Here is a 60948-nt window from a genome sequence, read left to right as displayed (position 1 = left end):
AATCAATCTTCCCTCCTAAAAGAGTAAAAAAGAGCTCTTTCATAGTCTACCTTCAACCCATCTCAGAAGTCAAGTTTCAGAGTGTCACTTGTAAAAATATTCATGCATATGTAGATGAGCTAATGCTATCTTATTCCTTCAGGACACTTCTCAAATAACAATACAAGTAATATCTAGTATTCATGAGTCTCTATTACATGCCTATCCACATTAATTCTAAATTGTCATGGTACAAGGTATGTGTCATCATTCCTATCAGCAGGTGAATGGATGTAGCCCAGGTAGGTTGTGACTGCCAATGTTGCATAGTTAGTGGTAATAATGATAATAATAACAAAACAATAAAACCATAAAAACAAATATTGAAAAAATACCTACTACTGCATGCTGTGATAAATACTTTCCATGAATTAACTCATTTAATCTTTACAACAACTTAAAAAGGTATATCATATTACCATCTACCTTTATCAGATGAGGGATCTGAATCTCTTACTGTAATAGATGCCTATTAATTGTTTGTTTGATCTACAGTCATTTTCATTTTCTATGAACATTATCTGCTCAGGAGTGGACACTTGTCCTAGAAATGAACAATTGGAATATCTATCTCCAATAGTCTGAGCTGTTGGTTCAGGGATTAACAAATATCCAAAACTAGCTCATTGAGGTTTATCTCAGGGACTTTGGCTGGAATTAATGAGAAAGAAATGTTCTCTTGCATCACTAATTATCTTCCTAAATATGAGTTTAGAGTTTCCAGAAGAATATTTACCATGACTTAGGAAGGACCTTCTTGAGAAAAATCTAATATATAGGGGAGTAAAATAATGGGAGTGATGAAATAGAGGAGAGAAGGATAGAGAACATTTCAGAAGTCAGAATAAGTCCTACTTTTGTTGAATTTGTTTTGGATTGAATGTCTTTCACTTTCAAACAATGAAACATTGCATACAAAAGAAGAAAAAGAAAAGATATCATGAATGGTTTACATACTATAGAACTTAAATGATGAGATTGGATCAATAGAGGAGCAATGAGAAGCAGAGATAATTTTGCCCATCCTTGACTGTAAAGCTAACCACGATTCCACAATTGCTATAAATTTTTTTCCTGAAATTTTCTTTTTCAGTACTTGGGATTGAATCCAGATTCTTATGTATGCTAGGAAAACTCTCTACCACTGAGCTACATCCCCAGCCCTCTTCTTATATCTTGATTCATACCATTTCCTGATGAAGACTGAATTTTAGATTTGTTAGAAAACATCAGGGTTCTAGAGAGTTTGTGATTTTCTTACAGCTTTTAGTAACCTTCTACAAATTTCAGACAAGAACTACTGGAAAGCTGAGGGAGAAGAAAATATAGTCTTGTTAAGAGAGACCCATTTGGTCAAAAGGAAGCAATTCAAGATGGCTGGAATTAAAAAGTATGTATCCTGTAAATGGTTGGAAACCTGAATTTTCTGCCCCTAGCCAGTCATTGAAAATGAAGACAGAGATGTAGGAGACTCAGTCTATTAACATCCTATTACTGCTGTAACCAATTACCACAAATTTAATGGCTTAAAAACAGGAAATATTTATTCTCATTCAGTTTTAGACTTCAGTTAGAAGTCTAAAATCAAGGTGTTGGCAGGGCTATATTTTATTGAGAAGATTCAAGGGAGAAAACACTGGAAAGACATTCCCCTGTGTTTCCAGCTTCAGGAGGCTGCCCTGATCTATAGGCTCATCATCTCTTCCTCATGTCACTCTAAAGTTCTTCTTCCAGGTCACATCTACTACTTCCTTGACCTTTCTGCCTCCTTTTTCACACCCACTTGTGACTCTATCCAATCCCCAAATCCAGGTTAATCTCCTCATCTCAAGATTCTTGATTTAATCACATCTAAAAAAGTCTCTTTTGCCACAGAAGGGAATGCTTCACAGGTTCTGGGAATTGGGATGTGGATATGTTTGAGAGTGGTCATCATTTAGCCTACTACATCTGCTAGAGGTACCCAGAAAAAGACTAGACCTCAGGTCGGCCCAAGTAACTCCAAATATGTACTTTCCTTGTGACCAAGAGTAATGGCTTACCTGTAGTATTGTTTAAATCTTTGAATCAAAACAAGTACGAAGCCAACTCTGGACTTAGGTATTATATGATCTGATAAATTCATAGAGTTTAAGATTCTTTGGGTTTGGACATGCAGCTTTCCAGATGAAGGTTAGGTTTTAGTTGGTGAAAGACATTACACAGATAATTGAACAATTGCTCTTTCATTATATCTGCAAAGAGTAGTCAGAAGGGAAAAAATAATGTGTGGCTGGAGTCCTGTTCAAGTCCTGGGGGTCAGAGAAGGGCTTGGCTGTGAGGAAGGGATGGCATTCTACACAGCCAGCAGTGTAGGCATAGGCTCTGGAATCATTTGCTACCATGTGGAGTCAAACAGGAAAAACAATTAATACCTCTAAAAATCGGGGGTGGGGGGGTGGTGGGGGGAGGTGCTGGTAGCAATGCTTTAACTAATCACCATTTTCGCCATGGGCAGACCATATTGGTGCTCTATCATTTTACCAGGATCACATAATACCAGCTGGAATGTAGAAATAATTCTGATTAGGAAAAGAGAAAACTTCAGGAAGAAAACTTGTAAAGGTCTTAAAAGAATGATTTGGGCTCCAGCAAACATAAATAAACTAGAGGATGAAAAGATAGAGACAAAGTGAATGCCTCTAAAATTGTGCAATTTTTGGTATTAGCAAGTTGGTAACATTTTTGTTTTTCTCTGAGGTCCCTTCTTGACCTCCTGAAAGCACACCATGAAATCTGCTGCCAAAATCATTTACAATAAAGTTATCCTGTTTACAGGTTTTCAATAAGCTGTTTTTATTCTTTGATAAATAAGAAACGATGCCATTGTGCCCTATAAAATAGCAGAGGTTTTACTTGAACAAAATCCATTTGGAAATGTTAAGCTGGTGACACAGAACTAATATGCCTCAAGGTGGTCATTCTCTCTGGATTAAAGCTGGGGAACAATTGTGGCTCCTGTTACCAGGAAAATTACAAAGGGCCATTATGGAAAGGGACAAAAATCTCTGTTCCCAGAGGGGGACTGACAAGCTGAAAGTCCCCCTCTACATGCCAACACAAAAGCCTGATTGCCTCAGATTGTTTGTTTATGTAAATCAAAGGGTGACATTAATTCTGCAAGTGGGACTGCTGAGCAACAAAGGATGTGGTGATTGGCTAGATGGTTGCTTACGGGCTCCTGGCAAATCTGGAAAATCCTATTGCATTTATTCTGAACTCTGTCTGGACACCTTTAGGAAAAGAATCTCATCATTATGTACCAAAGTGAATAATTTGTATTTTTAGAGTCAGAGTTGAAACTGTAGGATTTGAAGGCAAAGAGAGGATTTTCTCAGTTTCTCCAAAGCTCTTTCCAAATTGGATTCCAGGATACATCATGACAGATGTTCCTGGGACGTTCAGTGGGGCTGAGTGTAATGGGGATAGTCTTCCCGAAACTGTTCAGCAACCTACCACTAAAATCAATGAGGATGCGACTGATATGGACCGGACCCCACCAGACTACAGGGTTGAACCAGGTCCTGAAGATGTGCCCACAAAAGGAAATCAGGAAGAAAGAGGAAAATCACAAGGGAACATTCTACTCAACTGTTCTATGGATGAGAAGATTCTAAAAGGTAAACTATTTCCCTTTTCCCTCACTTTAGTAGTTTTGCTTATAGGCTCACTCAGGTGTTTTTTTTTTTTTTTAATAAACTGCTATTATAGGAATGAGGAAGAACTGTAGTTCCCTATTCTACTAGGGCTGCATGACATAATAACTGAACCTCTACCTCTGGTAAATTCAGGCTTGTGTATTTGATAGCTCTATGATCCTGGGCAATTTTCTTTGTCTTCTTTGTGCCTGTTTTTTTTTTTTTTTTCACTAGAAGAAAGCAGAAGAATCTTTACTACATTTGTGGGATAGTGGCAAGAAATGTTAGTTAAATGTTAACTACTGTGATTTAATATTATTACTGAACAAAGAGAATTCAGAATTTTGAAATCTCCTGCCATACATAACTAAAGAGGTCTGCATTCATGATTCTATCTTATATAAGCATAAAGGGAGAGAATGTCAGTAAAGAAATTAATTGCTATATAAATAAATGAAATCAGTTAAAAATCAGAAGTTAAATGGTAAGTTTTAATAGTCATGATTCAAAATTTAAAAATCTACCTAGAGTCTAAATTTACATCCCTTGAGCGCTCTCTCTCTCTCTCTCTCTCTCTCTCTCTCTCTCTCTCTCTCTCTATATATATATATATATATATATATATATATATATCATGTTATAATACTTGTATTTCCCCCCACAGAAAACCCAGAAGATCACCTCTTTATTGTTCATAAGGCTATCACAGATCTGTCTCTCCAAGAAACAAGTGCTAAGGAAATGACATTCGGAGAAGGTAATGGGAACTAGAGTTTTCTACACAGAAATTGTTTGACTGGATATGATGACAGTTTTCACATGGGATGTTGTGTGAGTATAATGTTGAAAAAGCAATTGAGGCACTGACTTCACAATCTCAAGGCTGCAATAGGCAGATAAGAGAGTCTTGACTTATCTGTCGGTTCCACCTCAGGAATCATTCCAGATGACTCAAGACTCAAATTGCAGGGATTGGTACAACTGATTGGCATACCAATTCGATATCTGTGTCTTAATGTGTTAGCCCACTTAATCAACCTTTCTTTTTTAATTTGGTGTCTCCAAATCTTTGCCAGGCACCTTGTGAAATGTAAATGTTTCAAAAATAGGTTTACCCTAAAAGACAATTATTGACAGACAGTTTAAAAGTAACTTTGTAAATTGATTTGCTCTATAGGAAAATTCTAGGCCTCTGATATAAGTACAAAATGGTGAACTGTTTCTTGTCAAAGAAAGCCCTTATTGTGATGAAGTTAATTTTAATTTTGTTCTTTAAGTAAATGGGGAAATAAAGAGAACATTGGAGTGACAAATATTTAATTTTTAGTAAACTGAATAGGCCACAAGACACTAAATCCTTTAGACATTACTTCTAAGAAGACACATACATTCAAGCGGCTTTCAAATAAAGTACCCAATAAAATCTATTAATCATTTCTCCTCTCCTACCCCTATAAACATCTTATCTAGAAATGTAAACCAGTTTGTTAGACATAACTAATTTAGCTTTGAACCTTAACAGGGAAAATATTGAAAAGACTACTGGTTGAAATATTAGAACTTCACATAAAATAGCAAATATTCAGGCAGACTGGAGGTGTTTGGCAATTTCTTGGACTTCTTCTCTTTGCTGGACAACTCTCAAACTGTCTGCTGACCAATACATAGATACATGAGGGAAAAGGTAGCAAATAATAGTTATTGTCAAGCTAATACTTTATCAGAGATAACTTGTAAAACTTAAGGTCCCACAAAATGAACTCAATACATTCTTTGCTGAAGTCTTTTTTCTTCTAATGGAATAAGCCTTTGGAGGTAGGGATCTAGAGCCACCTTCAAATTTCTATTCTGGAGACCCACTATAGTCGACAGTTTTTTAGGATCTTCCAATTTGATTAAATGGAGAATGAAAGCAGACTCTATTTAATGCTATATGGTCTTATCACTGAATTTGTCCCTGAATGAGTCCTTTCTTGTCTGATGAAACATGGACTGTGTGCTTTTTTCCCTCTATGACAGAGGCAGAGGTTTGGTGTCTTTTATTTTCGCTATGGCAAAAAGCTTAAAAAAAAAAAAATCTTGAAAGGCAATGCTCCTGGATAAAAATGCTAAAAATATTGGGGAAAAACTATAACATAAATTCAAGTAATTTCATTGGTGATAATCCATGCCTGAGTCCTGAATATGAATAAAAATTTCAGTTTCTTTGGTTCTTCTGGAAAAACAAACAAAGCTTGATATTAGAGCAAACATTCTAATGTATACTTATATGTAATGTAAAGAATATTGACTGGATGCCAATGAACTGATTGCAGCTGTATACTTAATGTGGAATGACAACCCACTTTTTCTCTGTAAGATTATAGTCTTGATTCCTACAGTAAAAAATAAAATAAAATAAAAAAATGAAAGGAAACTAAAAACTTTGGATGAAAGGGACTTATGAACAACCTTCAGGGAGAATTGTAGAGGGAAAGAACAAAGAGAACAAAATTGCCTCTCACCTTACTTAGATATAGGATCTAATGGTGTTGGAAGGTGATGGTGAGCCCAGACCCAGCAAGGGACCCAACTCAGACCTTTCTGATTCTTGTACACTACAGACTGAAGCTTCCTACAGAAGCTGTTCAGGGGCAAAGCTAAAAAAAGAACCTCTCCTTTCTTATAATTAATTCTTATCATGTTCCATAAATATCATTGAAGGTATACTGACATGATCTAGGTGTTTGAAAAATGGCAATTTCAGTGCATTTAAGCCTTTTAAATGTTACTTCATAGTAACAAGTAACTTGTGTCAATTGCTTGTCATTTGGAACATGCCTAAAATACAGGCTAATCTGGCATTATGTAACAATGACCTCTGCATGATTTCAAAATCTGGGCAGGTCTCAGACTGTTTTTTTTGTTTTGTGGCTTTGGTGGGCTTGGTGCCTAAGTTGCCAGCCGTGTGTGCTGACCACATGAGGGTCTTTGCTCTTCCTTCCATACCTGACTACCTTAGCGCAACTCTGAGAAAGAGAGCATCGAATGTCAAGTTTGTTACTGTGAGTGTGACTATAGGCAGTCATTATTATTATTTTTTAAATTTTCCTTTAGGGCTGTGTTTGTGTATGTGTGAAATAGGTCCAAACATTCTATTGTGTATATTATATTTCCAGCTTGACAGGTTAGAGTATATTTAAGTGTTTCTCAGGGGATATCAGTCTCACTAAATACAGTGGTACACAAAATAGAATTCCATAGTCAAACGAGGTTGGGTTGCAGCCTTTCCTGGAGATTTACAATGTTCATTAACATTTTAAAGGCTCGGATAAATTCCAAAGAAGCTTATTTAACTGTATTGAATGCAGTTATTTTCCAAACTAATTTGACCATGAAGCATGTTTGATTGTGTAGAACATATGAGTAGCCCAGAGTTATATCCCATAAAACACACATTGGAAACTGATTGTCCAGAAAAATAATTTAGAGAATAACAAAGTAACATCTCAGTATGTTGGAACCTCTGAACATCTCAACTACCTATTGATTTTGCTACAGGGCATCAGTGGGAGAAGATTCCTCTGAGCAGCAGTAACCAAGAAATAAATAGTCCAAAAGAAAGAATTGCCAAACAACCTCTAGAAGAGAGAGAAAACGAGGATAGGAAGAACAAAGCTCACCAGGCAGCAGAAATTGAATGGTTGGGATTTCGCAAACCTAGCGAAGTTGACATGCTGCATTCTCAACATGGTGAGCAGGAAGAGGTTTGGAATGAAGAAGCTCCTGAGGATAATGATGATGATTACAATGATGATGAAGATGAAGTTCGAGTGATAGAATTCAAGAAAAAATATGAAGAAGGTTCTCAATTTAAAGAAGAAATGGAGGCAAGTGAGGACTCCCCACTGAGCAGCCCCGGCTCCCAACCTGTGACACCCGATGAGCAGCCAACGTTAGGAAAGAAGGGAGATATCTCCAGAAATGCTTATTCAAGATACAATACAATATCCTATCGGAAAATAAGGAAGGGGAACACCAAGCAAAGAATTGATGAATTCGAGTCTATGATGCATTTATGAACTAACTGGAACTGAGAATTTCTCACACTCACTAAAGAAAAAGCTAATTTCATTTGTCCTGAGTGGAATGTTTCTATGCCTTGAGTTATCCCCTGCCCCCCTTGAAACACAGGCAAGCTTATTGTCTTTTTTGCTGTAGAATGATATGGAAATAACCTTAGACAAAACTCAGTCTGGTAATCTCAAATCAAAAAGGTTTAGATTCATTCTTGAGCACTTGCTATTTAAAACTTTACTAATATAGCATTATGTGACCAGCATTAAAGAGCCAGACCCACTGGGGACTCTAGCGTGATTTGGCTTTAAAAGTGGCAAAGCTGGAAAAGGTAGCCATCAAATCAAAGAGATAACTATTTGAAATGACTCCTGTATTTCTTCTGGTGTCTTTCTTTCTCTAAGTCCTCTTCCTTTTAAGCATGGTTTTTATAGACTCTGGTAATAAACTTTCAAAAATTCTTTGCCTTATTACCCTAAAAGAAAACATTTTGAGTGGTTTTCCTTGGCATCTAGTGAGTGATAATTCTATGGGCCACCTTCCTAGTGTCACCATTCACTGAATTTTCTCACTAAGAGGCAGAGCAATTTCAGGAGAATTCTGTTTGTTAAATGTTAGCTTTATGCTTTCAAACTGAATTAAACCCATTGTGAGGGTTGATACAGGGAGGGGCTAGAAGATTGTGGGCAATAGACTAAGGAGTTATATTGGATAGTTGTATTTTTGTGACTGAAAACAAAATCTTGTCTAGCACAATTAAAGTCATAAAAAAGAAAAATGATGATTTTAGCACAGTTTTCGGAGAATGTCCCTCTCTATTATCATGCTTTCTCTTATTAACAGTATCTCAGAATAATTTTATTTTCCTTAGAAACTTGAGACAATGCTAGTCACAACTGTACTAGTTACTATGAAAATGGAAATAATTATCTTAGAATATTTTTAAAGTAGGGTGTGAGCATATATTTTTAGTGAGAAAGTTCTGATAGTTGTTGGGAATATGTAATTCACTGAACCTTAGCCCAAATCAAAAAAACTTAAAATTATACTTGTGGAGCTTCACTCAAATCAATGCATCAAATAATGTATTGAATATTTATGAAAAGAGAGTCTATATTTATATTCTTACTTAAGTTTGTTCCACAATGTTTCATTTCATGTTTCCATATATATTACCCTGAACTTTCTGTTGCCACAGTTAAAAATATCTTTTGGCTCCACAAATAAAAAGACAATTACTTATTGTCTGAGTGTAATACAGTTTTCATTGTACTATTCAGCCCTTTGTTTATTTCTTTTTCACTTTGTGAAAAAGCCTGAGTTATTCCTTCTAGATTATTGCTTATTTATGTGTAACAAATCCCACATGTCTCAACGGCAGCTTCTTTAATTCTTCCTGGTTATATAATATTTTTTTCCACTAAATACTTCCATTTAGTGTTTGCAAGACTCAATGTTATTCAGGATTAAGGTGCTCCTTTTATTCTATTTCACAGTTACTACAGAACCTGCAGATTTCATCTGAGACAACATGAGGGAAGTCAGATCTTTATTGATAATGTTAGGTAGGAGATGGGTGCACTAGGACAATTTTCTATTTAATTTAGATCCTTTAAATTATTTCACCTAGAAACTATTTTCTTTCCCCTATGATTTTCTACTTTACTTCAAAGTACAGTATTGTGTTTTCCATCATGGAACAGGACCATATTGTTAGTCCACCTTAGCCTGCATTTTGAGTTATTCTAAATGAGGTGATGAATTCCTGTGAAACTTGAAGGAGATGGGTGGTCTATGGGTAGGTGACATGGCAAAGCAACTGGCTCTTAGGTGGCTGCAGTATATAGAGTTTTGGTCTTTTTAGCTGTGTATTCTTACCAGACAATTAACCAATTGTGAAATATTTTGTCAACAAAGACTATGTTAGGGCATGTTCAATTGGTAAATGCTTCAAGTTCATGGATGGGGCAAAGTGGTTACAAGAGAGCACTGACACTCGTCTTCAGCATTGGCACGTGTTGCCTTAATGCCGTCACAGAGTTAAGCTACCTGGAGAAATTTGACAGGAATTTAAGTCTTCGTAGTTTAGCAAAGACAAGGTCCTGTTTCAGATTATGTGAGGGATACTCAACATATTTGAAAGGCACATGGGACATAATTAAGGACACACTTTGGTAACTACACATGAGGTTTACCTGAGTCATTGTGATTCCAGGTTCAGTTGGAACTCTGGTATCTGATAGAAAAGAAAATTGGTTTATTGTGCAAATGCTGATATTTCTTGCATGACCTTTTGTTGTCATCTGATTAGAAATTAATAATAGCTTTATTTGTCTATAAATATATTGTTATGGTGAAGACACAGAATTTGTAGAACCTATCTCTCTATATTAACATTTAAATAAAGAACTGCTGTGTCTGGCTTGCTGTGAATAAAAGTTTGTGTCTTTGCTTCTGGTTTCTAGACTTTCTTTGGCCACCTTTTAAATTTTAGTAAAAAACTTCCATATTAGCAGCTACTAAGAATATCAATAATTGCCTTTTCAAAAATCAAGAGAATACCTCATTTCAATTCGTTTGCATTGTTTATTTCAAAAAGGTTTTTAAATGATTACATATGAAATTATAAAAACTTTCTGGGAGATATATAATATACAGGAAAAAAATTCTATTACTTTGAAAGAAACTGAGATATTGTTTTAGTTGCAATATTAACACCAACAATTTGAAAAAAATACATATTTATCTTTGTAATTGTCAAGGTAATACATTTAAACTATGCTGGTACTTTTATAGTAATTGTTTCCACATATTTACATGGGGATAGTACTTTTGGCACATTTTCAAATGGAGAACAGACATTTAAGTTTTTCAAAGTGATAAGGAAAACATTTAAAATAAGTAATAATAGAGAATTATGGAAAAGGATGAAACACCGGGGTATCATAAAGAAGAAATATGTTTGACCATATGAGAAAGGCAACCACTTCTCTTAAAGTCTGAACTTTCATTGCTCTATAAAAACAAGAGGGCTATAAAAAGTAATGTCAAAGTTATATTTGCCAATATTAAAATATCAAACTGTAGCATAACACCATAAATATGAGGACCCAAATCTTTACACAGCTCATGAAGAACACGAGATGACTGGGCCATACTGTCTACACAGACACAGTGACACGGGGCGGGGGGGTGGGGTGGGGGGGCGGAGTAATGGGCAACAGAAATCATCTAGAGACATGGCAAAGTACAAAACACACTGGTGACATCTAGAAACTAGCTACCAGCTCAGGGAAATTTTAGACATAAATTTAGAAAGCTATTTGTTTTTCCTAGAAATTAAAAATTATCTATCCAACTCCTTTATAATGACTTTGGTTGATCATAGGCAAAAATGTGGTACATAAAGATGTCCAAATTGACTCCAAACTCCTTTATGCTCTATAGCTTCAATCGTGTTCTCTCACTAAGGAATGTTTTCAGGGAATCAATAACAAAATTATTCAATACTCTTCTTTGTCTTGTTTTAAGCCCACTTCCTGTGGACTAATATGTATAAAACTAGTGAAATTTGAGCAGTGTTTGAAGGAAAAGAATGAGATCATTGTGCACAATCATGAACAGAAGAACAAGCACCCTGATAATTTAGAGTTTGATTACTCCTTCAAGTCTGCAAAACAGTATCTAGAGTGAAAGTTCACTTGTTATTGAAACTGTTATATAGAAGGTTAGATTAGACAAAGCCATGTAACTAAGAGAATTAAAATTATTCAGTGACATTTAATTTCCTTCATGTTGCAAGTGGAAACTCTGGGTTTTACTTTCTCCCAATCTATAGCATCAAATACACACATACACACGCACGTGCCTTTACAAAAATTGATGTTTTTGAATGGTCAGGAAAAGATTAAAATCTTCATTCATGTTATCAAAACTTTTAATTTCAATATGTAATTTAAAGGCTTTTATTTATGGAGAGATAGATCTGTAACTAACATCTTTAAACTCACAATTATCAATTAACAATAAAATAGAAAACCTTTATTTAAAAATATTTATTACTTATTTGATGGCAGTTATCATTATTAGGATCTCAGCATATTCTAAATTATTCTAAATTACCCTATATGATTTAAAATGAGAATTTTCACTAGTGTTTTGTTTATGTGTTTTATAAAGCAAAGGCTTACATAAATTGGCAAAGGGATCTGAATTAAAATGGTGACTATAAGTTGACCTACTGCTTTGACAATAGAGGCATTAAGTTCATTGTATCTGATGGTATTCCCTCTGCTCTTTCTCTTAGATACAGGTACCAGCAACTGTAATCCATTAAGCTTCATGGCAGAATATAATACTTTATATGGCTTATTCAAACCTGAATGGAACAGGTATTTATAAAAAAATAAATATTTTTTACAACAGCCTTGGTTAAGATTTCTTTTTTCATTTCAAAGCATTTGGACTTGTAGCAATCATTGAACAACCTATGTTAACACTGGTTGCAAAAGCACTTTAGTGACAATCTACACAATGAATGGAAGTTAAGAATCATGGTTTCTATTTTAAATTGAAAGTCTTCAATTTTTTATTTTCTACTTCTATTCAAATTGAGCAACTTGTCAGCTTTGCTTAAAGATTTGGGGAAGAAAGATTTGGGGTTTACAGGGAAACAAACCTGTACATGTCTATCATATTTGATACAGAAAGTAGAAAAGAACAGGTCTTGCATAAAGTCATGTATATAGATCATTGCAAGACATAAGGGAGTTGATACACTTATACTTAATGCACAGAGAGATACACAGCTTCTATTTCTTCTCTATCCAATCACAGAGGTTTGACTCCATCTTATTTCATTATCTGTGATACCAATAACTGCAACCCAACTGCAGTGCCTAGTGTGTAGAAGTGCTCAACAATAATAGCTCCTCTCTTTTCCTGTCCCCTCTTATAATATCTTCATTTTTTATCCAAGATATTGGACTCTTCATCTGAGCTATCATTTATTTCCTGTATTCTGAATCCGGAAGTTAAATTAGAAATGTTTGAACCAAAAACAAGTCTCAACTTCATTCTCTTGCAGAAGAGCTCCTCAAAAATCATTCTAAGGCATTCATGACATAAGAGTTGGCTGGAAATACTGAATTCCTGTGACTGGTATCCTTGTTCCTCTATAGTTCCTAAGACAATGGCAGAGCAAGGTATTTGAGTATCTAAGAGAGTGTTTCCAAATTAGTGTGGTGAAGCTACAGATACATTGTGATCATGGCCCATCAGAGTCTGCAGCCCTGTGGATGATAGCCAATTAAATGTCAGAAAGCAGAACTGAGCAAATTTGGTACTGGTCATAAAACATTGTTATAACAACTGACAGGCACAAAAGCACTTTGAGAGTTTGGTAAATTAGCTTTTTGGCCACATAAATTCTGCCAAATATTATCAAGGCTATCCTATGTTCAAGTTAACAAGATAACAAGATGCATAGACATTTTTCTGTTGAAAAGGCAATAACTAAGGCAATCCAAGTACAACTGAAGCCCCCAATAACACAACTTCCTATTGAAGAATTCAGGGCTGATTTGGACCCCAAAATGCCCCTTCCCAGGGTTTAGCATGAGAAGTACCAGAAGAGTATAATTGGTTTGGTCAGCAATTCAATTAATCCTTTGCCTAATTGAACTGACTTGTGTTTCTCATTCATATAGCTGTTTTTGAAAAGACTATCTCATTTTCTATTTATTCTCTTATCTGCAATCATCAGTTATTTGAATAAAACATCTTACATTGTTATAAATGTGCAAAAATATTTCCCCTTCCCATCCTTACAGTTTTGCTTTTGCATACTCAGTTGGATGTTGAAATTGTATTACATAGACAGTCAGAACTAAAATTGTCCAGTTTTAACATTAACTCAACTGAACAAATATTTCAAATATTTTTAAAGTCTTTTTAAAAAAAATATTAACAAGAATAAGCATGGCTATCCTAGGACCCAACAAAGAGGTTGCATATCTTTTTCTAAGGTCTGTCATAGGACAAATTTGTTCAGATCAGTGGCCTAAAATGAAAGAATGGTCCCTGAATCTGAAGAGCTGAATTCTCATCTTGATTCTCCAGTTAATTGGCCTGTGATTTTTATTTTTATTTGTTTTACTTTGTTGGTACTGAGGATGGCCTCAGTAACCAGGGGGCCTCTACAATTAAGCTACATTCTTAGACCTTCTTATTTTTTTTTATTTTGAGATAGAGTCTTACTAAATTGCCCAGGCTAGCCTTGAACTTGTAATCTTCCTGTCTCAGCTTCCCAAGTAGTTGGGATTATAGACATGCAACACTATGCCCCGCTTGGCCTGTGAGTTTTAGACAAGTAAATTATCTTCAGGTATTAATTTTCCTACCAAAATTGTAAATAATATGATTTTTAAGATTTCTCTTAGTATGCATAAGTACTGGTATATTTATGATGAGAATTTTATTTTGATCAAAAAATAGTTAATTTTCCCCCAAATTTCTAATGGTTATCATTGGGTCCACATTGAGAGCTTCGCTGTTTTCCTCAGGGAGAAAAACTCCAGGACAATTTTTTCTTAATTCTCTTCCTAAGAGTTGTTTACCTCATTTCTTTCCTTTTTCATTATGTTTTCTTAACTTTATTTCTACTTTGAAGTCTCTTAGAGTATATTTTTTTAAACATACTTCATCCCACTAATGTTGTTAAATCTAAAATAGCATCTGATTATTTTCATATAAAATTAATATTTTTCAGTGCAGTATTTCTGCTTTGTTTCAACTCTTCTCACTTTTCCCCAAATTAGAGTATCTTCAGCAACCAAATATATTTTTGGTTACTACTATTTTTCTTTGCTTTTTAAAAATTAATATCCACAAAAATCCAGGAAGTTACTGGTATGACCAATTATTTAAAAGTGCAGTTTTAAAAGCACAAAATGAGCTGAAACAATTTCTACATTTAGAATTAAATATTTTTATAAAGACCCCTTCTTTCTTACTTAAAAGTTTTTCTATGACTCAGACTGAGAATAAAAGACTATGCAATAATCTAGATCACAACCCAGCTATTAGGTGGGGTCATCAATAGTTGATCAGTACTGTTTTAAATTGCTAGGTAAAAATGAATGTATAGAAATTTCAACAGAATTGTAACTCTATGTGCATCTGATATTTTTCTAGCCATAAGAACTCATGCAGTTTATGTTTGATGAAAAAATAAAGGACCAGGTTCTCTGTGGGTTTAAAGACAGTCATTGTGAATATCATTGTGCTCCCCCATGTCTGTTACCATTTCTGGTTACCTGTGGGATGACACCAGGGAAACCTGCAGAATGAGTTCCTGCATAGGGCAGGAAGTAGGCGATACCAAAGGCCACCCTGGGCTGAAGGACTCCAGTCCACCAGGACTCCAGACCACCCAAATGGTGGACCGTTTCCCTGAGTTATCTTTTGGTACTCTAAATATTGTGATTTTAAAAAAATCTTCCATTCCATTGAAAATTTAAACTACCACTGAAAAATAGAGTCACTGAGTTCACTGTTACTTTCACAGTTATCTAATGGGTTGACCAGGCAAAACCTCAGTTCCTCTTCATTCTTCAAGGTACTTTTCAAATTTCCACTTTTGATGTGGTTTGGTTGGGTCACAAGCAGCTACTTTAAGCATCTTCTGTGGAAAATTTCCTTCCAAGCACAACAACTGATGATAGTTTTCAAAAACAATGTGATTTACCTGGAAAGAAAGAAGATCTGGGAATGAGCCACAGACTGAACTTGACAATAAAGATATATATATATATATATATATATATATATATATATATATATATATATATATATATATATATATATATATCCCTAATATGTCTCCAAAGAGATGAGCAACTATATTTTTGATTTCTAAGGAATTCTCCTAAACTAAATTAATAACATAAACATGGGTTTGGAAGTATTAGTTTGTTTTGTGTCTCAAACTAAGTTTTATTTTATCCAAGCTGTGAGATTATTCATTTTGGGGTAGCAAAAGATAAATTTTCTAATGATATGGCTGATAACTGTAGGATTTAGAGCATAACAAAATCCAGATGTCACTGGGCACCCCTGTAATCCCAGTGGCTTGGGAAGCTGAGGCAGGAAAACAGTGAATTCAAAGCCAGCCTCAGCAAAAGCAAGGCACTAAGCAACTCAGTGAGACCCTGTCTCTAAATAAAATACAAAATAGGGCTGGGGATGTAGCTCAGTGGTCGAGTACCCCTGAGTTCAATCCCCGGTACCCACCCCCCCAATCCATGTCATTTAATGTATTTGACAGATGATGAATACCTCATTGGTGTTGGTAAAAAAAAAAAAAAAAAAAGCCATGACAGAGAATGAGTTCATTAATTTCTTAATTAAATTCAAGTTTAATATATATATATGTATATATATATATATATAATATCTGTATTACAGAATGCCAGAAATGATGTATTTTATTTATGATCTCCTAACCATAATTTTTGATAGTACATAGTGCCTGATGTCTAGAATCCACTGCAGTATTTTAAAAGTATGAAGCTTGAAAATGCTCAAGGTTTGTAAAACAGTCGGCCTTGAAGAAAATCATTATGGATTGTTTACAGCATTCATCCAGTAACTAAGTCACTTGTTCCCAGCCTAAAGTCACTCTATAGAAACCAGTGGTGGAAAAGCACTCTATGCCCAAGTCTTCCACTTATGACACTAATTCTTTTAGGATGGTTGAAATCCAGAGCATTTGAGGAGGGCTGACCTGGAAAGCACCTTTTAAATGTAGATTCAGACATATCTAATTTTAATAATCCATTGTTGTCTGGTGTCAGACTTAACTACTACACTTCCTTCCTCCATTAGGAGGTGCTGGAATCTTTGAGAGGTGGGGCCCAGTGGAGCTCCATAAATTATTCTGGGCATGTCCCCCAAGAGGACTATGGGATCCTGGCCTCTTCCTTTTTTTTTTTTTTTTTTTGCTCCACCACACACTCCTGCTACTGTGTGTAGCCCTGCCACACTGGCCCACAGCAACAACAAGGTTGACTGATCATGGACTATCATCTCCAAAAATGGGAGCAACATAAACCTTTCTCTTTATAATTTGATTGTCTAAGCAATTTTGCTATACTGGTGAACGGCTGGCTAACACAGGGACTTAGGAGGTATAATATGAAAACTACCAAAAAAACTGAAAAAAGAAGAAAGACCATGACCAGATATTGATTTCCATGAACATCTAGTAACATCAAAAAGGACACAAGACAGCAAGCAGCTATGTAGAATGAAACAAAGTCACAGGTACAAACAAGTTTGAGGGCAGTTTTCTAGGCGTTTTTGTTTGTTTGTACCAGGAATTGAAACCTGGGGGGATTTTACCACTATGTTACATTTCCCAACCTTTTTAAAAATATATATATTTACTTTGAGACAGTGTCTCACTAAGTTGGTTAGAGTCTTGCTAAATTGTAGAGGCTGACTTTGAACTTGTGATCCTCTGGCCTCAGTCTGCTGAGTCACTGGGATTATGAGCTTTCTAGTTTTTGGTATCTTAATTAAATTATCTTCTTTACCAAATCAACTGTTTAGGAAACCCTACCACTAAATACGTTCTTACAGAAATCTATTCCAACATTCAATTCTGGAGATGAAATATGTATTGTGCTTCTTATTGTCTTACTCTTTCCTTCTCTTTCTCTACCTTCCTTATTTTCTTCCTCCCTCCTTTAGCACAGGGTTAAAGAAGGAGAAGGTAAAGTATAATTTATTCAGTAGATATTTTTCTTAAACTGTATGTAAGACAAAATTAGCAGCTTATACACTAACAATTCCTATTTTTTTCTGAAAAAATTGATAATAATAATTATCATTAAAGAGAAAAATGTTCAGGAGGGATTAATATATAGTAGAAAACACTTTGGGGGCAGCTCTGGGAAGAATAATAATTTTCATGTAACCAATGCATACAGTGGATTTGGTGACTATCGGCAAGTGAAATGGTAGAAAATTTGAGAAGGCAGTCCTGAGATTATTCCTGCTATTTCAAGATCCTACATGACTTTGTATCCTGTTAAAATACAATTGGGAAAAACTGAGAAGACTTTGGGAATGAATACAGTAGAACAGGCACACTTTGATACATATTAACATTTAGACCTCTTGAACAATATTCCCTGATCCAGTAGCATCTATCTGCTAATTTCTATGGTGTAAAGACTGTCTTCACGGCTGTTTTCAAGCTATCAGTGTGATATCACAGAGCACAGAGTTGGTAAAAGATGCACACACTGGACTTCTATAGCAGGGTGAGAGCTGGTTCCAGCACTCCTCTGAGGGCCCAGGTCTCTGGGAACCACAGGGGCTGAGAAAACATCTCCTTGTATGGAAAGAGGGCAGGACAAGTAACTAGAATCATTCTGAAGAGCAGGATATACAATAAGCACATAGCTTCTTGCTTTTTCCTTATACTCTCCTTGTATGCTTTTCTGACAACCAATGTTTGGGTTATTGCCCTTATTTTTGGCATTGCTGACAGAATGAAGCAAATTTCTTATAGAAAGATGTAGCAATATAACCAAGAACCCAGGGACTTTTATTTAAAAATTATTCATTTAAAATAAATATTGAAAAAGAAAAAAAAGACAATAATTTACAAAAAATATCTGTTTCTTTCTCTGAGTAGAATGGTGATCAATATCTGTCTCCACTGACACAAACACATTTAAAGCTTCCAAATGAGGATACTGACAATGAGGGTTTTATGACCCATTGATTGAAAGTTAAATTTCTGGCAAAGAAGAGGTACATATATTTTGCTTACCAGTTCTGGATGAAAGACGGAGGTGGATTTATGCAGCCATTTTAGCCCTTTGTTTTTGTTATCACAGGGGTGCAGCGTTAGGGATCCCTCTTCAGGGATGGGGGCCAAACACCATCCTTTTTGTTTAATTAGTCTTAACCAGGTGTAATTAAATTGTTGAAGCTGGAGAGGAAATGAATATAGAGAAGGTCACTTCAGGCAGCTAACATAGGCAGTGGTTTTTCAAACATTTTTGTTAGTAATAGCTAAGAATATAGGCAATCTGATCTGATGATTTACATTCAAATCCCAGTGCTACCACTTTCAATTCTGATAGTATGGGCACATTGTTTACCCAGTCTAATCTCATTTTTGTAACTTTTTATCTTGGATAGCAAATGCATCTATGCCAAAGGGTTAGAGTAATGACCATTGAGTTTCTAGCATACAATAAGTCTGCAATAAATGTTAATTATAACTTAAAAACTGATGAGTACAATTAGTACCTATCCACATATGAATGTTGTTTCAGGTGTTCTGAATCCCAGACAATGCTAGGTCTTGAAGAGTGATTAAGTTTCTAAGCCATAGGTTGTTTGAGAGAGATCCTAGTCACAGCCTTCAGTTTCTTTGGTGGAAATTATTATGCTTTGTTGATTCAGACTATCTAGACAATTGGACTCTTAGAGGCTTCATTCTGCTGTAGGAAAGGTTTAGATCTTTCTCAGCTGATAGTACAAGGAAACATCAGGTTGCTGTTATGTTAGCATGCCCCAGTTCATATAAACTGCTCTCGGAGAAATATAGTTTTGGATAGTTGACATTGTCTAAAATAAATACTGATTCAGGCAATGAAACCATGTTTTCAGTCCTTAAAAACATTTTCTACAGTTGTTTAAAATCTAATATTATCTGCCTGGTCATTTTACTCTAAGGCTGTGGCTCTGTGGGAAATTTACTATTTGTACTAATCCAAAAATATTTGGAAAAAAATAAAACTTCTGGTAAAATCTATCTAATTGCTTTTGCCTAATAAATCATTCTCAGTGTAACTGAGATTTAATTCAGATTATCAGGTTAAATTAAAGCCAGTGTGTTGAATCTTATGACTTAATTTATATTCCCTAACATTAGCATCAGTTGGGAGTTAGTTGGAAATGATGAATCTCAGCCCCATCATGGACCCACTGAATCCAGATCTGAATGAATAAACTCCCCTCATAATTCCTGTGGACATTAAAATTGGGAAGAGTATGGAAAAATGACATCATCAAAGGAGGTTATATGAATACTAAGATAAGTATATTACCTAAAAAAAGGAACATCTTAACTGGTTTAGAAGTTAAAACTAAGGAGACTTTTTAGGTAAGGTAAAGGATAGGGTTAAATACCCCCATCTGAGGAATTTATTCCTTTTGAGCTCTTTTGGATGACTACTATAGTCATGGGCTTGGTATTCAGCTTTATTTTTTATGATAAAATATAACTTGCTCTATGTTCCTGACCCTTTTATTACTTTAGCAAACCATAAGAGGGAAAAGCTAAAAATGAACAACCAGATGAAAAGGAAGTTGGGGTTTATGGAAAGTGACATAATTAATACTTTGATCTCCTAGTTTGCCTTGGAGAGACTCAATATTTTCAAGAACAGAAGCTGGTAGTGGTAGAACACTTGTAAGGCATGCACAGGGCCTGGTTTAAATTCCCAGTAACCACAAAAGAACAGAAATTGGGGGTTCAGATGAAATAATGGTTACTCAAGCACAATAAATACAATAAGTACCTACAATGATGAGTCTTGAAGAAGTGCATTATTCAATATTCTTATATGATGTAGACTAATTGTAGTTTTTTTTTGTTTTACAATTTATGGTTTTGTTTTTCCTCCTCTAATTTTTAATAAGCAAAAGTTATTTCTTTCAACTGATTCTTTTTGACACTTTCCATTTCCCTCTGTCTTCTCTTTCCTAATTAAGAAACACTTCCCTTGGATTTGTATTTACAAATTATAAGTGAATTAGAGCAGCAGAGATACGTTTTCTTCTATTAAAAGCTTTGAATTAAGAGGTAGAGATGGGATGTACTTGAAAATGTAAGCAATGTCTCAAAGTCGAAGTAAAGAAGCAAGATTTAGTAAACCTAGACTATCACTGCAAAATATTTTTTTTCAGCAAAGAGTGATTTGCAAATTGGGGGGCTGATTTCTACTCATGAATCTGTTCCTGTGAGTCCTATTTGGCATCCAAACCAGATAACTACTCCCACAGAAGGTAGAACTGTGAGGGAACATATGTTGGAGAGGGAGGTGTGATCTCTCAGATCACCTCCAACACGGCAGGAGCCATCCCTGTTCTATTTCCCCTGGTCCTGCTCCCTCTCCTAAGCATTCTGCTCTGAGTTTGTGGGAGTTTGGCTGCAGGGTTTCCATCATGGATTGTAGATTGTGTGAAATCCATGATTCCCTTAAAATACTGGAATGATTACTTAAAATTATGTACGCTATTTTCTTTATTATTTTATCCTCATATGCTTTGTAATTTAAAAAAATATTTTTTGCTCTTATTATTGCTGAAGAATTAACAGAGCACTAGCATTAGTTACTGTATGTTTCCTGTGTGTTACCTAATTCAGTATCACCCCCAGAAGCAAGGACTATTTTCCCAAAAGTTAAAGAACACATGCAGGTGAACCCATTCTTGCAAGGAAAGGACCCAGGAGCCAGTCCGTGGACTTCAGTACCCACTACTTCACTTCCTCAGTCGCTGACTTTGCATTTAGAGGTGGACTATCTTACAAAGGCCTTAGGATTATAGAGAAATTTAGAGACTAGTTATGGATTTCTACTGGTTGAAGTTACATTTCTCAAGTTTGTAATGAGTATGTCAAACATGGTACCTATCCACTATCATGAGATAGAAACCCCCAGCGAGGCATACCTGGCTGCTCCCATCACAGTCTTCCAGGATGGCTGTGGTGTTTTCAATGGAAACACATTTACCCAAGGCCACGTTAATAAGCTAGGAAGAAATATATAAAATATGAATTAAGGAAAAATATTTCAAAGTAGAACACAGCATTCAGACATGTTTAGAAAACACGGAATATAAAACTATAATAAGGTTAAAAGATAGTTAAATTAATAGCTTAGTATTACTTAGCACTATATGATTTTATTGGTGGCTAGCTCTAACAGAGACATAATGTAATCTTGCTTCAATCTGTCAATTTAGGCCCGCAATTCAGTCACAGAGCCAGCAAACAGAAGCTTTTAATTAACCCTTTCTTGGAATGCCAAATGACAAATGAAGAAAAGGTGGCATGGAAAATAGTTATTTTCTTGTCTCGAGTTTATCTGATGCATATATTAAAAGTCAATGCACATACTTGCGATTTAATCAAATCAAAAGTCGTGGGCTATGTTCCTTGGCTGACCCTCCGAGCTATCTGGCTGCTTAGGCACTGAATCATCGATAAATTGAGTCCTTCAAAGAACAGCAGATTCCAGCTGATTCCCTGTCAGAATCTGCCTAATGACTCAAGCAAGCTACAATTCATTATAGGAAAAGTCACGAAAGCTAATATAGAGCCAAGCATAAAGGCACTTTCTGGCAGGCCCCCAGGTTTTTAATGGATTTGCAGGGTCAAATATGGAGGTAGCTTTCTATCAGTCACCATTTAATGCAGAAAAATGTTGGTTCCCTTACCCTCTTTGACATCCTGGGCAGAGCTAACGAGAAGGTAGGTTGATAATACAATTTAGGCCTTTCAGATTTCTGGAAGAGCAGCATAGATCTGAATCTATATTATAAGAAACACGAAAGCCTCCTGAGCTGGGAGGTGGTAAGGGCTTTGTTGCTGATGACACTGTTTTTGCACCCTCCTGTTTTATGGAGCTCCAACTCTGGTGCTGCATTGAAGCAGGTGGCATAGCTCATCCGGTTGCCAGACTTCCTAACTAGGGGCCCCCAGAGGTTGGTCCCACTTTTGCATGCATAGATTAGCTTGCAGAAAAGAGTCCGCCTCAGGAAATTAAGAGTAAAATAAATGCAGGAGGGAACTGCAACCTTGGTGTGCCAGGAACATGCCCCCCTCATAAAGATATAAGAAAAACTTGGGCATGCATAAGCCCAGATTGGAATGAGGTCTTCCAGAGAAAGTTGGAAAACGAAGACTCTCAATGAGAATGGTGTACTAGGAAATACAATTTACCCATTGGTACTGAAATCTAAGTTCTCCCTGGAAATCTGAAACCATACACTGACCTTTGTTTTGTTTTGGAAGAGAATCTGCACCATTTTCTTTGGATAGGAAACCTTACATACTTTCAAGGCATAGAAACAAACATTAAAAAATAGTAACAGGTTGGTAACTTCTGAGGTGTCTGGGAAATAAAAACACAAATCAACTCCAGAGGATGAGTCTCCATCAAATATCCTCAAGGAAAGCTCTATTCATTATTTTAAAATGACCAGAATGGGGCTAGAAAATCCACCATCAGCAAATGAGAGCAGCCACAGCACACAGAAAGATCCAGCTAACTTCTGGAGGATGGTCAGTAGAAATATGTGAACGAAGAATAATCCTGGAGTTTAAAGAGGGCAAATCATGCCCAGGATCTGGGCAGAGATGTAAGAGCCTATATTTGTGGATCAGGAAGCAAATATTCCACATTCCAACCATTTTGGGAAACTGGTTCCAGCACAGCTGAACCTTCTCCAGAACTTCTCAGAACCTTCTAGGTGTTGGTACTCAGCTTCCTGCTCAGAATGTAATGAGTGCTCCTCAGATTTACTGGGCTGGGGAGCCTGTTCCAGCACAGATGTCACTTCTGGGAATGCTGTTTGAGAACCCCTGGCTTAACTGAGTCCTTTGTGTTTATTTCATACAATTCCTTCCTTCAGGCACAGAAAGGCAATGGAGGGAAAGGGAAATCTGCTCTGTGCCTATGTCTTGCTTCTTTTCTTTATCTGAAATTCTCTTTCTTTCCCTTCTAATCAGAAATTCCCGGGGAAACAATTTTTCTTCTTAAAGAAATGGCCTATGAAATGCTAAAGAATGGTTATTCTTCATTTCATTATGAAACGTTTTAATTTTTTTTTTTAAATTTTAAAGTAGTTTATCCAAAATCAGGTCGTGCATAGATTTTAAACTTTCCGTGTAGAATGATTTTATTTTCTAGTTCAGGAGGTGGGAATTCTCCAGTTTATTACAGAATTTTTAAACTTTAGGTTATAGGCAGTTTGCCACAATGTAATCCTGTGGAAAAACATAATGTTGGTGAGGTTCTTGTATTAGTTTCAGATATTTTTAGTTCAAAAAGAAATTATTTTTTTTTTCAAATCCAAAAGAAATTTCACTGGATTTAAATTCCCAAGTCTGTAGGTTAAAAGACAGGAAAACATGGAGTAAGTAACAAAAACATATGGTGGAGTTGACTTTTTTTTTTTAAAGTTTTTAAGATTGTTTATCCCAAATAAAGGTCAAGTTGATCTTATTTTGAATTTCCCGGAAAAAAGTCCTAATTTTTTTGTGGATAATGATAGTACTCCCTCCTGGTTTCTCCAGAAGGTAGCAAATATTGTCTTTATTAAAATTTATCTAAGAAAAACAACAAGCAAATAAGTAAATAGCAGGAAGAGCTCTGTTAAAATATTTTTTAGAATATTGCAGTATTTTTATGGAATACATTCATCAGCAGAGGCAATTTCTTTAGGGGAGATTTTCAAAAATTTGGTAGGAATGCTTATAAAAGTTAGTGTCACAGCTGAGCCAAAAGATAGTTTTATAGCTCCCTCTGGTGGCTAAAGTTGAGTAATGATATTGCAGTGATTCTGTTAGGAAAAGAAAAATTCTCTATGGTGAGAATTCTAATTTTTTTTCCTGTTTTAAGTATTAAATTTAAAAATATAAATTTTATTGTATGTATATATTTGACATGTTATATTTTTGAGTTACCTAGGGTAAAATATCAGGTTGAGACACCCGAGGTAGCTGCTATTCTATTTTGACCTAAAAAAAGGAGACTTTAGAGTACAATATGTTATATATAAACCGGTTATATATATTTATTTATTAGTTGAATTTATAAATCAGAATGAATTTTCAAACTAGTTTCTGTTTTTAATATTCTTCCTGAAGTTTCCTAATATGGTTAATGGAATGTCTTAAGTTCTTGTTATCAGATTTGCCAGGTGGGGAGAGTGGTTGGTTTATAATAATCTACTTTCTGGCAAGAAATGGAAAAACATGGCCTGAAAGAGCGGGCTTACTCATGATTTAGTTTGAGAACTTCTTGAATGGGGAAAAAAAAGTCACCCTGAAAGAACACTAAAAAATGCTGGAAATATTTATAAGTAAATAAGAAATAAAACAAAAGTGATTACAAATAAACCTGACACAGGAAAATCTCTATCTAGGTGGCAGTTTGACCAATCATCCTTATGCCCATTCTATGTTAGATGGCCCTATGTCCTACCATTCCCAGAACAGGTTTGAAATGGCTTCCTCCCAGGCTCTCTCCCCCCCCCCCACTTGACCCTCTTAGTGTTGCACCCTGTTCAACCTATATGATTTTCTTTCCTTTTTGTACCTCTCCTTATGTCCTGAAATTTTGTTATTTTCTGATAGCTTCTGTTATTTTAAATCCCTTTTTGAAACTTAAAAAAAAATCCCAATTAAATTTTATCTCTTTGTTTAACTCTGCTCAACAAATTCCTGTTATATTTTTGGAGAGATAGAAATAGAGAAATAGGGATAGAGCTGAAGATAAGGAGGGAAGGAAAGGAAATCCTAACTCTCCCTGCAAGGACCTGTGTGATATAATTTCTCTGCACCTTCCTCTGGTACCATTCCCTCCTTCACACCCTGACAACAACAGTCTTTTCTCCAGTTCTCAAGTGCCCTCAGTTTTCACCTGCCTTAGAGTTTTGCATGAGCGGCACCCTCTTCCTAGCCCTCTTTTTTAGATCTTGGTTGATGCTTTGTGTTTCAGGCCTTGGTTTCAAATTCTTTTCCTCAGAAAGGATTTCTTGGCCACAGTAACTTAGAATTCATCACCTATACCCTAAATGAGAGTTATGTTTTGTGTTGAAAAAAGATAATACTGTTTATTATCTTTTTTTCCTATTCAACATTTCAACTTTATGGGTTTTATTTGAGGTAGGGAGTACTGGAAATAGAATTCAGGGCACTCACCCACTGATTCTCATCCCCAGCCCTGTTTTGTATTTTATTTAGAGACAGGGTCTCACCGAGTTGCTTAGCACCTCTCTTTTGCTGAGGCTGGCTTTGAACTCGAGATCCTCCCGCCTCAGCCTCCAGAGCCACTGGGATTAGAGGTGTGTGCCACCGCGCCTGGCTCAACTTTCAGTTTTAAAGGAAGGAATGGAGTCTACTTTGTTTATCATCCAGTTCTAAAATGCTGCCTGGTCTCCTGACACATAACAGGTTTAATTCTCAGCTATGTCTTGTCTTATGGCAATTCATAGTGTGTGTTTATTTATAGTGTAACACGATAAATCATTCTTTCCCACGCATTTTTGAAGCATTTTTTGTACCACTTTTGCAGAGTTAAGAATTTAAATTGTCATGTGAACTTACCACACCACTAGCTCTCACAATGGGAGCCTTCAAATCTGGAAAGACATTCTCCAAGTACCATTTGAAACTTTTACATTTCAGTTTCTTTCGAAGCTCCCTCTGCTGGGTGAGGTTGCCCACCTCAAGCTCTTGGTCTATGAGGTGATCCCCGTGGCCATAGAACAGCTCCTTGTACTCATCAAGCCAGACCTCAGCCACCCGCACCAAGTTCCGCTCCACGGTCTTCATGCGGTCTTTGGGGAAGGAATATGGATTGTCATTTCTGAAGATGTGGCCCACTCGGGAGCAGGGAATGATCTCAATTTCTCCACCACACATCCACACCTGGAACAATTTAAAGATAGGGCTTCAATTATGAAGAGATTGTTTAAAATCATGGGCAATGAATGACAAGGAGCCACCTGGAGGTTTTGTTTCTCCCAGCTTGAAGTCAAGAAAACACTCCGGTGTTTTCTGAAACTCAGCAGGGTTTATTTAGTTTTATATATTGCGATGCGGACCATTTGATGATTACTAAGATAAAATTTTTTTCTTAATCTGTAATGTAAACTTCTTTTCCTAAAAAAAAAAAAATGCTTCACAGAATACCAATGTATAAAACATGTACAATGTGACTATAAATATCAAAGGTATAAAATGTGAGTTCCTGTTTTGGTTGAATCATGGAGATGTAAATGGATGTCCATTTGTTCACCTTCCCCCCCTTTTTAAAAATTTGTATCTTTTCTCTACAGTTTTTATTGGTGCATTATAGTTGTACATAATGGTGTGATTCTTGTTACCTATTCGTATGTGCACCCAATATAACAATAGAATTTGGTCAACATCCCTCCCCAGTATTCCTAACCCCTCCACCAACCCTCTAGTCCCTTTCCCCTATTGTACTGATCTCTCTTTGCTTTTCATGCCATCACCCCCACCTTTCTCTTCCCTTGACATCTCTAGCTTTAACATACTCTCCTTCTCTTATCCTATGAAGATCCTGGGTCACAATTCAACACTATTCTTGATCAGGAGCTCCAAAGTCTCACCCATTTTACAATAAATCACCAACCCAACAGAAAAGCAGCTGCCTTTTTGACACTTTACAATTGCTGTTGCTAAGGCTTTCTTGGATGTTAATTTTGCAGCAGTGATTGATTTTTTCCAAATTCAATCTGAGATATGAGAAAATTAATCCAACGACCCTAAAATTTCTGTGAAATTTCCTCCTAGTGTGTTACATATTTGATCATATTAATAAAATGAAAACATGTAAAATGATAAGCTCTTAATTGTAAAGAAAATTTAATTAACAAATTTGATAATAAACTTTAATAAATAAATTTGGTAATACCTTAAATGAGAGCTCCATATTTTCTCCACCCCAAACATCAAGTCCAGGGTCATAGGTTCCAAGTTCAAAAAAGTAATTTTTATCAATAGAAAATAATCCACCTGCCATGACAGGGCACCTATAAAAATGAAAAGATTACTTTTAAGAGTTGGTCCTCTGTATGTTTGTATTAGAGTTAGAGATGTTTCTGAGTAGCCACCAAGTATAGGGAGGTCTCAGGATGGAGTCACAAATAATGCTTGGGAAATGAGTTCTCTGGTTCATGGTGCAAGACTTGATTAGTTCAGCAAAGATGTGGCCTGGAAGTAGGATTCTTCTTTGTTATTTAAACTGTGACATAAACTCTCCGGGGATATAATTTTTAAACATTTACTTAGGGTTAAACTAGTACCAGGCACTATTGTATTATCTGGGTATTAACTTAAAATTCCCCCAAATCCTGCAAGTTTGAACCATTATTAAGAAACCTCAATGCAGAGAAGGTAAGAAACTTTCCCAAGGATGACAGACAAGTATGATGTACATCTCAGGTGCACACTTAGGCAGTATGGCTGGCTGCTGTGCTCTGTGACTGCACGGTACTGCCTCTCAACCATGTGTGAAGCTGATTGACAGCTTGTTCTGTGGCAATCACTGCTTAATGCAGTTTATATATACACACATATGTATATAATCAGATTAATTTTCAAAATGATATAAGCAGTAGGCACTTCTATTAATCTTCACATAGAAACAAGGAAACAGATTCAAAGTGGTTAAGTGAGCTAAAAAAAAGCTCATACTACTAGTAAGTGGTAGAGATGAAATTCAAACCCAAACAGTCAGACTCCAGAGCCTTGGGGGACAGAAGTGATATTTTAGTCAGCAGGTAGACAAGGCAGTTACCACATTCCATGGTGGTTGCCACTGAGCAAGCTGAAAGTGGGAGAACACACAGGAAGCCTTCATTTGGCTTCAGGTCTAAGCTCTGTTTTCAATCCAGCTTCTTAGTAATAAAGTCCGAATTTTAATTCATATTGGGTTTCTGAGTCTATTTCTTAATTTATTAACAGAATTTGGCAACTGTTTCATGGAGGAAGCAAGATTAGACTATGAAAAAAATCTTACTATCGCTATTATAGTGATATCTCTATGACTATTATTTATTATTTTTAAATTTTTACTCACACTTACTTTAATATTATGTATGTTATGCAGCATATTCCATGAGTATGTTTCTCACATTGTAATCCAAGGAAACAGGAATAGTATCAAATGGACTTCTCTAGGCTGATTGCTGGGATAGGGTACAATTAACCATGTAAAAAGGAGTTTTAAACTCGAAACTAATTTCTCAGGAAAACCTGTTTGCTTTGGTAATGTATTGTATAGACCCGAATTTCTTGAGTTTTTATAGAAAAATAGATTACAGTTATTTTGTAATTTTTTTTACATACCTTTACAAAAAGATATATGTCTTCTTCTTGGTCTTAAATTTCACATACTTACCGTATTATATCAGTTTCTTTGATTTTGTTTTTTGCAACGACATCTGGAGGAATTGTTTTCCAACCGAAGTTCATGGGCCATACAAAGACACCTCTTTGAAAGTTGTCCACTGTCATATAACTAGTCCAGGAAAACAAAACCGAAACCAAAAATGTGTGACCTGAGATGAGATGCAGCCTATGTAATTCATCAACTTGGCTCCAACACTTATTCAGGTATGAAACAGGTGCTTCTGCAGGTCATTTTAGATCTTTATCTTTTAGTAACAATTCAAGAAAATTTATAATTTGTACTGATGATAAATTAACCAGATTGCTTGCATTTAAATTTTATTTTACTTTTAATAATTCCCTAGCCATTTTGGAGGAAGAAACAACAACTTATATACAACATATATGTTTCCTGGAAAAGGAAGGATTAAACTTGAGGAAAATATTTTGGAGTTCAGCTGAATTTAAAAGGGAATCTATTAAATAAGGAGTAGTTGGATTTATTGGTATTTAGGGTGTTATGATATAAGGTTTAGATATGAGGTGTCCCCCAAAATGACTCATGTGTGAGACAATGCAAGAAGGTTTAGAGGTGAAATGTTTGGTTATAAGAGATTTAACCCAATCGGTGCATTAGTTCCTTGATAGGGATTACATGAGTGATAACTGAAGGTGGGTAGGGTGTGACGGGAGGAGTTGGGTCATTGGAGGTGTGCCTTTGGGAAATATATTTTGTATCTGTTAAATGTAGACTCTCTCTGTCTCTTCTGCTTTCTCTCTCTCTCTCTCTCTCTCTCTCTCTCTCTCTCTCTCTCTCTCTCTCTCTCTCTCTCTCCCCCTCTCTCTCTCTCTCCTGATTGTCATATCCAGAGCTGCTTCTCTCTGCCACACTCTTCTGCCATGGAGTTCTGTCTCCTCTCTAGACCCAAGGAATGGAGCTCACCATCTATGAACTGAGATCTCTAAAACTATGAGCTCCCAAATAAAGTTTTCCTCCGAAAAATTATTCTTGTTTTGTCTTTTAGTCACAGCAGCAAAAAAGGTAACTAGAACAGGGTTAACTTAAACTTTTTAGGTTTACCAAAGAGATTATTGGACTGACTGGTTCTGATCTCAAGATACTATCATATATTCTCATTTATTTGAATAGATAAACTGTGTATTTCTTAGATTTTCAAAAATGCATATTCAGGACCAGAACTTTCTGCTGTGTGTGTGGGCAAAGATGCACTTGGACATATGTATGGCAAAATTACCTCATATCCTTGTCATTGATGACTTCAATTACTGGACAGGCCACTTTCTTTCTACTTAAATAAACCCTTTCCAGAAGAGGTTCCAACCAACCAACATTACATTCCACATGAGAATCTAGGAACGTCAACACATCACCTAGAGAATAAAAATATAAAATTTAATACATATATATATATATATATATTTATATGTTCATATATATATAATTTGAAAATATGATCTACTAAGTGCATATAGGTCAGAGGTGCTGAGGACTTTTCCAGAAATGTAGATGTGAGATGTAGTCTTTTATTCTCCCTGAATGCCTTGTCCCTGTAACTTTTTTTCATAACGATATGAAAGAACTTTGTTCATAAGAGTTTTGTGGGCCAAGCATTATCTGCCTTTGGAAAACAATTGAAAGCTACTTAAAATGAGCAGCAAGTCTCCAAAGAGAACACTCAGCATTAAGGGTAGCTGCTAAAGTACCTTCTACGAAAGTTTGGTACCATTACTTCTTGGGGTGGTGGTTGTGAGAGTTTGCTTTTCAGAAGACTAGAAAGATTTGGACATGATGGGTTTGGCCATCCAAATGATGGAGAAAAATCACCCCACATAATAGAGGTGAAAAGAAACTAAAGTGGAGGATCCAGCAAGACTGGGAAGTACTTTTAAATGAATTGCTGGAAAGGGGAGCAGGGAGGAGGGAGTTGTTGTTTAAAGGTATGGAGTTTTGCTTTTGCACCATGAAAAGGGTTCATGTTCATGCAGATGAGTGAGTATACATAAACTACTGAACTGTACACTGAAAAATGGTTAAGATGATATATTTTATATTATGTATATTTTATCACAAGTAAAAAAGAGTTTTAAGAGAAAAAGAGAAAGAAAAAACTTGAAAGATGAAAGTATTTGTAAGAATTCTTTATTTTCCTACCGTTGGTTGTATGAAGTGACACTCTCCCTCCAACAATATCTGAGTAGCATATACAAAGCTTTAAATGATTTTATGTAAGTTTGCTATATGCATGTGTGTGAATGTAGGGTTGACCAGAATATGAGGCCTCAATCTCTTATGTAATCTCCCAGGCCCAATCACAGGTAAATAATGAAAGCTTTACCTGGCAGGCATTGGGAGGGAAAGTTGCCTTCCCATCAAGACATGACACCCAGCCAATGCACTGCAGTTTCTAACTGGAATTGGGCTTCCCTACCTCCTGCTGGACTTGTTCTTATGTGTATTTGTTCTCGCATCCAGAGGTCTTTCTCATGCCAAAGCCCCTATGAAGAGTGCCTTATGGGAGGTGGATTGGGTCTTGAATACATTTTTCTCTACTCTCACTCAGATTTTGGTGCTCCCTGGTTTCTTGCCATTCCTATCTCTCACCGTGGTCCCAAAAGCTTTGGAACAGGAGGAGCATTTTGTTTTGGGCTCTGCTCTGAATCAACATCCATCATCATCTCTAAAGCAAAAATGCAGGATTGCAGAGACCAACTCTTTCTCCTGTTTAGCATTTAACTGATACTGTTGTAGTAAATGATTGAAGCTTGACTATTCTTTTCATTTTGGCTTATTATTTTCATGGACCACTCTAATAATCAGCTGCTCAGCTAACACTGATTACCATCTATACGTGCTTATTCTTTGTCAGACTCAGTTCTAAGCACATGGGTTTGATTTTTATTTCCATTTAAAAGAAAAGAAATTGAGGAACCAAGGACTTAGGTAACTTTTCTAAGGTTGCCTAGCCAATTAATGCTAATGTGATATTAGAAAATTGGTAGCTCATTTCATAGCTTGTGTTCCTTAAAAAACAAACAAACAAGTAAACAAAGCCAGAAAGAGGCAGAACTTTAAATGAATATGGGAAGGCTTAATGAATAAAGTAAGAATAGTTACTAATGGTAGATTATTATTATTATCTACAAACTATCAATCAATGACATTAAGTATCATATTGTGATGGTTTAGATATAAAATGTCACCCAAAACTCATTTGTAAGACAATACAAAAACATTTACAGGATCGAGTTGTAAGAGCTTTAATCCAAATAGTACATTAATCCACTATAGGGATTAAATGGATGGTAATTGTAGGTAGTTAGAATGTGGCAGGAGGAGACAGGTCACTGGGTTGTGTCTTTGGAGTTTATATTTTTCTCCTAGTGAACAGAGCTCTCTCTCTGCTTCCATGTCCTGAATGATTTTCTTCTTCACACTATTCTGTCATGAAGCTTTGTCTTACCTCAAACCCAGAGCAACAGAATCAGTCATCTAAAGACTAAGACCTCTGAAACCATGAGCACCAAACAAACTTTTCCTCTTTTAAAATTGTTCTTATCAGATCTTTTGGTCACAGCAAGAAAAAAAAAAAGCTGACCAAACACATATTAATCACTTGGTCGCCAATGGATTTTTGCATGAGGGTAAAGTGATCAATTTTATCCCACTATTATAGGCAGAAGCCTCCCTGATATCTGCCTGCTCTTGAATATGGCAGTTACATTTCCCAATCATGCTCTTTGAGTCTTGTTTTAGGGCATTTCAGCTTATTTGATAATGGAAGATTATTGCTCCTGCTCTGGCCTGAATGTATTTGCACTCCCAAATTCATATGTTAAAATCAACTTTATTTCCATTTAAGGGGGAGGGGCTTAGAAAGTCACAATGGGACCCTCTGGAATGGAATTTTATGAGTGCCCTTATAAAAGTTGTCCATGGGAGTTAGTCTCCTTTGCCTTTCCAGCATGTGAGGACACAACAACTTTGAAGCAGAGAATGAGACTCTCTAGACACTGAATCTGTTGGCAACTTGATCTTGGACTTTTCAGCCTCTGGACCTATAAGGAATAAATGTGTGCTGTTTACAAAATTACACTGCTTAAGGTATTCTGCTATTCCAGTTGGAATACATCCCTTAAACATGTCGTCTTGTACAGCCTTCTCCCCCGTGGGGAAAGGCTCACAGTGTTTTCTAGATGCATAGGGCACACAGGCATAGCTTATGAAGACCCACTTGGCTAATGGTGTAGAATCTGACAACCATAGTCTCCTTTCTCTCTACCCCTATTCACGATCAGATCAGAACCAGAGTTTAAAGAACATCGCTAGTACACCATCTGTCCCCATCCCCATCACAGGCTTACAGGGTCAAAGGAGCTTAGATTGACTTTCTTAGTGCCCACGGGCACCAGGATGGGTCCCCAAATCTTCATTCACGTCCCACCTGATTCAGATCATCAAAAAGATTCTCATTTACCTGTTACTAGAATCTGAGGGAAGCACAAAATAGTCTGGAATTTTATATTCTTTTATTTGGGAAAAGAGGAGAAACCTCCTATGCAGGACTGCCTTTGCTCCACTTTCAGACATTTCATGTTAAAATAACATCTCAGGTTTGTGTTAGATAAGCAAATAAAGAGCTTTCTGTGCAGGATTTTTAATTGTGGTGGATAGTGGGTGTGACACTGTGCACAGTGTTACTGACCCTAAAGGATATAAAACTGAAGTTTTTAATTGCTTTTATCTCCATTTCTGCTCTTCCCAACCACACTGGATAAATCACTTAATTTCTTTGAGCTTTCATTATGGGAATGTTTTCTAGGATCTACCAAATACCAAAATTCTTAATAACTGTCTAGTATTCTCCTTTTTTTTTCAATGAATGTTCAAACTCAGGCTTAGAATAACTCTTCTAATCTTGATTATAACCTGGCAGGATTTTCTGTTTCCTAAGACTAGGTCTGAGTAATGCTAAATTGTTTGCAGAAGAGTTTCATTGTAACTTAAAAAGGAATTTTCCTTTTCCTATCTAAAGTTGCTCAATGTGCCAAACAGTTTTGGCTCCTTGTTGAGCACAGACCCCACTACTCTCCCTAAACTTATATTTAGTCGACCAGCATGGCAAGTTGCTGCCAGCACTAATTAGTGCTAGAGTGTTATGTTTAGGGTTTCTTAAGAGATACTGGCATGGCTTACCATTTCATTTTACATAATGACCTAAAAGTGATACTGAGAAAACCACCTGTTTAACCTGTATCAGAAACAGGTTTGCAGAAGGAGGTCCACTGGTACCTTTCTGGAAATCATGGAGTTGCCCGGAGTTAGATGTCACTTGTGCAGTCACTGAAAGTTAGTAACTGTCATTGGAATGTTCACAGCAATGTCAAGAATTTTGCTAAATGAATTGTCATGAAGGAAATGAGAATCCAATCTTTACTTTGACTCTCACTGGTAAGCTCCCCCACTGGACTCCTTCACATGGTGAAGGATTCTTAGAGATCATTGCCTACATTTTGAAATCCTGCTTGGGCCTTTGACCTCCTCATTTGCCTCATGCTAGTGATCGGACCTATTTTTTTTTTTTTTTTTTTTGCCTGAGTTAGACTCAAATAAAGAGCCCAACAGACCTTGAAGCCTGAATATATAGTGAAGCCTGAATACATTGTAAGAGAGATTACTGTTAGTTCACTGATTATTTCCCAGATGACTCTTTCAGAGGGACAGATAATACCCTTACGCCAAAACAGGCTGCTTGCCTTCTGTTTCAGCCAGCATCCCCTTGGAATTCTGATCTTAGCCTTTCTGTTGCTTCCCTTGTCTTTGAATCTTAACAGGTAAAATTTAAAAAGAATTTTTTTTAGTTGGAGATTGTCACAATGTCTTTTATATGATGCTGAGGATCAAACCCAGGGCCTCATGCATTTGAGGCAAGTGTTCTACCTCTGAGCTACAACCCTAACAGGTAAATTTTTAGGGAAGAACAGCTATCAAGGCCTTTTAGATTCTTGACTCTTCCTATGCAGGAATGCCTTTGCTCCACTTTCAGACATTTCATTTTAAAATAAGACTCAGTTCATTATATTTTCTCTCTGTTTGGCTAAGGTATTCCAGAGAGCATTTCTGCCTGGTATCTTAGCTGATCTCTGTTTTGCATGGATTCTCAGGCCCTGAGCAGTCTCTGGGTCATCTCTGGGTCATCTCTTGGTCATCTCTACCTATGAGGGCTGGGAAGCACTCAGGGATCTTGAGAGGTCTCCATAGGCCAGCCAGCCCTGTTGAAAGCCTGTCTCTAAATTATATCTTCAGCTAAAGCTGGAACAGGATCCAGAAGCACCTTGAATCCCCACAGGGATCAGCGTACCTCAAGGAGCTTGGATGTGTCCTCAGGCAAGGCTGTTACTAACCCATCACCCCTCACCTTTCTGCTTTTGTCCAAACTTTTAAGCATTGACTCTCCACTAATGCTACTCAAAGTGGGGGTCACAGACCCTGCTATCTACAGGAGACGGGAACAGAAATTGAGAACAAATGGTCTGCAACTTTAAGCAATGTGCCAGAGGAATTTATTAATTTACTGTTACACATAAATAAAATGTTAATACATATATACATATGCATATAAACATATATATGTATATGTATATATATGTATATATACATATATATGTATCAACATTTATATATATAATTTAGTATCCACTGGAACTTGTTTCAGAATCCTCTGCAGACACCAAAATTCTCAGGTCCTCAACTTCCTTATATAAAATGACATAGCATTTGCATAAAATGTACACAAATCCTTGTACTTTTAAGATTATCTCTAGATTACTTATGATAACTAACACAATACAAATGAATAAATAGCTGTTATTATTTTATTATTTAGGAATAATGACAAGAAAAAAGTCTGTACATGTTCTGTTCATATGAAATTTTTTTTAAAAAAGTTTTTGACCCATAGTTATTTGAATCCATGCACACAGAACCCATAAGTATGGAGGAATGGCTACATATGTATGTGTGTGTATATACATGTGTATATAGGTGTATATTTATATATGTTTATATTTGCAAATATATGTTGTATGTATGAAAAATGGTTTGTATACATCTATTTTTTATTCCTTTTAAGATAATTTATTTTTACTATAATTTACAAAGAGATATTTTGATAAGTATCTTTCTACTAGGTTGTGGCAAAGCAATTAAGATACAAATAGCTGGGGTTTTTTTTCAGACAGAGATTAGTGACCCCTTAGTGAATTATTAAATCAATTTAGTGTGATTGTCCAGAATGTAAAAAACCAAATAATATTTGAAAGAAAATGTTAGAATCCATTGCCTATGTCATTTGATGAAACATCTACCATAGATATACATGTGATTATATCTGCACAACACAAATCATTGTCAAAATAGTTTGAAAATTACTGCACTGAAATTGAGCTAATGTTTTCAATGAAAGCATAAAAAACAAACTTATATTTTTACATTTGAGTTTGCTAAACTCAATGAAATTATTTTATGGATTATAATTGTAACCAACTATAATTTATTTTCATCAGGCTCATCACATCTGGAGAGTGCCTCTCATTGTCTGACATTTTGGACTATTCTGGAGGTCATCATTAGCGTACTTTGTGCTCCATGTAGGCAGAGAAAAACCCTCTGTATCAGCAGCACATTTTTGGCCCTGTGTTTACCAACTTTTTCCATATGGATGTCTAATCTTCATTTTAAATCTTCATGGACAAAATCAGAATCCAACTACATTCACCAAGTTGTTCAAGTATTTTTTTTTATTCCTCCCTTTCTCACTCTTTCACTTTTTATCTAATCATAAGTCCTACAGGCTCAGTGTCCGTAATACACTATGACCTTTCCCCAATCACAATGTATTATGAATCTGACTGCTTCCTCCAGCTTCCATGGGACCTTTCTGGTCCTATACAAGTGAAAAAGCATCCTAACTGATCTATTTCTTTTCTCATTTCTTTAATATCCATTCTGTACATGGTAGCCAGAGTGAGCTTTTAAAATAAAACCAGAAAATTAAACTCTTATATTTAATATCCTTCATGGTTTAATTTAATTTTGAAACTAATGTCTATATTCCTTAACTGATGCACAAAAGTTTGCTTTTGCCTTGCAGTCCTGGTTAATCTGTTACCACTCTCTCCCAGTCAGCTCCTGTCAGGACTAATGGACCTCTCCTTTACCTTGAATATACTGAGCTTATTTCTGCATTAATACATTTGTACTTATTGTTCTATTACCCTGGGAATGTTCTTCAGCTTCAAAGTTAAATAATAAAACTATTTCTTTACTATTTTTCATCATTCATAGATAATTACATTCTGAAGGAAATTAAATATGGAATCCCATTTAATATTTCCAAATGAAATATTAAGAATCTTAGTTGTCACTGCAATGCCAAGTTTGGTGTGATGTATTTGTTGCTTGCTTAAATTTTCTACTGAAATGAGAAGAAGTTTGTTAGCAAATCAATGGGAGAAGAGCTCTAAATTTAGGATCTAGTTGCAAGGAAGTAAAACTCCAGGAGGAGATCATTGACCATGAGAACACTCTTGACTTCAAGTTGGTAGAGGTTAGCAGGAGGCCCCGAGTGGTGACTAGATGCTGGGAGGCAGCAGGGAGTGGTAGACAAGAGCTCCAACTCTGGAGCCTGGGTGTTTGGTGCCCATACTGGCTTTACCATAATGAGCTGAGAGAACTTGGGTCAGTTGTAACTCTGCCATACCTCCATTCCCATCTTTGAAGAGAGGAAATGATTGTGCCTCTCTTCCAGTTATTGGAAGGGTCAAATCAGTTAATATAGTAAGTATTTAGAATAGTACCTGGCATATAAGATCAGCTGTTATTACAGGGTGCAGATCCCTCCATAGAAAGATATAAAAATGAACACAAATGTTTGTTGTTATTTTTAGAATTCATTGACAGACAAAATTCACTCTGACATTCATTCCCCAACACCCATACACTAAAAAGAGGAGAGGAAAGAGAATATATTGCATTTTGGGAAAACAGAAACAGCTATAGAAAGAACAGAGATAGATCAGAGAAGACCTTTAAGAATTAAAGATTCTGGCTGGCTGGCATGCAGTAATCCCAGCAGCTTGGCAGGATGAGGCAGGAAGATCTAAAGTTGAAAGCCAGCCTCAGCAATTTAGCAAGACCCTAAGAAACTTAGTAAGACAATGTCTTATAATAAAATACTAAAAAAAGGGCTGGAGATGTAGCTCAGTGGTAAAGTACCTCTGGATAAATCACTAGAAACCCCTTCCCCCAAAATAAAGATACTGAAGTTTCAAATACTGATGAGATCAGGTCAAAAAGGCTCAGGCTTATAGTGGCTCAAATCTAAGTCAAGTTGAGCAAAAAAAAGAAAAAAAGGAATAAGATGCAATATATACATTGAATTTTTAAAAGCCACAAATTCATAGTATAGTGATGGAGGATATAATAGGGGGGGAGAAGGTAGGAGAGAGGGTAGGAGATAAAGATAAAGGAAGAGATAAAAAGGGAGGGACAGGGAGAGGGCCAGGACAGAGAGGTAATTCTTTATTACAAATGACTGTCAGGTAAAACAAGAGGAAGAAATTATTAGAAAACAATGTTGCAGTTCTCAGTATAATTGGTTCAAGCAAAGATCATTAGTGTATCCTAAACCATTGTGTGAAACCTCACAAGAAATCAGCATATTCTCATGGATCAAAGTATTAACCGCCAAGCAACTTTTTACCCTCAAGGAAAATATCAAGCTGTCAACTTCTTAACTGTTTTCAAAGTTAGTATCAGTGACAGTGGGACAATCTGACATTATATACCTTTTTATATGAAGCAGTAAGAAGTACACAGTTCTTATCACCTAATAGTAGATATTACTAAATATATATTACTCATACAAAAACATTTAGCCTGTAACATTTAACCTTCTGCACTCTGTAGGTAGTATGAGGAAATAGAAAATTTCAGAACACAGAAAGTAGTATAAACAAATACCCTAGACTATTTTTTTAAAAATACTATTTTTAGCACAAAAGATGGCACTGAGTATTCTAGATTGATAGACTAAGGAGACCAAATAATACAGTGTATGAAACTTAATTAGATCCTGAATTTAAAAAAAAAATGTTTGAGAGCAATGAGAAAATTCAAAAAGAGCATTTACAAGTATTAGGCATTATTTAGGTATAAAAATTATACTTATTTAAGAGAATATTCCTATTCTTCAGCAATGCCCATTGAAATACTTAGTGGTACAGTATCATGTTGTCTGTAAATTTCTTTATAAAATTTCAAAAAAGTTGTGTGTGTGTATGTATATATGTGTGTGTGTGTGTGTGTGTGTGTGTTTTCATGGTTGTGTGCACATGCGCTCATCTTTCTGGGTCTTTGTCTGTTTAGTGCATAATGCACATATTCCAAAAGGTTAAACATTGGTAGAATTGAGTGATGGATATGTAAATGTTCAATGTATTATTCTTCTGAATATCCTGTATGCTTGAAAATATTTTAAATTAAAGCAAAAATATAATGAAAACCAAATAAATAAATAAATAGAGTAGCTTCTTACCTGTTGCATTCTGTGCTCCTGCCAGCCTGGCTCGTATTAAGCCATGTCTCTCCTTGAGGTGAAGAATTCGAACTTTTGGAAACTGAGACATGTATTTATCCAAATTATCTTTTAGGTAGTCTACATAAGAGTAAGGACAGACAAGGAGAAACGTTAACTTTGTAACTGGGTCTGCACCCAGATTGCCTCTGTAATGTCAAATTCCAAAAACTGAGATTATTATGGTCACTAAATTTTACTGTTTGGGTTAAAGTTTTACTTTCTGACATAATTTTCTTGCAAAGTTTTATTTTTTTATATCATTTTCTTGCAAAGTTTTATTTTCTGATATCATTTTCTTGTTCAATATTATAAGCCTCTGGATTTCTCCAGCAGCAGGAGAGAATTTAAGCCATGCGTGCAAACTGGAAATTTTGCAAAAGAATCTGGTGGGGCTATGGTCATTTGCCACCACTACCCTTCCCTGCATGGATATTCCCTCAGTCAGGCAATTTTTTAAATGTTTTTAGATATTCATTGGGGGATCCAGCTAAAGGAACATTTTTGGATATTTTAAAGATATGTGGTTTGCAGCACTTCTGGGTTCAATGAAGCTATTGACAGCTGTACCAAGCAAGAATGCCTTCCAGGAATATTTTGCAGATCATTTTCCTAAGAATTTTGTATTATTTTTTCTGAAGGAGGACCCTGAGAACTATGTGAATTCCAGGTCCCACAAAATCTGGACCTACCTTTCAGAAAGAAACTTTTTTACTGCTTATTATCTAGATACCATTTTTCTGTTTATGTTTCAAGGCCACTTCTTAAAGTTTCAGTTTTCCTGGGGTATCACATTGCTTCTTGAGCTTGGTGTGATTAAGGCTAAACTGTTCTAGAAACACTGTCATCTCTTTGCTATTTTCTAAAATTTAATGAAATGGGCTGTGTTTTTGGAATTTATAATGTGCCAATAATTGAACCTGTGAGACCACTCATATACACAAATTGTTTGAAAACCCCAAGAGTGAAATTCTTCATTACAATAAACAACAACAAATTTAAAGATGGCAGTGGACTCTGTTTTTGAACTCTGTTGAAACCACATCTCTCTGGACCCACTGGAAATGAATTTTTGGCACCTTTAACTTGACACTTAATCTGCCCTGAGGAAGAAGAACAGAATCTCCATTTCTTTGTTTTCCATAGAACTTAATTCTAGTTAACACCAATAGGAAAGTTGTTCTATTAACATGGGACTTCTGCTTATTAGATTCTATGAAGAAAGTCTTATACAATTGTACGGAACATTTCTGGACTCTGATATTCAAAGTGTGTATCTTCAGAGAGCTGTAGTTGTAAAATCACTTCTATGTGTGTAGGGGAGTCATAGGTGAGGAGAGCCTGAGGTAGGTAGCTGAACAAAGTTCCAGATGAGTTCAGGTCCTACAGATGCTTAAACTCATGCCTCTAAGTCTCCACATGAAACAATGATTTAGAATTTTATGAATTTTATCAAATTAACTGTAATTTTGCGATCCAAACTACTATTGCCTCCCACCAAATGTCGACATTTCGGAAGAAAGCTTGAGTAGGTTAGTACCTTTGGTGCTAAAGTCATCAACCAGCACAATCTCCTTGATGAGGTGCGGAGGAGAGCGGTTGAGGACACTGTGAACGGATCTCAGGAGAGTGGACCACACCTCATCCACGAAGCACATGATCACACTGGTAGTTGGGAGGTTATCGTGAACTAGTTGTTCTGCACACCTGGGTCAGAATAGAAGCAAAGTATAAAGATGAAATCCATAAGATGGTTTGAGAATCATTATCACCACAATACACACATGCACACAACACAATCCTCTATTTATACACATATATATTTACATATAAATAATCATTTTAGCAAGTGTCTTTTCTTGGGGGAAGGAGTACATGCAAAATAAAAGAGCAGCAGCAAAATAACCAGTAACCAGTAGCAGAAGTTGCTGTAAAGAACTAGTAATGCGAGCCAGGAGCGCTTCCTATGAAGGCAAGAGGCAGAGAATACAGGGACCATTCATATCTTCCTTAAGCTTTTGTGCTCCATTTCCTCATCTGCAAAGTGAGATAATGGTCATTCAAAGTTTCATAAATTAGTGATGATGGTTCAGAGCTAGCATAGTTCCTGGCACAGCAATTCACTAAATCTAGTGTTGTGATCATTATTAAATTATATACCAGAATAGAGCATTTCAAGGTTTTTGATGTTGCTAAGTAGTTTATGATTACCCTTGTAACTGGCCATCCGCCAAGTGCCAAAAGGAATGTTCTTTCTTCTACTCAGCATGTAAATGCATTTATGGTATGATATTTATGCACCAAATAATTATGATGTTCCAGCTTCCCTCTGTATCTGGAGAGTCCTTGCTCAGACTCTGCTACAGAGTAGACATAGTTGAAGTTACATTGTTGGCATAGACATGAGAGCAGGCTGGATGGGAAATGGTGGTTTTCCACTGGTCTCAGGTCTTTTCCATGATCTGCAGTTTATCCTGCCCCATTGCTGGCACTGTTCTAGGTCCCACCTGTTACTCCTTACAAGAAGGCACCCAGTGGAGCCTCACAGAGAGCATTTGCCATCCCACCAACACAATTCCTCTTAGTAATAATTAATGATGATCATAGATAAATATTATAAACACTGTGCCTCATTCTGATTTAAACCTCTACTATCCTCCTTCCCCATTTTACACATGAATGACTGAAATCAGGGAGAAACTAGTTTAAATGGCAGAGCTGGGACTGAAATTCTGGTCCAGTCTGGCTCCAGAAGCAACCATTCAGAAAGTCTTAAGTCTACAATAGAAGCAGCTGCTTATAGATGTGACATTTGTGAGAACTGATGCCTCTATTGAATAACATAATTATACTTTGTTTATTTGATAAATGACAAATAGAGAAGAGTAAAAATCATAATAGAACAAACCACATTGGCTTGATACTTTTGATAGCTAGGAAAATACTATTATGTGCATGTAAATTATTAGTTAATTATGTGTGACAGTTGCTTGAGATAAATATTATTCGATACTTCTTCAAATAGAAATAAAAACGAAGAATGAGAAGTTAAATGACTCACCTGGTATCATTCATCTAGAATGATATGGCAATGTGAACAAATGGTTCTCATTCTACTGCTCTATGCTAGTTTTTCTGTAGTAGGTGTATGGGTTTGGGAATTAGATGAATATGTGCTCAAATACCAGTTCTCCCTAATTACTGGCTTTATGAAGTCATATAATTTCTTTAAACCTTAGTTTGCCAACTATGAAGCAGAGATTTAAAATACGCTTGGCATATATCTGACTCACAGAATGTGCTCAAGAGATGGGTGGCAAATCCAGCTATGCCCTGTAATATCAATGGCTGGGTATCATAATAACCAACAAAACCTTAGGAAAATGTACCTATCCAGTCCACAACCTCAGAAAACCAATTCAGAATGTTTGCATAGTGTCTGACAATCTGTGTCTTAATAAACAATAAACAAAACTACATGAAAAATAACAAGGAACAGAATAAGAACTCAAAAGGCACTGATAGTCTAGTTGGGGCACTTATGTTCTAATCTAAAAATTGATTTATTCTCTATATTGTTTATGACTGATCTTAAAGTTAAATGGAGGGTTTAACACTGGTGCTAAATTTTCAAGTGGTGTAAAATCAAAATAACATTTTAATCAGGTATCTTGATCTAATGATCAGGTATATAGTGTTAACATAAAATAGCAGACTGTTTAAACTAATCTTAACCCTATTCTATACAAAATATCTATGAATTGGCAATCTGAATAATATAAGATATTCCTGACCTCACTTAAGTGCCATATTAGTTTCTTGTGGCTACTGCAGCAAATTAATAAAAATTCTGCTCAACAGTTCCTTCCTCAATTCATCTCTTTCCTCCCACATTTTACTATGGACAGAAAAAAAGTCATACCTTGAACACTTTGCTTGGTACTCTCCTTAGCTAAAATATTTATCACTTGCAAGTTCTGCTAATTTATTCAGGCTTCCTGTCACTACTTAACACACTTTGTCTTTCCTCCAGTTCCCAATAATTTGTTCCACATTTCTTTTTGAGCCATAGCAAGAAGCACTTACAATGCTCATAGTTCGTATTCACAGAGATAATAGAAACTTCCTTATTTCCTTCTGAGCCCACACAAGTAGCATGTTTAGCATCTATTTTCCTACCAAAATATCTTCAGGATAATCTATACTTTTTCTTACATGATACTAAAATTCTTCTAGCTTCTGTTTATCTAATACTCAATTATATTTCTTTGGCACAAAAGATCACATCCAGTCTTTTGCTACATCAGGTAATATTAACAGGTCCTGGAAATAAGAAGTAAATATATCTTTGGGGGGGGCATTTTTATCAGTCTGCCTCAAGGATTTAATAAAGTATAAAATATGGAATTTTTGAAGGCAGATGTGTCTATTATTTCTTTTAATATGTGGGTGCCTCCCCCTTATCCCTCAAACAAAAGTAGGTTTACATAGATTTTACAGAATTGTTAAAATACACCTTCTTCTTCTCCTTCTTCTCCTTCTTCTCTTTCTTCTTCTTCTTAAAAAAACTATCTTTGGAGCTTCTTTGAAATCTATGAATTTATAAAATGAAACCTATGAAAGTGTTAATTGACAAATACCAAATTATGAATCATTATATTAACACTTAATTTTATAAAAGAACAAAAATTTAAAAAGAAAAGAATATGAATTAAATGATTGCAAGTTTTTTAAATAAAAAAATGTGCTTGGTTGCATAATTAACAACAAATGGGGGACAATTTTGGAACTAGAAAAGCTTTAGATTCTGAAAATTCTTTTACAATTAAAAAAAAAATCTCTAATGTAAGAGATCTCTCTGGCAGTGATCATCAAAGGCCTGAGCCATGAGACTGCAGTTTCACAGGTAGGGAAGGGGCAGGGCTATAGCACAAGGAAAAAGAGCCAACAGTGTATGTAGGAATGGAGAATATTCTGAAGACTATTCTCTGGGAAACCTAGAAAGGAAAGAAGTTGGAGGGTGGGATTCAGGGCAAATCTGTCACCTGTGTTCCTTTCCCTCTCCTCAATGGTGAGGAACACAATCCTACTTATGGGCTCCAGGGAAGGGGCGGAGAGAGTTGAGAGCTGACACCATGCACCGCGCCCCCCTGCCCCCCAAAAAAGAAAAAAGAAATCAGTAATTGGTAGGATTAAGTAAGGTTACTTTACTTTTCTCAAACTTACAGCAGCAGTTTATGCAATTAACCAGCCTAATCTCCCTCATTCACTCTTCCTACCACCACCCTGCTTTTTATTTTCTGTTCCCAAAGGACAAGACATGACACTTTCTGAATTTTCACCCATTATTGGCTTTTCATTTTCAATTCCTTAGTTTTTAATCTCTTCATAATTTCTGATAGAAGATTCTCAGAGCTGGGTCCTGGGATGTTTTCTTCTGTGTATGATGTCACTGGATGATCCCCTCCGGGCCCACAGTTTTCAGTATGATAATGTCTCAAATTTATATATTTAGATGAGATTTCACCTCTGACTCCAGACTCATGTGTTCAATATGATGCTTAACATCTTCCCTGCATGTCTCACATGCATCTTACACACAAAGTATCTTTAACAGGAATTTTGATTTCTCCCCACCCAGAGTAGCAGGTTATCTACACTCTCCCCTCTCACTACCCACCATGCTTTCATCATGTAGATGCCATTCTAGACATCACACTCCTCCTGGCTGCAAACAAAAGGCATCTATCAGCTCTGCCCCTAGTTTTGCCAGAATACATCTCAATTCCAACTTCTTTAAACTTCCATATCTCCCCCACCCCATTCTTGAATTTTCTCCATCTTTCTCTAGGATTCTGCTAAAGTCTCCTGATAGGACTCTATTTTCTCTCTTTGCTATATCCTTGCCACTTTCCTTCTTAAATCCTTCAGTTAATCCCTATTGGACAAAGCAAAAAAAAATATATATGTGTATATATATATATATATATATATATATATACATATATAGATATATATACATACATACATATATATCTCCTTCATTATAGCTCGAGGTTCCTCTGTTCATCTTCCAACTGGCTGTCATTCTACTTCCTCTCATATACTTTACCTAGCTATCTTGGTCCTCTTTAAGGTCTTTCATAATGTTAAATTTCTAACTCTTGTTATTTTCTTAACTTGGGGCCATTTTCCTAGCCTCTTCATGCCTTTGTGGCTGAGTTCTTCTCTTTATTTAGCATTAGCTTGAATATAACCCCCATGGAGAAGCTTTCTCTTGCTCCCCTATTGAAAGTGCATTCTTCTGTTATTCTCTCTCTTTTTTTAATATTTATTTTTTAGTTGTAGTTGGACACAATCTTTATTTTATTATTATATGGTGCTGAAGATTGAACCCAGGGCCTCACCCATGCTAGGTGAGTGCTCTCCCCTGAGCTACAATCCCAGCCCCTCTTCTATTATTCTCTGTTATAGTCACTTTTGCTTCTGCCATAATATTGACTTATCAATTTTCTTTCCATTTTGTCTACATCCAGATTTTAGTGAGTAGAAGTCAAATCTGCCTTCTTTTCACATTACCACAAGCTTCTAGCATGGTTGCACATGACAAATATTTGATAAACATGTACTGAATGGATCAGATGGAATGAAACTTAAATTTAAAGCTTAAATAGTGGAAGATTAGATATTTCTCTCTGAGATAGAAAATAAACGGTAATGTGAGCAGATAAACTTATGTGCAAAGGATGAGAAGCTCATATTGGAAGGAGGTTCTTTGCTAATGAAATAGCGGTTGAGGAGAATGGAGACTATTGGGACAGTCAATGTGTACGATGGGAAAAAATGTTAGCCAGGGATTTTTGAGGGCCACTGGGCACTTTCATAAAGTTGGGGATGCAAAATTTTTGTCTGAATACCTGACAGCCTGAGTACAGGATGAGATGAACGAAGCTACTGGATTAATCCAAATGTACATGTTATCATAGTAGTGAGGCAGAAAGAAAAGGTTGGCAGAGGATTTTGAGGGGTCTGGTATATGGTGGTTAAATATTCCACTGTGGCTCTGGGTGCAGAAAGAGGAAGTAAAGCTAAGAGGAGTTTAACAACAGAGTGAAGGGAGGGAATAGAAGAGAGCAGTGTCTTCCTATGATTTCACATCTCTGATTTTATAATGTAATTATTAACACACATTTCACACTTCCATGTTTGTTGAACATTTGTCTCTGAAAAAGAAAATCAGTTCTAAGAAGCAAAGCCCAGCTGCACAAATTCTGTGTGAATCAAGAAGACTAGCTATGAAGTTTTGAGTGTTGCTTTATGGTTAAATTTTGGTTGGTTTAGATCCAGTGACAAATCAAAATACATTAAGAATTAAATAAATAGATCTCCAATTACCAAATGTCTAAACTTTCTTTATTCTCACTGTATCATGGTACCTCAATTTCATCATTAGAAATCCATATGGAGAGATCATGGAGGATTCCATTAGATGATACTATCCCAACAAAGAGACTCTTTGCCAATGATGACAAACAAGTATTTTGGATGTGTTTAAGGAATTAAGTTGCCAAAGGCCTTGGGGGAGATGATGGGGTACAGATCATGCTGGTGGCTGGTAAGAGGCAGGTTTAAAGGATGGTGAGGAGGGATGTGAAGGAAATGCTTGAGGTTTCATCTACAAAAGTTCATCGTGTACCTCAGTTTGGGTGACGGAGATAAGAGCCTGATTTCCTACATTCCAAGCATGTTAATCATGTTTTCAGGTGTCTTGAAGAAAAAAAAAAAAACAGTGTGTTTTTTCTTTTCCTTTTTGTAAACAGGCATAATGGGTCATACCAGAAAGTTCAGATTCTTAACTGTTGTATCAGGCATCAAGTTTCACCTAGTTTCCATAGGTTGTAAAAACCATTTCAAGTTTTCCTGCATTGACCCAAATGAAGTAAACTGTCTCTGTGCCTATTTTCCCATTGTAAACTTTGATTTCTGTTACATTATGGTAAAGAAATTGTAGCTCAAGTGAAATCTATTTTAAATGCAAGATATTTCTAGATGTGTAAACTTTGTTGAGGTTAAAAAAACATATTTTGATTTCATATGCACACTTATTACACAAATTAGGCATGTAGAGTCTATGGGTGTTGTGCTCTATTTAAAAAGTTAACCTAAACTGCTTTGTTAGGAGGAAGTCTAGGTTTTAATTACTATAGCCAATCAATTACTCCAAACAAATGGAGACTCTAATGTGGAAAATTTCACCATCCCAAACACAGCAGAGATATGATTATGATAGGACAGAAAGATTTTGGACTTGAGGAAGAAGGCAAGGGACTGAACTTTGAGTCCTTTTTGACACTGGCCAGATGGTCATGGTCAAGTCACTCACCAGCCTCCCCAATAGCACACTTCCCTCACTTTTAAAATGAAGTTTATAATGTTGATATCACAGAACAAGAATGAAGATTTGAAGAGATAATGGATAAAAAAATATCTTGTAAACTTCAGGGTAAAAGCCCACATGAGACTCATGATTCCCCATAGTGTGAATATGCACATTTTGACTGGGCACCAGGCTCTTTTCCAGTGTAGTTCTTTAATCGGAATCTATCAAGTACTCAATAATTTATGAGGAAACTCAGAAAGGCTGGGCTTTACCCTTTCAGCTTCTGTGTGCTATATGTTCAGCCACTAACCTGATTTGAATGCACCCTATTCAATAAAGAAGGATTCAAATCAGAAGATTGAGGGAGCAATAGCATTCTCTTATTTCTATAAATTTTTCATTTTATTCCAACAGAGCCAAAAGATATAACAGGGGTCAAGTCTCAGTTTCCTCGGGTATGAACCAGAAGGCTGGGAGAATAATTTCTTAACTTCAATTGGCAATTCAAATGCAACCTTTATGGGTGTGTTCAGGGCCTTCACTTCTCAAGCTTTGGCATCTTCCGGAGCATCAGGAGAATCAAGCACCCAGCTAAATATCCCTACCTAGAATTATATATATATATATTTTTTTTCTCCAAAACTTTAGAGTTACTGGGGCTTCTTTGCGTCTCACTGATAAGAGGGTATAGTGATATAAAAATGTTGCGTTTGTGTTTTGTACTTTTAGGTGGAGACTATCCCCAATGCTCAGTCAAAATCCTCTGGCTCCTGAGAACATTTAAGTCACACTCAACATCCAACTCCAAAGGCTTTGGCCACTGACATCAAGGTTGCTGAGGCAAGGGTGTATCCATCAGAGGGACTGAACTCAGGCTTAGAAATATAAACCACCATCATCATCATTCAACACTTTAACAATAGTCTATTTTGAGTAGGCAGCTGTTAGGGTGATACTGGGATGGGAGGGAGAAGGTCAGGAGGTGGTGTCATGTGATGGAAATAGTCCTGGGTGGAAATCAAGGCACTTTGAGGGTGGTGCTCTGTCTCCTGCTGTGTATGACCTAGGGCAAGTCACTTTCCTCCACATACCTTCTCTGTAACACAAGGGACTACAGAGATCACTTCTGAGTCTTTATGTAATGTGAATAGTCGATGACTTTCTGTGCCACATTAGCTGTGTTTACCTTTACACACCCCTGACTTAAGTATAAGGAAGAGATCTGTCTTAATTTCTTCCAGCGTCATATGATTATCAGTAAACAAAGAGTGGAGAGAGCACTAGAATTAGAAGTTGAGAAATTTTCTCAAATCTGCTCTTAGGTTTCTGGGACAGCAGATATATCATTTGCTTCTTTACAGTCTCAGTTTTCTACCAGTAAAACACATGAAACTAAGAGAATTTGTTTCATGGAATTGCTGTAAGAATTGGTAGAATAAAGGCACACTCACTCACGTGTAAAAGTCCACGCACACACATGACTGCCTGGATAAATAAATACACATTTCTTTTGTGTGAGCATTATGATGCAGCAGTTGTAGACAAGCGTGCCATACTTATTGGCCAAGGGAGGTGCCGGTGATGATAATAGCCGGGTAAGAGCGAAATGGGTTATTACGGAGTGAAGAATCCGAAGACTGCTGGTTGGGGTTCAGCCCTGCCACTGTGTGCTGTGAGATCTAGGTCAAGTTACTTTGCCTTTCCGCATGTATTTCCCTTCATCTGTGAGTTTGGCATACTACACATTTTTTTTTTTCAAAGTACTCTGAAAAGCTCCTTTCATTTTTAAAAGCAAACAACAAGGCAGAGCAACTAAACCTTGCTATTTTTTCTGTGCATTTTGACCCTTGTGCAAAAAATGTAATTTTCCTCCCAAGAAGTTCGGTTCTGAATGGGTCAGCCAGAAGAGCCTGACAGGAAGTAGTTTTCTAGGACAAGAGGATCCAGGGCAATATTACATCAAGAATTTGATAAAATTAGGCTGATGGTTAAATTGGGCCCTGGGTTAGATGTGTGAAAAAAGCAGTGTGAATAGGTTGAGAGTCCTACATTTACTAATTACTCTCTCCCAGGAGTATTTCTAGGTCTTTGACAGTATTTAGGTAATTGAGCAATTTGAGTTGCTTTAGCTTTTCTCAGTTTTACATTAATTAGGTGCTGTTTAACTGTTTTCTTCATTAGTAACAGATTTTTTTTTCTTTTTTACATCTCTCTCCTCTGATTATCTTTCTGTTGTTCCGCTAGTTGTGGGAAGAATGTAATAAATAAAAGTATCCAAAGACTTAGTAATGAATTCTTGGCTATGTTTAACCTTTGCTATGTTATAGTTTAGCTTTCACCTTTAAACAAAATTTTACTTTTATTTCCTATGTGGCTTTTCAGTGAAACAGAGCACCGAGTTGCCCCAACATACACACACATACTCAGAATTGCATATGTGTGCGTGTGCACCCCCTCATCATCACACACACACACCACTGCATTGCTTTCACCCAAAGGGTGAATGCAGGAAAGAATACTTTTAAATCTATATTGTGAGATTTTTTTTCCTACTACTCTGATGGATTCTAAGAGAGATGTCACAGCTTCTCTCATTAATTTTAGAAAATGTTCTCGAAATCACTATCAATCACAAAAGCAGTCTCATTTCATCAATCAACATTTTCATCCCATGTAAAAAACAACAACAAAAAAATGACTTTCATTTAACTTTTTCTTTCTCCTCTTCTGATGGGCTTTTAGAAGCCTGAAGTCTGGGCGCATACATGATCTGTTTATTTTCTTTCTTCCAGCTTCTCCACCTCCTCCAGCAACTCGTTCGTTAGTTATGTTTTTTGACCCTGGTAGAGTCCAAATTAAGGTTCCGGAAAGTTTTCCTTTCTCCTCAGTAATTTATACTGGTCTGTGGCAAAGGCACAGTGCTATCTTTTGCTTTTCATACGTGCTGAAAGAAAACTCTCCTTAGCTGTGTAGGAAGGAATCAAATTATTGGTTGACAGTCCCAGCTTGGACTAAAAGAATAAAGGCCCACTTTAATTGCTTCTTTGAGGAGCTTGCCAGAGTTCTGTAGGGAACTCGGAGCATTAAGCTAGGCCATCAAGTAGCATTATGATGCAGCAGTTGTAGACCAGCGTACCATACTTGTACCATACTTATTGTACTTTAAATGTTGGCAGCAAACATTTTTGTGTGTGTGTTTATCATTTTTTCTCTAAATTCAGAAGCAGGAAGTCCACTCTTAAAGTAAGTCCATTTGTGGAATTCCATCTTGACCACCTCTGCAGGCTAGGAGACAAGTTTTTCCAAGTAGAACTGCCCCATGTTTTTGGATAGGACTATATTTCAGCAAAGTGTGTGTGTGTGTGTGTGTGTGTGTGTGTGTGTGTGTGTGTGTGAGTTGATTGTTGTTGATAGAAACAAACTTCAAAAATTAAGAGAAAGTACTTAAAGTCATCTTTTTATAAGAAAGAATTTTAAATATGGGACTTACAAATGACTGTGAAAGGAGTATTTTAAGCATGTCTTGAAATAAAATATTTTAGCTGGACACAGTGATTCATGCTTGTAACCCCAGCGGTTCAGAAGGCAAGAGAATTGTGAGTTCAAAGCCAGCCTCAGCAACAAATGGAGGCCCTAAGCAACTCAGGGACACTGTGCCTCTAAATAAAATACAAAAATGGGCTGGGGATGTGGCTCAGTGGTTAAGATCCCCTTGGTTCAACCGCTGGTACCAAAATAAATAAATAAATAAACAAACAAATAAATAAATATTCTAAGCTACAATGAAGTTGTGCTGTCTTATTGACTTAAAACACTCATAAACAAAATAGATTTTTCTTCCTTGAAAATCAAACATTCAGTTTAAAAAAAACAAAACAATAACAAAATATGAACTAATAAATAAACATGAATTAATAGATCACAGTGTTAAACAGGATACATTTATCTTACACCAGATACTGATATACTCTACATATTCAAAAGGAAAATTGGAAAGTCCTTATTATATTGTAAAATGACTGATTGCAAGCTTTACTTGAATTTCCACCTTTCATTTATTCAGTTAAAATAGTTAGCAATTTTCAATAATTATTTCAGGAAAACATACCTTTTAAATCTGTATTGTACAAATCTGAATCTTTGGAGCACACAGCACCATGTTCAGGGATAAGGGAGTACAATATGAAGTTAAGTGTTGAAGTTTATAATTTTACTAAGAGGGAAATGCTCCAGCCTCTAGTTAGTGAAAGGAACCCAACCAAGTGTTTCAGTAACCAGGAGGGCTGCCTATTATGTTAAACCTCATTGGAATTTACAGGTCACAGTCATGTCATGGTCCAGGTGGAGGTAGGTCCCTGATGGACTTTAGGATATTGGTGAATAAGCCTGTACGGAGAGAAAAGGATGAGGGCCATGTAAGGAGTGGGAAGGAGGCTGTGGAAAGACACAAATTATAAAATGATTGGGATGGGGAGGCAATGAGCATCATGTGTAGGAAAGGGTCAAGAGACTGACTTTCCTTGTGCTGAGGGCTCACATTGAAGAAAATGGCATATACCTCATGCAAGAGAGAGTCAAGGGCAGCAGTGGAATGGATACTGCACACAACACTGGCAGAAAGGAATGCTTGTGCTGTGGAAAAGGCTGTGAGGGTGCAACATTTTAGGCTAGTTCTTTGGGACTCAGGAGGGAAAGGAGGAGAGAGCAGGTTTGGAAGAGAGAGTCTGATTCTAGAACTAAAAAGGGACATGTTCCTGGCAACCCTGCCTGTCTCCTCTTCCTAAAGATAATCTTTGCTGTAATAATTTGGTTACTTCATTCTCAAAATGTTATTAATTTATAACTAGTTATTATCTTTACTTAGGGGAAGTGAGTTTAAATGAATATAGCAAATCTTTGGTTTTTATTCTTTTCCTTCAATCTATATTCAATGAACACTTATGGTACGCTAGTTACCGTGTTACTTAATCTATAATGGCGGATTTGGGGATAATATAAAAGTCAGCAAGGAACATATTCCCCCCAAATTTTTGAATTTCAAGGTTGCAGTAGGCTATTACTGGAGCTAATTTTAAGGTCCATGTTTATATATATATATTTTTCTCTCTCTTAAACACACGTATACACACACACACACACACAGACACATATTTTTGGACAATTTTCTCCTTATGGTGATGTTTAAAATCTATTATATTAAAAATCATATTGTGTGTTCTGGTAAGACATCTCAAATACATATTGAGCAAGGCTGAAAACAAATAAAATCAGTTAAAACATTTCACTCAAAATCTTACCTATACAATGAACCGAAAGGTTCTCATTTCCATTTTTCTCCAAAGTTTATCTATATGAATATATAATATGCATATATTTATAGTCAGAGTGTTTGGGCAAAGGAAAAGAAAAAACAAAACAACAAGAAAATATCCTTTTTAAAGTAAGAATAACACAAAAGGGCTATCAATCCTCTCATGAGTCCCATTTTAGTCTCCCTCCTGGTTGGCCTATCTCCTCCATCCTGTTGGAGTAGAGCATCAGTCAGGTAGTTTGTCCAGAGCTTGAGCGTATTTAGCCAAGGTGGGTTGTGTGCTAAAAGGGAGGGGCCTGGCCATGTGCTCTCTGACTCATCCTCTTAAGCACACATGTTCATTTCTGCTATGGTTGGGCAACCTTCTGCAGAAGACAGAACCTGACTGTGACTTTTCTGGGCTGCAATGCACCATTTCCAAATTAGAGAAACTAACAAGCACTGGCAGTCATTGAGCCTTCAATAAATCACATGGGTGATAACATCATTATTGCCAGCTTTTGGCCCACACTCTGGTCCTTTCTCCAGTTTGGAGCTGGAACTTGAACTTCTGTGCTGTCTGATTCTGCCCCAGGCTCCAGAGCAGTCTGCAAGGGCCACTGAAGGCATATTAAAATGAAGCTGCTTTAATGACTACTTCATTCCCTGGCATTCTATGTTCAAAACTAGCATATACAACCCTGTGGTATACAGGAATTCAGAGTCAAGTTGGACTAATATAATTTGTAGAATCCTTTTCCTGGTGATTTTAGTTGGGAGGTCAGCAAAAGATGAGAAAGTACAACATAATTTTGAGCGTGAATTGTAATCATTTCTGTTGAATTACTAGCTTTACCATCACTGACAATGCCACTTCCCAGGGCCTCAGTTTCCTCATCTGTAAATGCTTAAGGCTGTGCGTATCAGCAAAGTAAGGAATATGAATGGCACAGTCCTTGGTCTTAGCAGGCACTTAGTATGTGGTTGATAGCTGTTTGCCAATGCCTAGGAGGTTGATAATGACCTCACTATGGCTGATATCACATCAAAGTACTCCTCATCTAAGATGAATAAGGTTCACTATCTGTGCCTCCCTCCTAGTAAAGTGAATGAACTGTACCCCTACTACCTAGATTACAAAGAATAACTTTCTACAAAAGCCAAACAAGGCCACTATTAACCCACTACATGTGCCACGTCTCAATCTTGACATCCTCTAATTCTAACTTCCAGGCAAATATTGTTTAGCTCAGGGAATTGCATATGAAGGCATAGTCGGAGCTATGATATCCATTAATGGCCATCATATGGCTTCAACCTATCCCCACATGTAAGTGAGCTAGGAAGAGCCAGAAATCCAACTATTTGATTCAGATCAAATACTGGTGATTTGATGCTACCAATGATGATGGAGTTTTAGGAATTTCTTTGAGGAACTGGTTCAGGCCAGTGCATTGGGCAGCAATAGAGCTGGAAAAGTGACATAATTTATGAGCATCCTCATCAGTTCATTTGAACTCTAAGACCTGCCCCTCCTTTCCAGGGCTTTTGTGAAGTTCACCCATGTATACATAGGCTCCTCCTAAGTGGTAAAACTCTACCAATAAAAGTGATTGCTGTTATTATGTTCTTGTAGTTTTGCAGGTGCTTGCTAGTTATTGATGGACTTTTCCCAACACTATTACTCCTGTGTAACTGAACTCCTGAAATGTCTACCATCCTTACTGACAAAGAACATTAAATTTTAGGGAATAAAGTCAATTTTTTCCATTGCTGTTATGGATATCACTATTCATGAGTAGGCAGAATTCTGCTGGTTGAGATATGACTCTAAGGAGGTTTATAAAATTTCTTATCTATGCTCAGTTCCCAGATATATTCCAGACAAACTTTCCAATAATTAAAATTTCCAAAATTGAGAACTTACTCCAATGTCAGTGTTTTAATGGAGTTACAATTCAAGCTCCACCACTCATGTATACTTTATTGTGAGTTGAATTCATCTAGTTATTTTAATAGATTGCCAAGACAGGGAAGGAAATGGATCCTGAGCTAATAGGGGTGAGGGCCAGAGAAGTCAGCTTAGAAACAGAACAAAATGCATGTACTGGTATCAGAAATTTTCACTTTGTGAATGGTAGAATGTTTGTCTAGTATCTAATAATTGCTTTTTCTCTAGTTCTGAGTGACTATAATTCACACAAAATTATCTAGAAATAAATGTTTCTGTATATAAGCCCAAATACCTAGGATTGAAGAAAGAAGAGAATGAGCCTTACCCAGCAGGTCTTGTGTCTTCAATGGCTCTGTCCACTGGGATCAGATCACTAAGGTAGACGTTGAAGTTTCCTTCCTTCCATCTTCGTTCTGCCTCTTTCTCCTTTCCAGGGGGAACCACCACAGGACGTCCAAACTGACCTGGAGCTTTAGGGTCTCTTGGAGAAAGTGTCACGTCTACTCGTAACACTTGGTGCATCCCCTGGTGTTGAGTTGGAGGGGCTTTTGTGTGACTTTGGTTGCGTTCTGCATGCTGTGCCTTGGTAGTCGAGTTGATTCTTGCAGTCCCCAGGCGCCCTCCTAAGGCTTTTTTGGTTTGAGACACTGTTGCCCTCTGTGAAGCAAGTGAAGACAGATCTGCCTCGCTCCTATTCCTGGAAATGTGTTTCTCTTGGCTTCCCCCCAATACTTTAGGTAATATAGTTTTGGTTTTAGAGTTGGAAACCTCGTTGGTGTTTGTCTTTAATTCCTCCTCTTTAGTTACAATCACAACATGGCTTTCAGGGAAGTCGAGTCTCTTCCCCTGAGCCACTTTGACTCCATCATGCTTTGGCATGCCTCCCAACCATGTCTCATTCATAGATGGCTTCTTTAAGTGACTGGAACTGGCAATGAACTTGAAAAAAGGAAGACCCTTATTGACTTTGTGTCTATTTGCATTTAGCTCTTTGCTCTGAGTCACAATTTGTTTTAAGGCTATGGCTTCCCTAGATTTGGGCACTGATGAGCCACCAGGGTGTGTCCTCTCGTTTGCGACTGCTTGTGATTGCTGCTTTGCTCTAAGAGTGATGGTCATGTTCAGGGCCCTTCCACCTGCTGGTTTTGATGTGTCACTGCTGAGATTATGACTCCTCTGGGCCTCCTGTTTTACACTGACAGGTCCTGTATGTACAGATATTTTGGCTAATGGAGTTCCTTTTGCCACTACAAATGGGGTTTTCCAAGCCCTCTGAGCTGTTGTCTGATTTGATGTCACCCGATGGAAGAAAATTTCATATTTGCTGTCTCTTCCCTCCATCTTCTGCTTGGTAAGGGTCCCTGTGAGGTTCTGTAGATGTGCAGGATACCACAAAGGTACCACTTTGTCCCTTCCCAGGTTGTTTTTCATTTTTCTTTGCCTCTGTGTTGGGTCCAAGTGATCCTGAAACTTGTGCACACTGTCCTCAGTCTTTCTAAAATTGTCTTTGCCCCAAGCCCCCTTCCCATGTCCCCTCTGGGGAGGCCTCGTCTCTTTGATGCTGCTGTAAAGGATCTTCATTTGGTCTGGCTGCACTCTGAATCCTATCTGCTCCCTCCTCACGATATCTTCCTTGAGGAGGCGAGTGTTGATCTCACTGAATGAGAGGCGGAGAGCTGCCATGTCAAAGAGCAGCCAGATGACAGAAGCCACAAATATAAATGCCAAGACTCGCCCACTTCCTCGGAAAAACTTTCGGATCTTGTTCATTGTACAAAGGCTTCCCTTGCAGCCTGCCCTCCCTTTGAGTCTGCTTACCTGGAGTGGAGAAAGAGATGAAGTAGCAGCAGCAGCAGCAGCAGCAGCAACAGCAGCAGGAGTTGCCAGAAAGCAAGCACCCCCTCCCCTGAACACAGCAGGAAACAGCAGTCCAGGGGGAAAGCTCAGCTCCTACCGCCTGTCAGTCTCTGCCTGCGTGGCATTTCACAGCAGCGCATCTGTGCCTGCTCCACTGGCCCTGGCTAAACCCTGGTAAACACTGACCTCGGGTCTCTCCGGGAGCAGACAATTGCAGCCACAGGACAGTTCAACATATCACTTGTCTTGTCTCCGGGAGCCCATGTCCACCTTTCTACCAGCCCAAGAAAAGGAGGGGGCCGGGTTGGGGCTGCTGTTTCTCTCCTCCCAGTTCTCCGCTGCTCGCTGTAACTCAACACCACTTCTCACAAGGAAAACATTTCAAGCCATTACCCAGAAAACTTCATTCAGCTTTCACCTTCCTTGTTATGGTGAGAGTGTGTGTGTGTGTGTGTGTGTGTGTGTGTGTGTGTGTGTGTGTGTGTGGTTTTAAGGGCAATTAAACAGAGAGCAAGCTATCTAACTTGGAGGGCATGTGTTCCTGGTTTGTAACCCCACCTACCCCACTCCTGCTCTTTAACCCTGTGGTACCCAGGTGCTCTAACTTTAATGCTTCATCTCGAAGAGGTTAATAACTTCAAGAAGGGGCGCAGCAAATACTCACTATTGGAGGTGGATGTTTACTTATTCAGAAGGTTTCCTGGAGGGTTATAAAAATATTTCTTTGTAAATCAAGCCATTCTTTTCTCACCAGTCCATCTGTTTTTATTACTGAACTGAATAGACACAAACTTAATTTGTCATATTGCTCTAAAAGTTTCTAGGCACGTTTGGTATGGTCTGAATGTTTGTGAGCCCACCAAATCCATATGTTGAGAACCTCATTACCAATGTGATGGTTTTAGAATGTGAAGCCTCTGTGAATTGATTAGATTATAAGAAGCCCACCTGAATGGAAATAGGGTCCTTAGAGAAGAGACCCCAGAGAGCTGCTTTGCCCTTCTGCCAAATGAAGACGGCAAGAAGACACCATTTAGGACAAGGAAAGGGGCCTCACTTGTCACCAGATTTTATGGTTCCTGCATCTTGAACTTCTCAGCCTCCAGAACTCTGAGAAATTAATTGATACTGATTAAAAGTCACTCAGGCTATGATATTTTGTCACAGCAGTTTGAATGACATTATCTGTTTCAATTATTATCTTGTTATGAACCAGTCACAGTTTGAGGATTGTATCAGGACTTGGACTAGACCCTGAGTGACCATGGTAAACTGATAGGACAGTGGTTACCACACAGACTTTACGTAAGAATCACTTGGAAGGAATTCCTCCAATCTCTGATTAATAAGGAGGATATAGAAAGGAAGTCTAGTGGAGTAGAGGAAGAGGGAGCAGGGGATGGGAGGGAAAGGAGATCATGAACTGAAATCAACTTTCATGCATGTGTGTGTTTGTTGGGATGAACTCAACCTATGGTATGTAACCCTAAAACTCTAAGTTAAAAAAAGATGATAGTTGATCTGTACATTTTTGGGTTTTTTTTTTTTTGTTTGTTTGTTTGTTTGTTTTTTTGGTACTTGTGATTGAACCCAGGGGTGCCTAACCACTGAGCAACATCCCCAGCCTTTATTTTATATTTTATTTAGAAACAAGGTATTGTTGAGTTGCTTAGGCCCTTGCTAAGTTGCTGAGGCTGGCTTTGAACTCATGATCTTCCTGCCTCAGTCTCCAAGGTGCTGGGATTACAGGTGTATGCCATTGTGTCTAGTTCATTTTTTATTTTGTTTTGGTTTTGAACAATGTCCAGGCAATGTATAATTTTGCATGTCCCCTTGATTGCACTAAGAGATACTCTGACAGCTGGTAGCGCCTTATTTCTTTACTGTGGGGGTGTTGCTGGATGAGATTTGTATTTGAACCTGTGGAGTGAGAAAGAAGAAACTTCTTCACCCAATGTGGGCAGGCCACACAGCATCCAATTGGTTGAGGGCTCAAATAGAATTAAAAAAACAAACAAACAAAAAACAGGAAAGGCAAATTTGCTCTCTCTTTGAGATGGAATGTTCAGTTTTTCTTGCTTGAACATCAGAACTCCAAGTACTCTGGCTTTTGGACTCTGGAACTTATACCAGTGGTCCCCTAGCTTCTCAGGCCTCTGGCTAGACTGAGAATTACACTGTTGGCTTGTTTTGTTTGGAGGCATTTGGATTTGGACTGAGCCATGTTACCAACTTCCCTGGTTCTGCAGCTTATAGACAGTATATTGTGGAACGTCTCAGCCTCCATAATTGTGTAAGCCAAATATCTCCTCTTGTCTATCTATCTATTCATCTTATTGTTTCTCTTTCTCTGGAGAATATTGACTATTATAGCCCACAATATATTTTTCCTCTCTCTCTGGTTTGTACTTATATATAAAAACACAAATTACTTGCTACTGGAAAGAAACATGTTAAAAGAATTAAAGGGGAGTCTTTCTGGTAGATAGGCTTAGTTTTCAGCCTCTTTGATATACAATTTAGAAGGACATATGAAGACTATATAAGATTGACCAAGTCCCAAGGAATGAGGAGTAGACTGATAGACCTATTCTAAAGTATGACTTGGCTCTGAGTAGCCATATAACGGTGGGTATTTCACACGTTGAGAGAGCTCCTGTAAGAGTCTCTTCACAGTCTTTTTTCCCTTGCTGAGTCTATAGGAATCTGTGAGAATGGAAAAAGTTATTTATAAGCAATATTACACACTCAACATTGTGGGTCTTCAGAGATTCAATGGTAATTTCTGATGGTCCTGGCTGGTCATACATCTATTCTTACTCTTCTCTTTTCTGGACACACTTGATGTTTTATATTTCAGATCAAGTAAAGGTAATATAAACAAGAAACCAGAAAATTTAGGTATTCTACCTTTAATAGAAGTCCGTATACTCGTTGCCAAAGAGATGCACTTCCATTGGATTAATTTCCATGTGAGTAGCAGAAAACTAAATAGGTAAGGCAGTTGATTATTTGAAGTATTTTGCAGTTGGAGAACCTGGCTGTCCTCCAAAACCATGGAATTCAGGGAGATTTTCTGGTTAAATTCTCAAGAATAAGCATATACTTTGTTGGAGTGGAGAACAGTATGAAAATCTGGAGGTATAAAATAATTCTGGAGAGGCTTTTGTCTGGATTATTCCAATTACCAATCTCACTCCATATTCATAGTAAAAAATTAAAAATATATTTTTGTTTCTTCTGTAAAGTATAAAAATAGGAGGGCCTGCCCTTTAGTCTACATGCTGGCTGCCAAGATAATAACATAAATAGCAACTATTTATTGAGAATTTACTGAGCACCTGCCATTAGACTAGTCACTTAACATTAATTATTTCATTTAACCTTGACATTTAATTTCCACAGACTAGATCATAAAGTTTCACACATACCATCAGCACCATTAACTGTAGTCATCATGCTATATATTAGCTTTCCAGAATTTATTTATCAGATGTAACTAAAACTTTGTACTGTTTGTGTCTCCATCGTTCTGACCCCAAGCCTCTGGTAAACACCATTCTACTATCTATCTCTATGAGTTTGACTTTTAGATGAAACCCATGAGACCATGTAGTATTTGTTTTCCTGGGTCTACCTTATTTCACTTAGCACAGCATCCTCCAAAGTTATCATATTGTTGCAAATGACATGGTTTCCTCATTTTCAAAGGCTGAATAATATTTCAGTACTGTATTTTCCTTATCTATTCATGTACTGATGGACTTAGGTTGATTCCATGTCATGCTATGGCGAATACTATTGT

At 36.8% G+C, this 60948-nt stretch overlaps 2 protein-coding genes across 2 annotated transcripts; one reads left to right on the top strand and one right to left on the bottom strand.

The window, feature by feature from the left end:
• Positions 1–3191: 3191 nt before the first annotated feature.
• On the top strand, positions 3192–10223 carry Ermn (ermin). The gene is made up of 3 exons (XM_005315784.4): positions 3192–3698; positions 4381–4473; positions 7257–10223. Exons 1-3 carry the CDS (start codon positions 3458–3460, stop codon positions 7775–7777), a joined length of 855 nt encoding a protein of 284 aa, XP_005315841.1. The 5' UTR covers positions 3192–3457; the 3' UTR covers positions 7778–10223.
• A 3380-nt stretch (positions 10224–13603) lies between these two features.
• Positions 13604–57619, bottom strand: Galnt5 (polypeptide N-acetylgalactosaminyltransferase 5). The gene is made up of 10 exons (XM_005315785.3): positions 55612–57619; positions 41203–41369; positions 39624–39743; positions 30264–30399; positions 29018–29137; positions 27530–27647; positions 26194–26517; positions 21531–21611; positions 18616–18777; positions 13604–15519 (listed from the first exon to the last, which is right to left on the bottom strand). The coding sequence occupies exons 1-10, from the start codon at positions 57054–57056 to the stop codon at positions 15379–15381; spliced, it is 2814 nt and encodes a 937-aa protein (XP_005315842.2). The 5' UTR covers positions 57057–57619; the 3' UTR covers positions 13604–15378.
• Positions 57620–60948: the final 3329 nt, after the last annotated feature.

Source organism: Ictidomys tridecemlineatus, chromosome 7 (genome assembly GCF_052094955.1).
Source record: "Ictidomys tridecemlineatus isolate mIctTri1 chromosome 7, mIctTri1.hap1, whole genome shotgun sequence".
NCBI lineage: Eukaryota > Metazoa > Chordata > Mammalia > Rodentia > Sciuridae > Ictidomys > Ictidomys tridecemlineatus.
This window is presented reverse-complemented; position numbering and strand designations above follow the sequence as displayed.

Bases quoted from the DNA above. Each gene is read 5' to 3' on its own strand.
- Ermn (XM_005315784.4), top strand. From the start codon at position 3,458: ATGACAGATGTTCCTGGGACGTTCAGTGGGGCTGAGTGTAATGGGGAT. The intron at 3,699-4,380 runs GTAAACTATTTC...TTCCCCCCACAG, and splicing joins GGATGAGAAGATTCTAAAAG to AAAACCCAGAAGATCACCTC. The intron at 4,474-7,256 runs GTAATGGGAACT...ATTTTGCTACAG, and splicing joins GGAAATGACATTCGGAGAAG to GGCATCAGTGGGAGAAGATT.
- Galnt5 (XM_005315785.3), bottom strand. From the start codon at position 57,056: ATGAACAAGATCCGAAAGTTTTTCCGAGGAAGTGGGCGAGTCTTGGCA. The intron at 41,370-55,611 runs GTAAGGCTCATT...ATTCTGACCCAG, and splicing joins GAAGACACAAGACCTGCTGG to GTGTGCAGAACAACTAGTTC. The intron at 27,648-29,017 runs GTAAGTATGTGA...TCATTTTTATAG, and splicing joins AAAGAAACTGATATAATACG to GTGCCCTGTCATGGCAGGTG.